Source organism: Gopherus flavomarginatus, chromosome 8 (genome assembly GCF_025201925.1).
Source record: "Gopherus flavomarginatus isolate rGopFla2 chromosome 8, rGopFla2.mat.asm, whole genome shotgun sequence".
NCBI lineage: Eukaryota > Metazoa > Chordata > Testudines > Testudinidae > Gopherus > Gopherus flavomarginatus.
The window spans coordinates 39,074,607-39,132,799 of NC_066624.1; the positions used below are offsets into that span (position 1 = coordinate 39,074,607).

At 43.7% G+C, this 58,193-nt stretch overlaps 2 protein-coding genes across 5 annotated transcripts; both read left to right on the plus strand.

The window, feature by feature from the left end:
* The first annotated feature begins 31,353 nt into the window (after positions 1–31,353).
* TRMT2B (tRNA methyltransferase 2 homolog B) lies at positions 31,354–53,371 on the plus strand. 4 transcript variants are annotated; one of them, XM_050965067.1, is made up of 14 exons: positions 31,354–31,426; positions 31,568–31,710; positions 32,661–32,889; positions 35,821–35,875; positions 36,388–36,519; positions 37,074–37,173; positions 38,958–39,028; positions 39,591–39,737; positions 40,141–40,235; positions 40,938–41,152; positions 41,320–41,421; positions 42,151–42,270; positions 43,110–43,209; positions 44,184–44,474. In XM_050965067.1, the coding sequence occupies exons 3-14, from the start codon at positions 32,684–32,686 to the stop codon at positions 44,308–44,310; spliced, it is 1,470 nt and encodes a 489-aa protein (XP_050821024.1). In that variant the 5' UTR covers positions 31,354–31,426; positions 31,568–31,710; positions 32,661–32,683; the 3' UTR covers positions 44,311–44,474. The 4 variants fall into 4 exon arrangements, 1 of the variants encoding a protein (XP_050821024.1); XR_007775913.1 differs by lacking the exon at positions 31,354–31,426 and adding an exon at positions 53,276–53,371 and having other exon boundaries at positions 31,475–31,710; positions 44,184–44,372; XR_007775915.1 differs by lacking the exons at positions 31,354–31,426; positions 44,184–44,474 and having other exon boundaries at positions 31,473–31,710; positions 41,320–41,423; positions 43,110–43,208.
* TMEM35A (transmembrane protein 35A) lies at positions 49,002–54,515 on the plus strand. The gene is made up of 2 exons (XM_050965114.1): positions 49,002–49,660; positions 53,276–54,515. Exons 1-2 carry the CDS (start codon positions 49,541–49,543, stop codon positions 53,660–53,662), a joined length of 507 nt encoding a protein of 168 aa, XP_050821071.1. The 5' UTR covers positions 49,002–49,540; the 3' UTR covers positions 53,663–54,515.
* Positions 54,516–58,193: the final 3,678 nt, after the last annotated feature.

Sequence of the window (58,193 nt, forward strand, 5' to 3'; positions counted from 1 at the left end):
ACTTGTCTACATAGCACTTGTCTCAATCACTGCCCACCTGCACTTCCCAGTCAAGGTACTGAAATTCTCCATATTGAATTGCCCAGTTTTTAAAATGTGGCTAATAATAATGTTTTGTATTTGCATACTGGTATTTCTTTTTCATTTGCATATCTCAAAGCATTGTGTAATGCAGGGGTCAGCAACCTATCAGAAGTGGTGTGCCGAGTCTTCATTTATTCGCTCTAATTTAAGGTTTTACGTGCCAGTCATATTTTAACGTTTTTAGAAGGTCTCTTTCTATAAGTCTATAATATATAACTAAACTACACCTCTACCTCGATATAACGCTGCCCTTGGAAGCCAAAAAAATATTACCGTGTTATAGGTGAAACCGTCTTATATTGAACTTGTTTTGATCCACCGGAGCATGCAGCCCCGCCCCCCTGTAGTGCTGCTTTACCACATTATATCCAAATTCATGTTATATCAAGGTAGAGGTGTATTGTTGTATGTAAAGTAAATAAGGTTTTTAAAATGTTAAAGAAGCTTCATTTAAAATTAAATTAAAATGCAGAGCCCCCCGGACCAGTGGCCAGGACCCAGGCAGTGTGAGTGCCTCTGAAAGTCAGCTTGTGTGCTGCCTTTGGCACACGTGCCATTGGTTGCCTACCCCTGGTGTAATGTTAGGTAGGAACAAAAAGTTCAGTTTTACAGACAGCAGTGCCAGGCATGTAGATATGATACATGTTTTCTTAGTTGCACTGTGGCCTACAGAATGAGATTTGCGTAAGTCACATCAAACAGCTGGGTTCTACTTCCAGTAATGCAAGACCCTACAAGCCTCAAGGCTTGTAAGACAGTAGCTTAGCTAAACTAATCAAGGCCTAAAAAGCCTTAGCATAAGCAGCTAACCAATAGTAACCTTAGATCATAAGATATCACAAGGTAGAATGCAGTAATGACTGAACTGCTGACAAATAATCACAAAATGCCACTTATCAGCTTCAGATATTTTTGAATTAAGAACATCAGCAGATGTCCGACTTCAAGAATGCCATGGTAACTAATTGACATATATACTAATAAGCTTGAGGTAAAAAGCCAAGTAACCTCTAGGAGAAGGGCATTCAAACATTAGTGGGGTGTGGAAGTTCAAATAAGGAAAAGTGGCTGAAACCCCTACCTAATATGAATTTGATATAGTGGCATCAGTGTAACACCAGTCTCCCCGCCTGCCTTGGGAGATAGCAGGATAAAGACTAGAGTCCTGCAAATCTGCAGATATCCATGGATCATTTTTGTGGATTGGATGCAGATACAAATTTTGTATCCATGCAGGGCTCTAATGATGACAATTGGGGGTGGTAAGAATGGTGACTAACACTTCAGGTTTTTCTGCAAATGATGGTGTGAGTATATGAATGCTCAAACACTCATTTTATATTATTTCTATTTTCCTTGCTGATGTGAAGCTGTCTAAAGGGGAAGATGGCCATCTACACTAATATGGTCACCACTTGTACAAAATTGTGATAACTCTTGTGAGGTATCATTGGAAAAGTTATAATCTGCTGAGTATTATTATCTTGTTATAGTGTGTGTATTGACATTGTCTGTGGAGTTATGAAATTTTGCTATATGCTTGTAACTCAAACATGCTGAGAGTCAGACGCCTTGGCTACACTTGAAAGTTACAGTGCAATAAAGCCACCAACAGCGCTGTAACTCACTCCCCGTCTACACTGGCAAGGCACATACAGCACTGTATCTCCGTGGCTACAGCGCTGCTTGTACTCCACCTCCCCGAGAGGAATAAAGAGTATAGCGCTGTTGCTGCTGCGCTGGGGCACCAGTGTAAACAGGGAATAACTTTAATACGCAGTGACTGACCTCCGGAAGCTTCCCATAATCCTTTTAAGTGAAGGTTCCGCTCTTTGTTTTGTTGTGATGCCTCTCTTTGTTTTGTTGTGAACTCTGGGCTCCCAGAGCTGCTTATCAAAAAACAAACACAGCTCCTGTTTGCTGTGAATGAGCAGAGGCAGGGGGCTCCCTTTGGAACGCCCACAGCTAATGTTTGCTTGAGGAGAGAAGCAGCGCGGGGGGCAGGAGGGAGGGGGGATCCGTTTCGGGGAGCGGCTGCTTATCTGCTCTGTGAGGAAACAAACAAACAGCTGCTGTTTGCTTTCAGTGAGTGAGAGAGGGATGGGGAAGGGGGTCGGAACTTGCAAGGCAGGGAGCTGACACAGTGTCAGCTCCAAAAATCCACTCTCTCTCTCCCTCACACTCCCTGTCACACTCCACCCCACCCCCCTTTTTAAAAGCACGTTGCAGCCACTTGAACGCTGGGATAGCTGCCCATAATGCACCGCTCTCAGTGCTGCTGCAGATGCTGCAAATGTGGCCATGACAGTGAGCTGGCAGCTGGCAGTGCAGACAGACTGCAGTGCTTTCCCTACTCAGCTGTACGAAGATAGGTTTAACTCCCAGCGCTGTTCAGCTGCAAGTGTAGCCATACCCTGAGAAATATCTACAGGTTAGCTCTTCAGGAATAACAAAGGAACTGTAAACAAAAGCCTCTGCATGTCATTCCTGAAGACACCTCAAACGTCAGGTATGCAGAACGTGCAAACAAAAATTTGCAATTCATATGAAAGACTGATTGAAAAGCATGTATGCCATGGAACTGTCCAACCCCATGATACAGCAAGGATTTTTCCAGCAAAAAGGGTCAAGATATAAAAAAGGAGAACAAAGGGCCTTGGCCACCTCTTTCCTACCCCATCTTTGGACTGGTGAATTCTGATGGGAAATTTTAAACAAAAGGACTGAGGTCCCCAAAACTATTTGGGTAACCCAGAGAGACTTACAGAAAACTAGCAGATTTAACATCCGTGTTATCATTTTGGACTTACAAGCTCTAATTCATCTGTAAAGTATTTTACCTGCTTTAACCTCTAACTCTCATTTCTTTTTCTTAGCTAATAAATCTTTAGTTAGTTTACCAAATAAACTGGCTGACAGCATTGTCCTTAGCATGAGACCCTTAGCATCCTACCAATAAGTGACTTGCTCTTTGGGGCTGAAAGAAGCTAATTTGTGGTGATTTTTGGTTTTAATAACCTATCATCACAGAAGTCCAGTTTGTCTGGGTAGTAATATAGGGACTGTCTGTGGCTATATGGTAAGCTAGGTAGTGATCCGGGAACACACATTTGTTGCAGGTTTGGTTAAATCTAATTACAGGATATACCAACATTGAGGGAGTGTCTGTCCACTTCTTTGACAGTCTGACCGGCGAGTGGCCCTCTCAGCTCTGACCCATATCAGACATCATGACAGCTGGGTTGGAGTGTTTGTATCTTTACTAACTGTGTTAAAACAACTATTGCAAATACAGACATTTCTTCCTAAGTATGAGTGTTGCAACCACGCACTCGGGGTTGCCAACGTAACAATAATTCTAACAAGACTGGGCCTGATCTTGGGTCTAGAACTTACCAAACATCAGAGTGTTAACTGAGAATTCCTAAGTAATCAATATAATTAATACAAAATCAATATATCAGGCAACATGTGAAGCACACAGAATTAAGTCCAGCCCATTGAAAAAGCATGACTAAAACTCAGGACCACATGGCTCCCAGCACTTTGGTCCTTTCTCTACTTTAAAAGGGTGTATTAGTGGGGGAGAAATAGCAGTAACAGCACGAGAATCTGTTTTACTAGACCTTGGGTTTCAAGTCACTAAGGGCTTGTCTACACAGCGCTGGGGTGCAAGCCGGAAGGTGTCAATTATAGAGGGCTTTAACGTGTTGCGCCCTAGCTGCCCCATGTACATCCTGCTGGCATGCTCTAAAAGATACCTAGTTTGCGTTGATGTAGTCCTGTTTCAAACAGTAACTAATCCAACTCCAAATGCATTAGCACAAGGACTCCAAAATGCACCTGTCAAGCCTATTGATGGTCTCCCAGGCAAAGTTCCATTTCCAGCTGAGATACCACATTTCAGAAAAGATTGAATGTTTTTAAATAGTAAAAAATGGCAAGTTTGTTACCCTCCATTCGTGTTGTCCTAGCAAACAGGGAACCCTTTGTTGTTGAAAGTTTAAAAGGAAAAAGTACCTTCTAACACAAGCAAATGCTGGAACCATTACACCCCAAAAGGCAGAAGTTTGGGGAAATTACAAATCATACAAAACTGGAGATATAATAAAAAGATTTGTGCAGCCTTCACAATAGCTTTAACAGCTCCAAGTATAATAGTACAGGAATATTAAACATCATGATGTAGCTGAGACAGCTTAACACTTACCCAGTTCATGTTCTGTACTTAGCTTTTTGTCCAAAAGTTTCTCATCAATACCAGAGCATAAATCTTTCTGCAAAATAAAATATGTAAAAGAAACAATGATGATGTTTATTAATTATGATGTTAATATGAATTTCATAACTTTTCCCCCCCTTCCTTACATCAGTCATGTAGAAACAGGATTCACAGGCCCTCAGAGCATAATCTCTAATTCCCTTTTACAAAGAATGTAAAGCACAAAAGAGTGGAATTTTCAAAAGCACCTGAGTCCCTTAGGAGCACACACCAATTGAAAATCAATAGCGCTTCTGCTACAAAATCACTTAGGGGAACCTCGTTTTCAAAGCACCTATCAAAACATCTTGAAAGCTGAAGTATGAGAGTTTTCATCTGTCAAATACTGGCAGCTCAAGCCCCAAGAATGGAAATCCTCTGAATGTTATCAACAAACCTGATCTCATTCTTTGAGAAGATGACAAGTTTCTTTGTCAAACGTAACTGCATAGATATATTATACTTAAACTTAAATTTTTCTAAGGTGTGTGACTTAGTTCTGCATAACATTCTGATTAAAAAATGAGCACTGTACAATATACAATATCATAACGCACACATTAAATGGACTAAACTGGCTAACTGACAAATCTCAAAAAGTAATTGTCAACGGGGAATCATCACTGAATGGGGTGTTTCTAGTAGGGTTTCACAGCAATGGGTACTGGGCCCTATGTTGTTCAACATCATCATCCACAATCTGGAAAAAAATATAAAATCAGGGCTGATAAAAATTTGTGGATGACTCAAAAATTGGTGAAGTGGTAAATAACAAGGAGAGGATAGTCACACTGAGTGATCTGGATCACTTGGTAACTTGAACCCATTTAAACAAAATGTGTTTTAATACAGCCAAATGTGAACATACATCTAGGAACAAGGAATGCAGTCGATACCAGCAGAATGGGGGTACTCCGTACCCTGAAAAGCAAGGACTCTGAAAAGGATTTTCAACAACTGCAAACAAAGAGTAACTATTAATGGAATGATGTCAGATTCGAAGGAGGTCTCAAGTGGGGTTCCAGAGGGATCTGTTCTGGGTCGGTATTGTTTAACATCTTTATTAATTACCTGGGTACAGGAAGAAAGAGCATACTGATCATATTTTCAGATGACACAAAGCTGCAGGGGGTGGCCAACCCTTTGGAGGACAGAGATAAAATTCAAAGGGATCTTGATAAATTGGAGCACTGGACTATAGACAACAAAATTAAATGTAACAAAGACAAATGTAAGGTGCTACACTTAGGAAGAAAAACCAAATGCACAAATACAGAATGGGGGATAACTGGCTTGGCAGCAGCACTACTGAGAAGGATCTGGGAGTTGTGGTAGATCACAACCTCAACATGACTCAACAATGCAATGCTGTTGCAAAAAAAGCAAATGCAATTTTAGGCTGTATTAACAGAGATGCATAGCATACAAGTCATGGGAGGTGATAGTACCCTTCTGCTCAGCGCTGGTTAGGCCCAAGCTGGAGTACGATGTCCAATTTTGGTCACCAATGTATAGAAAGAAAGTAGAGAAATTGGAAAGGATCCAGAGATGAGTAACAAAGATTATTAAAAGGCTGGAAGGCAAGCCATTTGAGCAAAGGCTGAAGGAACTAGGTATGTTTAGTTTGGAAAAGAGGAGATTAAGGTGGAACATGAAAGCTGTCTTCAAATACTTGACAGGCTGTCAGAAAAAAGATGGAGAAAAGTTGTTCTCTCTTATTACAGAGGGCAGGACAAGAGGCAATGGATTCAAACTACAGCAAAGCAGATTTAGATTAGATCTAGGAAAAACTTCCGAACAGTAGGACAATGGAACACACTATCTAGGGAGGTTCTGGAGGTTTCTTTGCTGGAGGTTTTCAAAAAGAGACTGGAGAGCCATCTGTCTTGGATGGTTTAGAACTTTAGACACAACAAGTCCTGCATCTTGGCCAGGGATAGACTAGATGACCCTTGGGTGGTCCCTTCTAACCCCATAGTTCTATGATTTAGAGGTCATAGTGGACAATCAATTCAACACGAAAACCCAGTGCAATGCTGTGGCAAAAATGGCTAATGCAATCCTTGGATGTATAAACTGGGGCATAGTGAGTAGGAGTAAAGAGGTAATTTTTCCCTCCGTATATGACATTGGTAAGATTAATACTGGACTACTGCATCCAGTTCTGCTGTCCATGTTTTAAAAAGAATCTTGAAAAATATGAAAGGGTGAAGCAAAAAGCCACAAAAATTATTTAAGGACTGGAGAAAATGCCTTCCAATGAGAGATTTAAAGAGTTAAATATGTTTCACTTATCAAAAAGAAGATTGAAATGTGACTTGATTAAGGCATAAGTATCTTCAGGGAGAAAAAAACATGTAATATAGGGCTCTTTAATCTATCAGAGAAAGGTGTCACAAGAACTAATGGCTGGAAGCTGAAGCCAGACAAATTCAAATTAGAAATTAGGCACAAATTTTAAACACTGAGAGTAATTAATCATTGGAACAACCACCAAGGGTGTGGTGGAATCTCAGTCTGTTGATGTCTGAAAATCAGGACTGGATGTCTTTTTGAAAGATATGCTTTAGTCGCATTCAAGTTATGCTATAATCAAAAAGAAGCTATTGAGCCCAAAACAGGTAACTTGTGAAGTTTAATATCCTGCGATACACAGGAGGTCCATCTAGATGATTGTATAGCTACTGAATCTATGAATAAATAACATATCTTTTAGATATGAAACATGTCTACATGCTTCAACGTGATGTGAGCTTTAATTTTATGTTTGAGATTTGTCTGGGAGGTGGCTTCCTACCTTAAAGGAGCCTCTGGTCTTGCTCACGACTGCATCAGAGGTAGGTTGAGATGTTACTGAAGAGAGTGATGATTTTGAAATTTCCTTTTTGTTAAGAAGTGAAGGGTGCCGAGAGAGACTCATTGCACCATCTCCTGGGGGAAAAAAAACCAATCCATCAATAAATAACTGCGAAGGCCTTGTTCTATAGAGGACGTGGGATTATGGGGAATGCTAAAAGGAGTTTTTGTCAGAAACATCCTCCTGACAAATAGGGGGCCCAGGTGCAAGTTATGCTGACCTTAATAACTGAGTCGCAATAAAGGCTTCTTTCCACCACAGCACTTCTCAGTTTATGCCATTTACAATACTTCATATGTCATTTTGTCCTTCTTCACTTCATTTGTCTCTTTGAAATAAAATGTTTATCTTACCCACGTTCTCCCAGCTGACGGTATGTTATGTCCTACACCTTTGGCATAAAAATGTCCCTAGTGCACGGGGTAGGAATCTTCTAGAAAACAGCATTTACTGGACTACCTGCTTTTACTCCCCTTGTGCAGGGTTGGGCACTCGTAAGAGGAGCAGTAGCTCCAATCACTTTTCAATTCTTTCCATTAATTCAGGAATTCTTTTGCAAGAAACTCCAGAGAAAGGTGACATTTTAGAAGTGATAGTAAAGAAACCATATTTGCAGACCTAGGAGACAAGGCAGAGGCAAAAGGCAGTTCTATATACTGTCCATATTATATTATGCTAATGTATACCTTGATTTTTAATCTTTGGGTCTTCAGATAACAGCTTATTCAGGCACTTTACATGACTTTCAAATTCTACCCTTTGATAAGCATGCTCTTGCAATTTTCTCAGGTGGTATGCCATTTTTTTCTCTAGCACTGTTCGTTTCTACAATATTTTAAGAAAAATGTTAGAGGTATTTAACACAAGATTGTCATTGCATAGAGCAAAAAAATGTTCTTTAGTGCAATGATATTTTGACAAAAGTTTCTGTTCAAACTTTTACAATATTTTATCAATCTATTAGTTATCAGTGTGATATGTATAGATGCCAAATGGTCCTTGAATGTATTAATGAATTTTAACACCTACGGCCCCATCTAGTTTTTAAATTAAAAGTCTGTTATCTGTCATATTAATTAATGACACAACACAAATTTGTATAGACCTTTTTTTAGCTCCCCACAGTGCCCGTCCAATGGTAACTCCACTTAGAGACTTGGACAACAGAAGACTAACTCCAATATCAGCATGTGGGACATACAGTCTATAAAAAACCTAGATAGGTTGAAATCAGAGTCTGAATTCTCAGTGGAACAGAAACTGGAATGTTTGTTAGTCACTGTGTCAAGAATCTCTCATTAATTTACATATGCTTGAGTTCCTTTCTCTGTCTCATTCTAAAAATTAGTTCCAAAGATTAAAAAAGCCTGTAGGTATGTTTTCTTATGGGGATCTATTGTGTATTGAGAGTTAGAGCTGAGATTGGGAATTGCTACTTTAAAACTGGTTAGAAATAGCTTGTTGTTTAGCCCCAAGAAATTGAAGGTTAATTAAGTCAAACTTACTGGTGCCCCCCCAGCTCTAAACCACATTTTCTTTCAATACAGGATAGAAACTACTTTTCTCCACCTTTCTGAATCAGATACTCTCTACATGTAGATAAACTGTCTTGTTCCTTTAATTTGATGTCTCTTATTCTATTGTATCCCTGAAAGCTCTGAAGTGAAATGTAGATGATGCAATTTTGCTAGTATTTCTGTTTGAATGGTTGTTGCACTCTGAAAATGATAGGAACTGTATGACATAAGAAGGAAAAGAAATACTGAAGATATATGCTTCTAATATGTGTATAGGTTTGAAATATTAAAAGATATTGCCTTAAAGGAGGGAACTCTCATTAATACTGTGGTGACCTTCTAGGGCAGGGGTGGGCGAACTTTTTGGCCCAAGGGCTACATCAGGGTTGCGCAACTGTATGGAGGGCCGGGTAGGGAAGGCTGTGTCTCCTCAAACAGCCTGGCCCCCACCCCCTATCTGTCCCCTTCCACTTCCCGTCTCCTGACTGCCCCCCCTCAGAACCTCCAACACATCCAACCCCCCGCTCCTTGTCCCCTGACTGCCCCCTCCCAGGACCCCAAACCCCTATCCAACCTCCCTGTCCCCTGACTGTCCTGACCCCTATCCACACCCCTGCCCCTTGATAGCCCCTCCGGGATTCCCACCCCCTATCCAACCACCCTCTGCTCCTCGTCCCCTGACCATCCCCTCCCAGAACCCAATGTCCCTAACTGCCCCTCGGGATCCCACCCTCTTATCCACACATACCCCCGCTCCCTGTCCCCTGACTGCCCTCTCAACCCCTATTCACATCCCCACCCCCTGACAGGCCTCCCAGGACTCCCACTCCCAACCCTTCATGTTCCCCATCCCTTGACCACCCCTCCAGAACCTCCACCCCATCCAACCACCCCCTCCTCCCTGACTCCCACCCAGGACTCTCTGCTCCCTTACCCAACCCGCCTGCTCCCCGTGGCCCACGCGGCGGCATGGCCAGGGTCTAGGAGGGACTAGTGGGAGAGAGGCCAGGGACTAAGCTCCCCTGCCGGGAGCTCGGAGGCCGGGCTGGATGTGGCTTGCAGGACATAGTTTGCCCACATCTGTTCTAGGATGACCAGATAGCACTTGCAAAAAATCAGCATACTTTTTTAGGGAGTGGGGGAGTATAGTTGCATATATAAGACATAGCCCTAATTTCAGGATGGTCCTGATAATATCGGGAAAGGTGGTCACCCTAGTTAATTCAAAAATCTTTGGGGCTTGTATACACTAGTGCTTACTTCGGTATAACTTATGTTGCTCAGGGGTGTAAATAAGCTACCCCCCATAAGCGATGTAAGTTACACCAACCTAAACGCTGGTGTGGACAGCGCTATGTCAGTGGGAGAAGTCTCAAGCCATCATAGCTTCTGCTGCTCAGGGAGCTAGAGTAATTATGCTAATTTTTAAAGAGGGGCTAATATAGTGCCCATCTTTAAAAAAATGGAAAGAGGAGGATCTGGGGAACTACAGGCCAGTCAGCCTCACCTCAGTCCCTGGAAAAATCATGGAGCAGGTCCTCAAGGAATCAATTCTGAAGCACTTAGAGGAGAGGAAAGTGATCAGGAACAGTCAGGATGGATTCACCAAGGGCAAGTCATGTCTGACTAACCTAACTGCCTTCTATGATGAGACAACTGGCTCTGTGGGTGAGGGGAAAGCAATGAATGTGTTATTCCTTGACTTTAGCAAAGCTTTTCATATGGTCTTCCTCAGTATACTTGCCAGCATGTTAAAGAAGTATGGGCTGGATGAATGGACTATAAGGTGGATAGAAAGCTGGCTAGATCGTTGGGCTCAACAGGTAGTGATCAATGGCTCCATGTCTAGTTAGCAGCCGGTATCAAGCAGAGTGCTCTAAGGGTCAGTCCTGGGGCCGGTTTTGTTCAATATCTTCATTAATGATCTGGAGGATGGTGTGGACTGCACTCGTAACAAGTTTGCAGATGACACTAAACTTGGAGGAGTGGTAGATATGCTGGAGGGTTGGGATAGGATGTAGAGGGACCAAGACAAATTAGAAGATTGGGACAAAACAAATCTGATGAGGTTCAACAAGGACAAGTGCAGAATCCTGCACTTAGGACAGAAGAATCCCATACACCCCTACAGACTAGGGACCAAATGGCTAAGCAGCAGTTCTGCAGAAAAGGACCTAGGGGTTACAGTGGACGAGAAGCTGGATATGAGTCAACAGTGTGTCCTTTTTGCCAAGAAGGCTAACAGCATTTTGGGCTGTATAAGTAAGGGCATTGCCAGCAGATCGAAGGATGTGATCATTCCCCTCTGTTTGACATTGGTGAGGACTCATCTGGAGTACTGTGTCCAATTTTAGGCCCCACACTACAAGAAGGATGTGGAAAAAGTGGAAAGAGTCCAGCAGAAGGCAACAAAAATTATTAGGGGGCCAGAGTACATGACTTATGAGGAGAGGCTGAGGGAACTGGGATTGTTTAGTCTGCAGAAGAGAAGAATGAGCGAGGGTTTGATAGCTGCTTTCAACTACCTGAAAGGGGGTTCCAAAGAGGATGGATCTAGACTGTTCTCAGTGGTACCAGATGACAGAACAAGGAGTAATGGTCTCAAGTTGTAGTGGGGGAGATTTAGGTTGGATATTAGGAAAAACTTTTTCACTAGGAGGGTGGTGAAGCACTGGAATGGGTTACGTAGGGAGGTGGTGGAATCTCCTTCCTTAGTGGTTTTTAAGGTCAGGCTTGACAAAGCCCTGGCTGGGATGATTTAGTTGGGAATTGGTCCTGCTTTGAGCAGAGGGTTGGACTAGATGACCTCCTGAGGTCCCTTCCAACCTTAATATTCTATGATTCTATGAACAGAGAGTTCTCTCCCATCAGCAAAGAGCATCTGCACTAGCAGCACTACAGTGGCGCAGTTACATCCATTTGGCTGCACCACTGTAGCGATCATAGCATAGGCTAACCTTCGGAAATGAATTAAACTTAAAATGCTCCTATGAGAAAAGAAACAAAGAAATGTGTTATACACCAATGGCTCCTTCTGGACATCAATGAACACAGCAGAGACCCCAGAAGAACAGAAATATGACAGATAGTTGATGAGTGTCAAATAGAAAATAAGAAGAGTGCCCTTAAGTTACAAACTTCTGACATCCCTGCCATAGCAGATTGCCAATGACAATTACAGAAAACCAAGAGGTGACTGTGATTTTTATTTTGGATAGCATTACTGAGTACCCTTATCTAGATGCTGTACTCATGGTCTTAATCATTAGCTTCTTTTTTCTGTGGCATGTGAGTTTTAAAGAAATAGCTACTTAATATACCTTTTTAGCTTTCTCTTCTCTTCTTTTCCTTCGCAGTTCCTCAATTCTTGCTTCTCGTTTCACATCCTCTCCAATTTTCAGCAGAAGTAACATCTCTTTTTGCTTCCATTCCTAAGGATCACAGATTTATCATATGATGCCAAAAGGTGATAATTATATGTGTATTTTATTTTGTACACACAACTTTTCTGAGGCTTCATTTAATGATTTTCTCTTCATTATTGTTATATTTTAAACACTCTGGGCCAAATTCATTCCTAGTGTAAGATCACTGCAGTCAATGATGTAACTACAGCGATAAATTTGGTACCTATAAAATTATTTTTCCAACATATTAAATTTTACAAACAGCAGAAAGATTAGTGGGCTGGTGGGACAGCAGAATGACAAACATTTTCATTAATTTTCTTTCAGCCACGACCTGTTTAGAATCACTGCCTTGCAAAGCTACCTGTTCTGACACTTGCACCACAAAGCCCTGTGGTTACCCCTCTTCAGCCTAATTTCCCTGCTTGCAGTCACAATTTTGCATCCAGAAAAATTTTACTTGTATTCACTTGTCCCTACAAATTGTCATAAGCAGTGATCCTGCTATTTAGTCTTGTAAACACCTGCTTGCGACTGGAAATTAGGGATGAAATCCTGCCTCATTGAATTCAATGGGAGTTTTACCATTGACTTAAAGGAGCCAGGACTCCAGGTACACAACTAATGGTAGGATTTGAGCCTTTAAAAAGCAGGCCTAAAGGGGGAATAGTCTCTAGAAACCAGGGCCAGGGCCGGCTCCAGCTTTTTTGCTGTCCCAAGCAGCGAAGGGAAAAAAAAAAAAAAAGATAAAGCCGCATTGGCGGCACTTTGGCAGCTGCTCTACCGCACTGCTTCATTCTTCGGCAGCAATTTGGCAGCTAGTTCTTCCCTCCGAGAGGGACTGAGGAACCTGCCGCCAAATTGCTGCCGAAGACCGGGACATGCCGCCCCTTTCCATTGGCCGCCCCAAGCACCTACTTCCTACACTGGTGCCTGGAGCCGGCTCCGATCAGAGCCACAAAGTATTGATACGTTACTCAGCCTATCAGGCTTAAATATTTACAGGTTCTTTTTTACAGGGCTGCCCTTACCATGAGGTCAACTGAGGCGGTTGCCGCAGGTGCCAGACTGTAGGGGGGTGCCACTAAGACCCAGAGTTTAGAAAATTGTCTGTTGCTGGTGCATATGTATTCTCTCTGCTCTAAATGCACAGAGATGGTGGAGTGCAGTGCTGGAGGAAGGCAAAACTGAGATCTTTCAAAGTTTTGGCCCAAGCAAGGGGGCACAGGGGCATCACTTGAGCTCCCTGCCTCAGGTGCCAAAATGTTGTGGGCCGGCCCTGCTTTTTTACTTACATATATCTGGATCCTGTAAACACTTAGGCACATGTTTACTACTAGGCATGTGAGCAACCCTAATAACTCTGTGGGACTGCTCAGACGCTTGACATAAAGCACAAGCATAAGTGTTTGCAGGAGTCAACTTTTTAAAATTCTTTCTGGACTTGCTAGTAAACTCATGAGTTGCTGGCAATTTTAATTATTTGTCAATCGTCTCATTAAGATGTGTGTTTGTGTATATATAAATTGTATGGTGTCTTTCAATTTCTTGTTTCTAACCTCCTCCATTTTTATATGAAGAATAGGTTGTTGCTTTTTCTTTTTTTCGTGTTGCCTTTTCTCTTCCTCAGCCTGTTGAAGGAGATGTTTTTCTTCTGCGATGCACTTAATTTTTTCCAGTTCTTTATTAATCATATCTACATATCTTTAAATAAAAAACGTAAATCATTGGTAAGAATCAGCTGGAGTCATCTTACTCAGTCAATTTTCTGCTCAGTCCCTGCTATCGTCTTTGCCTGAGTTTCAGTTTGCTTAAGCCAACTGAAGAATTTACAACTGACTTCACAAATGTCTAACATAATTCATACCCAGTAAATTAACAATTCTAATACATTTAGATCTTTCATAATTTAGACTCAATAAAATAAGGCCCCAACCTTGCAAGGAGTTCCCTGCAGGCCCCCCCAAACACTCCCAAATTATAAATTAGTATGTGTCTTATACCTGTTCCTCATCTGTCTTTCTCGTTCTTGTAAATTTTCTCTTTCTTCTCGGAGCAGCCACTCTCTGAAGTGAGAGGTGTCAGCACCTTCTGGAAGCAGAATGGGATCCCGTAGTTTTGTCACTTGTTTTTCAAGCATTTTCTGAAAATCAAGAATGGATTTTAGGACTTGATTTACTAGAAATGCTTTCACCAGGCACCAGTCTGTTTTTCTGCATTGAAACTTAAAATACTTAACAGAAAAGCAATTTGCTGAGGACCAAACCCTCTGCTTTACACCAAAATGACATGGAAAGGCGGGACATGCAGTTCGTAGGTGTGATGGGGTATACAAACTCCATGCTGGGCAACAGAGTTAATGAGCTAATGTGGTTCAGGTGGGCCTGCCCCACCATACCTGTGAGACATGTCAGACTTGGAGAGAGGAGCTTAAAAGCGAGAAACCCAGTTCAATCACTGGCAGATCAGCAAGAAGAGCTGGCTGGCTGGCTGAAGGCAAGAACTTTTTACCTGCCTGCTGAGGGAAGGCCTGTTGCAGGTCCACCTGTGATGGGACCATTCCTTTATGCTAGCCAGTGAGCCTAGTTGAGCCCACAGTTTTGCAGAAGTCCTCTGAGAGCTTTACCGTATCTCTAGGATGATTTGTTTGTGTTGACTTCTTTTATTGTCAAATCCCAGAAAGGGAAGACTAACTGGGGCTCTGCCGGAGGGCTGAGCCTCTTAAGCTTGGGCTGGCATGCTGGAACACCAAGAGAGCAGAGGCCTGCCCAGGCCTAGGGAGTGCCATGGTGTGGAAACCCTGGTGACAGTAGGCTACTGCAATTCTGTGGCATGTTCTCCTTTGGAATGAGCAATCACGCCTTTAACCACAGCTTTGTCCTGCCCCTTTGTTCCCTGTCCCCCTACTCCCACCCTGGGTTCCTTGCCCCACCTGAACACTTGGAGCAGTTTGGAGCTACCTACACCTCTTTTAAAAAAATGTCTGCAGCATGCTGAGAAGGGAAACTCCCCCTTTTAAGTGACTCACTCATGTCTACACTACGAGGTCAACTCAACCTAAGTTACGCAACTCCAGTTACGTGAATAATGTAGCTGGAGTCAATATAGCTTAGGTCGACTTACTGTGGAGTCTACACCACACTGGGTCGACAGAAGAAACTCTCCTTATGCTTACCTTACCTTATGCTTCTCGTTCCAGAGTCGACAGGAGAGCGATCGTCTTCACTAGAGCCACTGAATTGACCTGTGGTGGGTCAATCGCGACAGCGTCGATCCACCGGTAAGTGGAGACAAGCCCAAACTGCCAAATTTGACAGTGCAGACTTTTGAGAGGTCTGGTCTTTAGCTTTTCCATTTCTTTGTTTTAGAAAATAGTTACATGCTTCCTGAGGGTTATATTGTACCTTTGAGCACATCAGACACGTATGGGAGGCAACTGGGGACTACGGCAGTAGTATTGTAAGCTTTGCATTTCACCCTTAAAACATCAGCTGTACAATCAACTCCTAGAATGTTGTCTGTCAATCAGCTGCCAAGATCCCTCCCATTTCAAGTTGTTAGCAGGGGACTCACCAGGGCTGAAGAGAGGTGGTTGAGAAAAAAGAAAGTGAAGAGGAAAGCACAGCAGGCCTCAGGCACTAGGGGTGCGCCAGCTTCATCCGCTGGTCCTGTGCTGTATGCCTGCTCTATGCGTGGTATGGACTATTGCTCAAGAATTGGACTGTGTTGACACTTGCAGTGCTGCAGCGTAATTCGCGGTAACTGAACTGTTTTGCTGCCATTGTCTTTCAACCCAGATGGTTGCAAACTCACTAACCGTGCTCAGACATCAGCTTTATAGGCCATATACTCTGCTAGGCACAGGAGAGTGTGTTCTCAAAACTTTGGTAACAGTCCCACTGACTTTCTAATTCAGGATTAGCCATTGGGTAAACCCCAGAGGGAGGCTCTGCAGTCACTATAATTTTTTTAGCTGACTGCTATTTTGTGTTTTTTTTTTAAACAAAACAGAATTTTAACTACTTTAGTTAACTTACTTGTTCTCTCATATAATTTTTTTCAAACTCTAACTTGAGGGTGGTCAGATACTGCCGGTATTCATTGAATTCCTTTAGTGTACACACAACCTAAAAAGAAAAAGATGTCGCATCGAACATGGTTATTTGCTATATATAGCCATGGATCAAAATACATTCATGTACAGTGCATATTACTGTCGTTACAGAGATACATAAGTTACTTATCAATAACTATGATTTTCTGAACATACTTACCTTTGCCAATTTCCCACTGTCGAAGTTGCTGCTATGCAAGCCACAGAATTATTTCAAAATAGTTACCTGTGAGAGATCATGCATGTAGGTCCTTTGGATCCAGCCTTCTAAACCAAGAGTGTAAAACCTTTCTCCATCTAATCATCCCTAATTTCACATCTCTCTGCTGGATGGTGCAGTCACAGAACCAAAATCCTCTTTTTGCACAGGATTAGGTTTTTGCGAAATCTTTATATTTTTATAGCACTTAAAAGAAAATCTGTTAGGTCTGTCTGACATGGCAGCTTCTTCTTTAGCTGTGGCCCTGGTCAAGGATCCTTCTCATGAGACTGTTATAAGATGAAGTCTGCTGTGTTGGAAAAGAGGACTATCAAATTGGTACCAAAACTGCACACAGGAAAGGGACTTTATTTATGGTATTTTCTAATTTCAAAGAAAAATGAGAAATATTCACAGACTCTTTATCTAAAAACAAATCTTTTGTGCAGCTTTCTAGGAAAGATAAAATTGCATGTGATTACTCTGGGGAACATCATCTTTCCTTTAAATAGTCAAGATTGCTTTAGGACCCTCAGCCTTTGGGATGTGAACACTACTTCCATATATCAACAAGGTAAAGGCACAAGAAATACGTCATGTTCAAGCAGGCAACAATCAATATCCGTACGAGTTTCAAGAATTGTCTGTCAATAATATTGAGCACTGATTGTTGGCCATTTTACCCATATCTATCTATTCTGCTTTCTTAGGTCTGACTTCTCCCCTTTACATTGCTCTCGTAGTGCAAATTGGCCTTAAAGGGAGTGACTAAAATTTCAGGCCTTAATTTTCATATGTCCATTTACTTTTTAAGGGTTAAATTCAGACCTGGGGCAAGAGGGGGCAACTCCATTGACTTCAGTGGACTGAATATGACCCTATAACTCTACATAGTTCTTACTGATAGAGTTGGATAGGTTTTTCCGGAAGTAACTGATTATTGCTTTCTTAGTCTTTCTTAATTCTCTATTTCAGATTTTTACCTCTAGGGTTCATTGTTAAAAAGTTTCAGGTTTACCTTTGCAACTAGATCACTGTGGTATTAACTCTATTTCTTGCACTTTCCCTACAATTATGATAGGGAACCCAGAATCCAGGCCTGATTCAGCAAAGCATATGTGGTTAACTTTAGGCACGTGCTTAACTTCCATTGATTTGAAAGATTGCCTGAGCCAGTGTAAATGATTAAATGTATGTTCACTTTAGACACACCATGAAGGAAAATAACAGTGGCACAGTATTGTATGGCAAGGGTCCACCAAGACGTAGTGGTCTCAGTCCTGCCCTCTGTGGCACTTAGGCGTGCAGGCGGGGAGAAGGAATAGAGAGCCTGTGACATGGTATACCAGGAGTCTGATACCCCCTGCCGCAGGCCTTGTTGCCTTGGCACATCATTCTGGAGGATGTTCTTCTGGGGGAAAAGAGTGCAGAGTTTAAACTGGCAAGAGGTGCCTAGAGAGGCCACCCAGGACCATGTGCTTATAATCCCCCAACGGCTAGAAGGTTCAGAGTAGGCAAAAGCCAGTCAGGGCCTAGGGGTAAAAAAGGCTGGCTCCTTCTTCCAGGGGGCAGTTCTGGATGAAGTTGAGAAAGAGGAGAAAGGATTTCCCCATCTTAACCTAAAAGCCCATTTGGGTTAGGGACCTAATTCTGACTGCACTTCTTGATTGAACCAGTGAAATTCCATGATGTAAAACAGTCTTTAGAACCCAAGTGGCCTCTTGAGCTGGATTTCCACTATTGAAAAATTAAAAGGAGAAATGTGTTTCATGTGATACCCCACTGATTCGGATGAACCCAAGAGACAGCCTCTTCTCTCTAATGAAATAACCAGACAGAATCTGTCCATAGACAGCAATAAGAGAGATGCACATTGACCCATACACAGCACCGCAGCAGAAAATGACAAATGTCCAACACCTAGCTGGCTAGTGTGTTTTCCACCATTGATGGCTAAGGGGGCACGATGCTGCTTCTCCAGGTAACATACTTCTGCCTTGCATCATGGTGGCTCATTGTGTTGGCTGTATGATCATTTACCCAATACTGATGCCAGCTACATCTGTTAGGAAGGCAAGATAAACTCTAAAGTAATAATATGGGTGGGAATTTCAAAAGTGCTTAGTGTTGGCTTCACTCTGTTTCCATGGAAATCCAAAGTAAAGCTACCCTTACCTTCAACGGGAACAGAGTTAGGCCAGAACCAAGTGCTTTGAAAATCCCACTGACATAAATATTCATAACATCTTATTTAACCTACTTTGTTATCGTTGGTGACATAACCTCCTTTCTTTAATCTCCGTAGATTATTTTTGCGCTTGTAATAGGAACGTAAATGTGGATCATGTAGACTTCTATATTTTGTTGTCATTAAGCGACAGTAAGGATCACCAAGATCAAAGCCACTAGGAGGTTGATAAAGCTGTAAAAATATATATTCAAAAGTATTAACAGAATATTACCCATCAGAAAAAGAGAGAAAGAAGTTTCACAGTTCCTAAACACACTGACCAACACTTTCAAACACAGGGGGTTGGATTAATTCCTGCTTTTAAATTTGTTGGCTTTTGGATGACTGCTATACTGGCTGCAGTACTGAAATGACTAATTATTTTGGATATTTATAGAGAATTTCAGTTGCTCTACTAACATTTTAAAAACGTACGTCTATAGACACAATTTTGCCCCTGAAGTGAATTGTGCCCAAGTTCTGTATTTGTAATCTGTTCATGTCTTTCTCTGGAAATTCTTCATGTCTTTCACTGCATTTGCAAAATTGTGGATGCTGTTCATGGTAGATGCAGGACTGGCCCTGCAAAAATGGAAACCTGGTTTGAAAATCCCTAAGATTTTATTCTGCTATTTTGAGTTAGTATAAAATTCTGTAGGCATTCAGAAAACCTACAGGCAAAATTCTTTATTTGTTCTTTTTCTTCAGTTTTCAATATATTGTTCCAAAACAATACATGGAGGAGACTGGGGCTGGTTGTGCAAGGAGACTGGTCAGTGGGGGAGACACAGAGGAACATGGAGCTGATTGGCTGAGACGGTGAAGAACACGGACATCAGATGTGGTGTTGAGGGTAGGCGGGTGGTGGGGACGGAGGGAGAGAGACTGTAACTGACTGGAGAAGGAGACGGAGACGGACTGGAAACCAGTAGGAGAAAACATAAAAAGGGGAGAAGAAAGGAGATCTGACAAGGAGCTATAACAATTGTTACTGTAACACTTCTGACGAGCTGAGATGCGGGTGGGGGAGAACTGGGGCTGGCTAGCATAGGTAACTATAATTCTGGCATTTCTTAACTTCCAGATGCTTGACTTTTCAACCTTAATAACTTTCTTTCAAGATAGTTTTTGTGTATGTGTAATAGGATATAAGATGTCAAAACATATAAAAGAGTAAAGAGACCAGTTTCCAGAAAAGGATTTACCTTATCATATAAATTAATTATAGTAATTTCCATGCCAAAAAAACACTGCAATGCAATAGTAAACTGGAGAATATTACCACATATGAGAACCTACGAATTTCCCTTCCAGGTCAGACCATGGGTCCATTTAGTCGAGTGTTCTGTCTCCCAAGGGGCTAGTGCCAGTTGCTTCAGAGGAAGATACAAGAAACCATGCAGTGGGCAGTTATTAAATAATCTTCTGTGATGCGGTACAACAAGCATTTACTGCCTTACTGCCAAACCCTCTTGTTGGTTGCAATACCCAGCTCCACGAAGTTGTCCTTTAAGAAGAGAAGGACAGTGAGTTTGGACCTCCAGTGGTTTCCTAGAAAGGCCTCCTTGGGTCAGCAGCTGATGAAACTAGCAGAACTTGATTCTCCAGCAGCTAGAAGGGCTGGGAGCCAGCAGAGGCTAGTCAGGACCCCGCAGACCAGCTAAAAAGGTCTAGTTGCTTTCTAATGCTACACTGAACACCTAGAAGCAACTAGATTTAGAAGCCGTTACTACAGCTGAATTTAGTAATGCTGTATCTAGATCTTATGGTTTGGACAATTCTGCTAAATCTAGCAACAGTAGCAGCTTTGAAATCTAGCATTACTTCTAAGACTAGCAACAACTGTTACCAAGTTTACTAGTCATGCCAAATTTAGCCTGCTAACTGAGAGCTGAAAACAGATTTAATAATAATGTCCTAATCATCATTCTTAAAGAAAATTATTCCATACTTAATGATTGGGGGGATACATTTATTTAAAACACATAGATGACCGGAACTAATATATCAGATAAAAATGACATGAAAAAGAAATAAGCCTTACTAGAAATTTTCTCTGAATCTTGAGGCTTGTCTACATAGCACATGAGCACTATAGTTGCCATATTTGGCAACTCTTGTCACATATGGTAGTAATGCCAAATGTTTACTACTACTGTAGTTTTCTGAATGTTATTTTTTTAGTTCAGAGGTTCTCAAACTGTGGGCCAGGACCCCATAGTTGGTCTTCACCACATTTTAATGGGTTCACCAAAGCTGGTGTTGGCCCTGGGCCCCAGCAAGACTGAAGCCAAAGCCTCACTGCCTAGAGATAAGGTTACATGCCCCCCTCCAGGGCAGAAGCCCTTGGGCTTCAGCTTTGCCCCTCCCTCACCCCTACCCGTGGTGGTGGGACTTGAGCAGTGGGGCTCGGGCAGGCTCGGTCTTTGGTCCCCTCTTCTGGGGTCATGTAGTAATTTTTTTTGTCAGAAGGGGGTCACGGTGCAATGAAGTTTGAGAACCGTTGTTTTAGTTCATAATTAGGGCCCTACCAAATTTACGGCCATGAAAAACGTTTCATAGACCATGAAATCTGGTCTCCCCCTGTGAAATCTGGTTTTTTGTGTGCTTTTACCCTATACTATACGGATTTCACAGGGGAGACCAGCATTTCTCAAATTGGGAGTCCTGACCCAAAAGGGAGGGGCGGGGGGGTCGCAAAGTTATTTTAGAGGGGTCGTGGTATTGTGTCACTGCCTTCAGAGCTGGGTGGCTGGAGAGTTGCAGCTGTTGGCCGGGCGCCAAGCTGTGAAGGCAGTGCCCCGCCAGCAGCTGTGCAGAAGTAAGGGTTACAATACCATCTCATACTATCCTTACTTCTTGCTGCTGCCTTCAGAGCTGGGTGGTCAGAGAGTGGTGCCTGCTGACTGAGGGAGGTCCCAGCTCTGCAGACAGCAGCACAGAAGTAAGGGTGCCAATACCATACCATGGTATCCTTACCTCTGTGCTGCTGCTGGTGGCAACTCTGCCTTCAGAGCTGGGCAGCTGGAAAGCAGCAGCTGCAGGCCAGGAGCCCACCTCTGAAGGCAGAGTCGCCACCAGCAACAGCACAGAATTAAGGGTAGCACCACCACAACCCACCCCCACACACAATAACCTTGCAAACCCCGCCCCACTCCCAGTTCTTTTTTTGGATCAGGACCCCTACAATTATAACACCATTAAATTTCACATTTAAATTGCTGAACTAATGAAATTTACTCTTTTTAAAATCCTATGACCATGAAATTGACCAAAATGGACCACGAATTTGGTAGGGCCCTATTCATTATCCTTGACTATGGGGAAATACGCCAAATACAAGAAGAAGTACAGAGTTGAATGAGAAAAGATGAATGAAATGAAATTATGGTTGAAGCAAAGTCCAAGTAATGAGGATTCAGCTTACTTCACTGCATGGAGAACAGAGCTGTGACCACAGCTAAATGATGTAAGAAAGCATGCTATCAAAAGTTCCAAGAATAAAAGTGCTATGATCCCCATTACATCAGGGACATCACAGCCAAGACTGGAAGATTCAAAATTTACTGTTAAGAAGGAGTCAGTGAAAGAACTGAAATAGTAATTGCTTCCATATTGCATGTCATTTATCTATTAGGGCAGTTGATCATGTGGTTGACTTTGTTGAGAACAAAACTGCCTGGAGAAATTATATTTGAGCACTGCACTCATCAAAAATGTGATTGGTCTTTGCTTTGCTGATGGACTGTATAAGGATATTGGAAATTCCAACTTTTCTAGTAGATGAATATATTGATGTTGCAGTTTAAAAGTGTGTGTGTGTGTGTGTGTGTGTTACTATAGCAACTCCTTACAGAAGATCATTACTGGTTTCTTAAGTTTGGTTCCAGTCATCTCAACAACAGCAGATGATATCTTCTCCGCTCTTGTCATAAACGGATAGTTAAGAGTTAATAGAACAGAAGTACTTCATGTCTCTTTTGCCTGTAAAGGGTTAACAAGTTCAGTGAGCCTGGCTGTCACCTGACCAGAGGACCAATCAGGGGACAGGATACTTTCAAATCTTGAGGGAAGAAAGTTTTTGTGTGTGCTGTTAGTTTTTGGTTGTTGTTCACTCTGGGGGCTCAAAGAGACCAGACATGCAACCAGGTTTCTCTCCAATCTCTCCGATACAGGTTCTTATAAGTTCAGAATAGTGAGTACTAGGTAGATAAGGCGAGTTAGGCTTATGTTTGTTTTCTTTATTTGCAAATGTGTATTTGGCTGGGAGGAGTTCAAATGTGTATTTGGCTGGAAGGAGTTCAAATTTGTATTTTGCTGAAAGGATTTTAATTTGTACTTGTATACTCAGGCTGGGAGGGTATTCCCAGTGTCTATAGCTGAAAGACCCTGTAACATATTCCATCTTAAATTTACAAAGATAATTTTTACTGTTTTTTCTTTCTTTAATTAAAAGCTTTTCTTGTTTAAGAACCTGATTGTTTTTTTCATTCTGGTGAGACCCCAGGGGACTGGGTCTGGATCCACCAGGGAATTGGTGGGGAGAAAGGAGGGAAGGGGGAGAGAAAGGTTATTTTCTCTCTGTGTTAGGATTACTTTCTCTCTCAGGGAGAGTCTGGGAGGGGGAGAGAGAAGGAGGGGGAAAGGTGGATTTTCCTCTCTGTTTTAAGATTCAAGGAGTTTGAATCACAGTGATCTTCCAGGGTAACCCAGGGAGGGGAAGCCTGGGAGAGGCTACGGTGAGGGAAAGGGTTTACTTTCCTTGTGTTAAGATCCAGAGGGTCTGGGTCTTGGGGGTCCCCGGGCAAGGTTTTGGGGGGACCAGAGTGTACCAGGCACTGGAATTCCTGGTTGGTGGCAGCGCTACAAGTACTAAGCTGGTAACTGAGCTTAGAGGAATTCATGCTGGTACCCCATCTTTTGGACGCTAAGGTTCAGAGTGGGGAATTATACCATGGCAGCTCTTGATGGTAATTTGAGGAAAATTAACATAAACATTGAAAATTGTATTGGAATTGACACAGATGGTGCCAATATATGTGAATCTTCACCAAAAGTGCAGGGAAAGTGTCCAAATTTGGTATTGTTCAGTGTGTTTATCACACAGTTCACCTCTGTGCTTGCGAAGCAATCAAAGAAATTCCGTCTTGTATTGACTTTTTTGTGAGGGAAACATATTCTTGGTTTAAAGTAAGCACAACGCGTCATGAAGCATACCGATAAATATACACACTTAGCAATGATGGCGAAACTCCTGGAGTGTTTGTTCAGTCTTCTCAGACAAGACGACTGTCTGAAGCCGTAGCCAGAATCCTTGATTCTTGGACTGAAATCAAAACACACTTCCAATTCGCAAAAGCAGCAAAGAATCCTGTGGCACCTTATAGACTAACAGACGTTTTGGAGCATGAGCTTTCGTGGGTGAATACCCACTTCTTCAGATGCATGTGGTGGAAATTTCCAGGGGCAGTATATATATGCTAGCAAGCAAGCTAGAGATAATGAGGTCAGTTCAATCAGGGAGGATGAGGCCCTGTTCTAGCAGTTGAGGTGTGAAAACCAAGAGAGGAGAAACTGGTTCTGTAGTTGGCAAGCCATTCACATGCATCTGAAGTGGGTACTCACCCACGAAAGCTCATGCTCCAAAACGTCTGTTAGTCTATAAGGTGCCACAGGATTCTTTGCTGCTTTTACAGATCCAGACTAACACGGCTACCTCTCTGATACTTTCCAATTCGCAAGTTCTCATGAGCATTGCTGCATAGCTCGAATACTCAATGACATGGATAGGGATGAGAGTAATAGGCTGTATCTCCTGTTTCTGAGGTCAGTCTTATCTGAGTTTCTGCTCAATAATTTGCTTTTCCAGAAAACAGAAGCAGATCATTCTCTTTATTGAAAAAGTTTAAAGCCTTTGCCTTTTCTCCGTTGAAATGCATCTTTCACCCAGTGCATGTCAGACTGCATGTCAACCTAGATTTTGTTTCCATTTACCTCCCTCTTGACAAGGTTGACTTTAGTTTTGAATTTCACAGTGAATTATAAGTAGCGAGCTTTGATCTTGCTTTCAAGACTACTTTGAAAGAAAGGTGTTCCAATTTTCTGCAAGTAGTTGTGGCAGAAGTATTGAAGAGACTCCCTCCAGCACTCATTGTACTTCACAAAATCAAACACTTCTCTGTTTCATTGTTTGAACCAAATTAGTCAAGTGACTTTCTAAGAACTGCCATTGGAATTACATTTTGCCCAGTGTGAAATGTCAGAGCTGGAGAACCAGTGGTGTAATTTGATATTAATTAGATTGGACTGCGACAAATGGACCAATCCCAACTGATGCCGCCACTTTCTGATGCAAAGTGAAAGACCACAAAGATCCACTTGGCAGACATCCTTTTGATGAAATTTCACAGTATGCATTGAACATACTATCCCTGACAATAAGTAATGCTGTAGTTGAGAGTCTTTTCTACAATGAATTTGATAACATGCAAGATTCAAAATAAGATGATGGCAGATTAACTAAATGTCATTCTAATGATCAGAATTTCCCTCAGTAACTGTGGAATATGTTGCAAATCATTCACTCCAACATGAGAGATGATTGTCCATTTAGAACAGATGTATGATTTTTAAGCAAAAAAAGTAATAGCAATGGCAGTGGCATAAGTAATTCTAATCTAGCAGAGGACAATTCTGATGATGCTGAGATGATATTCCATGTGCTCAAAGAGGAGGATGCAATCAGCTGTTAGTTTGACTTCTTTTCTAAATAGCACTAGGTTTTGGTTTTGTAGTTTTTGTACCTATTTTCAAATAAGCTAAGTATTTTTCTCACCTGACTGGTAAAAACTCCAGTTTGATGTTTGCAACACTGCTTTATCAAATGGTAGTTCTGGGTGAAGCAAGAAAAGGAGAGGAAGGATCTTTCCTTTCCCTTAAACCAAGAAGCACTTTACATTCAATGAGAGACTTTTGATATACTTTGTGGCATGTAAAGCCGAGGCTATCCTGAGTTACACATTAATTGCGTAGTACTGAAAATTAGTGAGCTCACTTCACAAGATGCCCACTGGCTCAGGCAAGCTGGTGACACCTTCCCATGGGAGGAAGTTTCCTCTTACCCTCATTTCTTAGAGGCTGACTAGAGACTTAGAGGTAATATCTTTAAAGAACCTCAGTTATGACAACTTTTCAGCCATTTTCATGCTATCACCCTGCAAGAAAGTTACACGCGTTTTTTTTAAATGATTTTTTTTTTTGCTGCCATGAAATTAGAATGCAGAGTCTCAGAGTGCTCTAAGGTGTTCTGACCTCATTCTGGATTGGGATGGAGTGAAATGTCTTGGGTCTGAGTGATCATCTGTGAACAACTTCAGAGCCTGATTGGATCAGCTACCTTCATCTATAGCAGGGTGAAGCCAGGATGTCTGTTGATACCACTGAATCTTTGCTTCACCTTTGCTGCATGATACAGCTAGGAAAAGGACAGTGAACGTGTCCCTCGTCAAAGCAGCCTTCTCAGTATCACAAGCAACAAACTGGTAGCTTCTTGATTAGGTAAAGGACAAAGAGCTCTACTATGAGAGGAAGATTAACCACTTTCAGATCCAGGTATTACTCTGTTAGCAACTGCCTTGGTCAGTCTGTGACTGTTCTCTTGCCCTGCTGGATAAGTGGTGACTGGAAATATCTTATGAGGCAAAACCCATTCTCACATCTGCAGGACGTGGTGCCTTCCTGCTTCTTCCAGATTTTCCATTGGAAACAAGACCACCTTTCGGAACACCAAGTCTCTCAAAGTGCTTAGTAGGCATGGACAGGCCTGCTCTCATGTCTAGAACATTTGTGTGTAGTTGCTCTTCCTGGTCTGAAGTCCCTCTGTGTGGTCTCCACATCCCAGACTGGATGTATTCATGGTGATTACAACATGTGCTATTGGAACTGAGAAGTCGGGTCCTAGATGAAGATTGTTCTTGACTGCCACCAGGGCAGAGCGGCCCCAAAGCCATCTGCCACCTGCATGAAATGTGAGAGTCCCTGTGTAGCTCAGGTCCACTGAGGTTGGTTCCTGTGCAGACTTGCCATTCAGTACTGTGAATACTGTTGAGATCAAAAGATCTAACATATGTAGCAAACTGGCTTTCTAAGAACCAGTCCCCTCCACCAGACTTATGATATCCTGAATCAAATCCTGGGATGGGAAAACTTTGCGCGGAACAATTTCTACCAGGGCTTCTACTTATTTCAAATGCCTGCTGGGGAACAAGCTGGCACTTTGGGTAGCTTATCATGAACCCTACAGATTTTAGCACCTTGGCGGTTGATTCATGGATGGCAGTTCCAGAAAGGAGAATACATGCACTCCCAACCTGTGCAGGTAGACAACAACATCTGAGCTTTCCATGAACACACATGACACTGACACTGGCCTAGAAGACAGTATATGGAATTGGAAATGCTGTTTCCCTATTACAGATTTGAAGTATATCCTGCAATTGAGATGTATCCCTATATGCATGTAGGTGGAATTTTCAAAAGATCCTAAGGGAATTAAGTACCCAAATTCCTTAGTCTCAATGGAAAATTCCAGCCAAAGCACTGTCACTGTCCATAATGCATAGCCAGTAGCCTTTCTCTACAAGGGGCATGATCATAGAGCTTCCTTTTGATCAATGCCTCTAAATGGCTAGATAATGATAAAAGTCCTTGAGATGGGTCTGAGCCCTGCTGTCTTTTGGGTACCAGGGAGTACTAGTGCTTGGAATTGTTTCCTTTTCCCAGTGGCATGGATTTGATGGTTTTCTCTGATTACTTGCAGTATTTTTTCCTTATGAATAAGTACACAAGGGCAGTAACTCTGCTTAGAAATACCAGGACATTGTCTGTTAGAGCACTCAAGGACAATGAGGTCTTTGCAGAGAAACTAAAATAATTCTTTGCATCAGTCTTCATGGCTGAGGATGTGAGGGAGATTCCCAAACCTGAGCCATTCTTTTTAGGTGACAGATCTGAGGAACTGTCCCAGATTGAGGTATCATTAGAAGAGGTTTTGGAACAAATTGATAAACTAAACAGTAATAAGTCACAGGGACCAGATGGTATTCACCCAAGAGCTCTGAAGGAACTCAAATGTGAAATTGCAGAACTACTAACTGAGGTCTGTAACCTATCATTTAAATCAGCTTCTGTACCAGATGACTGTAGGATAGCTAATGTGACGCCTAATTTTAAAAAGGGCTTCAGAGGTGATCCCGGCAATTATAGGCCTGTAAGCCTAACTTCAGTACCGGGCAAACTGGCTGAAACTATAATAAAGAACAAAATTGTCAGACATATAGATGAACATAATGTATTGGGGAAGAGTTAACATGGCTTTTGTAAAGGGAAATCATGCCTCACCAATTTACTAGAATTCTTTGAGGGGACCAACAAGCATGTGGACAAGGGGAATCCAGTGGATATAGTGTACTTAGATTTTCAGAAAGCGTTTGACAAGTCCCTCACCAAAGGCTTTTAAGCAAAAGTAAGCTGTCATGGGATAAGAGGGAAGGTCCTCTTCTGGACTGGTAACTGGTTAAAAGATAGGAAACAAAGGGTTGGAATAAATGGTCAGTTTTCAGAATGGAGAGAGGTAAATAGTGGTGTCCCCCAGAGGTCTGTACTGGGAACAGTCCTATTCAACTTCTTCATAAATGATCTGGAAAAAGGGATAAACAGTGAAGTGGCAAAATTTGCAGATGATACAAAATTACTAAAGATAGTTAAAACCCAGGCAGACTGCAAAGAGCTACAAAAGGATCTCTCAAAACTGGGTGACAGGGCAACAAAATGGCAGATGAAAATTAATGTTGATAAATGCAAAGTAATGCACATTGGAAAGCATAATCCCAACTATACATATAAAATGATGGAGTCTAAATTAGCTGTTACCACTCAAGAAAGAGATCTTGGAGTCCTTGTGGATAGTTCTCTGAAAACATCCACTCAAGATGCAGGGGCAGTCAAAAAAGTGAACAGAATGCTGGGAATAATTAGGAAAGGGATAGATAACAGAACAGAAAATATCATGTTGCCTCTATATAAATCCATGGTACTCCCACATCTTGAATACTGTGTGCAGATGTGGTCGCCCCATCTCAAAAAAGATATATTGGAATTGGAAAAGGTTCAGAAAAGGGCACCAAAAATTATTAGGGATATGGAATGGCTTCTATATGAGGAGAGATTAATAAGACTGGGACTTTTCAGCTTGGAAAAGAGACAGCTAAGAGATACGATTGAGGTCTATAAAATCATGACTGGTATAGAGAAAGTAGATAAGAAAGTGTTGTTTACTACTTCTCATAACACAAGAACTAGGAGTCACCAAATGAAATTAATAGGCAGCAGGTTTAAAACAAATAAAAGGAAGTATTTCTTCACACAATGCACAGTCAAGCTGTGGATCTCCTTGCCAGAGGATGTTGTGAAGGCCAAAACCATAACAGGGTTCAAAAAACAACTAGATAAATTCATGGAGGATAGGTCCATCAATGGCTATTAGCCAGGATGGGCAGGGATGGTGTCCCTAGCTTCTGTTTGCCAGAAGCTGGGAATGGGTGACAGGGGATGGATCACTTGATGATTACCTGTTCTGTTTATTCCCTCTGGGACACCTGGCATTGGCCACTGTCGGAAGACAGGATACTAGGCTAGATGGATCCTTGATGTAGAGCCATTCTTATGTTCTTATGTTATTCTGTTATTCTCCAAACATACTCTGCATATTTAGTGGCAAGAGTGAGGAGTATAGAAAATAAGTTGTGTTTTTCCCGTCTCTGTATTCAATTTTTTACCTTTTCACCCAGATTTGTTCTATAGAACAATGTATTGGAGCCTGGTAGCAAGGGGAGCTTGGCACCAAGTGGCATATCCAAGAGCTGAGTAGGTCCTATGCCTAGCAACTGTCGTCTGTGACTGATCTAGAAAGAGAACACAGTCATAGGATTTCAGGCTGACATTTTAATAAGCTATTTGCATTGCAATTATCAACAACCCTTTAAGTTTAAAGCGACAAAGAGTCCTCTGGCACCATATAGACTAACAGACGTATTGGAGCATAAGCTTTCATGGGTGAATACCCATTTAGTCACATGCATCTGACAAAGTCGGTATTCACCCATGAAAGCTTATGTTCCAATACGTCTGTTAGTCTATAAGGTGCCATAGGACTCTTTGTTGCTTTTTACAGATGCAGACTAACACAGCTACCCCTCTGATACTTGACACCTTTAAGTTTAGTAACTCAAACATTCATTTCTAGCAGAGAACAAATGGCACAGCTTTCTAAGGGTGAGAGATTTCAAGGCTGATCTCTATTTCTGAGCACAGAATTTGCCAGTGTAGTTGAGGTCACTAAGACATCTGTGTGCTGACTACCCTCACATCTGTAACTGAAATGTCTAAAGGCCTGATAAAAAGCCCACTGAGATCAGTGGGAAGAAATATATTGCAACTGTGGGTGAAAGCCAGAGACTGTGATAAAGTGAGACTGAGTATCTAGCCCTAAATCTTTATTTTAAATCTAATCTGCAACTATCCAGGTGACGCCAACAAAAAAATCAGAGCAACCCAAGAAGCAAAGACACATTTGTAAAGATTTTTATCATTACATTCAGGAAACTATGGGCTGGGGTTGGAGGGAGGGAAGTGTCCTCCCTGCATGCATCACTGTCCAACTTCTTTAAGCAGTATGCCCAGGGTGCGTGTCACCTTTTCCTTCCCACTGGACTCAAATATACCACCTTCTCCTCCCTCAGCCCCACCCCTGGAAGCCAAAATCCTCACTCCTTCTCCTCTCTCTCCCCCCACCCCGGAAAACTCAGACATCATCTAGTAACTAGCAGAAAGACCATACTCCATGGCAGCCTCCTGCACTGCTCATCTGCTCAACTTCAATCCACTATGCCCTCTGTCTTCCCAAGTCTGGAGTCCCACCCCTCTACTCCAGCTTCTCCACCATCCTCACAACCCCTGCTCCAATCTCCCCAAGCCTCACCTCTGGTCAATCCCACATAAAAGCCTCATGTCTCCAGTCCAGCTTCCTCACTGTCTCCATGTGCCAGGCACTCACCTCTCCCAGCTTCTCCTCTGGCCTCAACACCTTGTCTGTAGTCTGGGAACCAGCAGAGAGATAGTGCTCCATGGCCGCCTTCAGCATCCTCCAGTTGAGACTTGCCATCTCTGACCTCCAACTGCCGCCTCCAAGTTCTGGCCCCAACTGGGGCCTTTGAGACGCGGTTCTAGAACTGCTGAGCACTCCTGCCCCGTGAGTGTTCTATCACAATGACTTGGCTTCCCTCAAGTCAAGTGGTTTATGTGGTTTCATCATTTCAGGACAGATTTATGGAGCAGGCTTGCTCCCTGTTCATGAGTGGTGTGCTGTGTCACCAGAGAGCCCTCAGACGGTGGTTTGTCCTGTCCGCAATACTCTACCCTGAGGGAAAGCAGGCTGTGGCACAGAACTCCTGCGTGACCTGCAGCCTCAGGCAGTGATATCATTAGGGTGTCACTGGGTTGGCATTCAAACAGCAGATTATTTTGTGGGACCTTAAAACCAAAGTTTTCACCAGCACCGAGGTTTGCCTTGTCCTGCTTGGCCAAACGTGCCCCCCACACATAGATTGCTCCACCACTTTCTAACCCAGAAGCGGCTGCCTTTCGGTGGAGCTGTATGCACAGAGTCTGTGAAAGGCCATGGAATCATTCGGGAATTAAGGTGCTATACAAATGGTAGCCATAAGAGTAGAAAGGAAGCGACATTTCCGCCTGGGAAGGCACTGCAGAGCCGTTCTGCTGTAGGGAGTGCTATCCCTTTAAGCAGCAGCCGAGGCTAAGTGAGCTGCTATGTCATGTGTAGGTGCCGTCACCGTGGCCGTGCCTGGGAACCAGGAAGCAACTACACCATCTAGTGTCACAACCATTGCAAGCGGGGAAATAAAGCGCCTAACGCGAGAGGCTGATTCCATTTGGAAGCAGTTTGCTGGGGTGTTGGCAGCGAAGGTGAGGCCTGAGGATACGGGGCTTGAATCTTTGAAGCACAGTGTGTAAAATGTGCGCACATTTGCAAATACCGCTAAAGCCCGAGAGTCAGGAGAGGAGGATGTTTCCTTCTCTGTGCCCACTTCCAGTCTCTCCTCCCAGTATTTTCTCTCTGGGTCTCTGTGGCCCTGGTTCCCCTTGCCCTAATCTCTTCCGTGCTGCCTCCCTGTAGACCCATCAGCATTTGGAAGATATTAAATAGAGAGAGAAATCTGGAGAGACACATGGGAGTGCACCATTGAACACTGACACTCATTGGGGATACTCCATAGGGGACTGGGTGAAAAATATTGTGTGGGGAGTGGGGGAAGGGAGTCTTTCTCCATCCTAAATAGAGACATGTGGCATGTAAGTGTAGCAGCTCAAGCTTCAGGGCTTCACTTGCAGCTCTCCCTGCCCTTTAAGATGCTGCTATGTCTCCAGGAGGGGTGTCACAACTCTGTATTGAGTTTATCGAGCTTATGCTCAAATAAATTGGTTAGTCTCTAAAGTGCCACAAGTACTCCTGTTCTTTTTACAACACTGTATGTTTGCTAGGGCAATTCAGACATGGCAGGCTGATCTGGTGTCTTCTTTCCATTGCTTTTTGTGTGTGTGTAACTTTTGATATTTTTATTATTTCTATAAATGTTTGGTCCTTCTAAGTTATTTGCCTGAATAATATCTTGTGGTAATGAGTTCCCCAGACTAATTATGCCTTGTATTTTTTTAATTCCTTTGATTGGTTTTAAACTTGCTGCCTTTTAATTAAACTGAGTACTGTAATGTACAGCACAGTGAGTAAAGCAGAAGGTGGTAGCCAGAGCAATGCTTCTCCCAGCTTTTGTCTGTTTCATGTCATTGCTGTGTAACTTGTGTTTCTATAAAATTTCCCACTATCTAGAGTGTTAATAATGTGGTGTTGGTTCCAGTGTTTCAGCCCCTGTCTTCTGGGATGGCTCTCTCCTGCTCACTGAGACTGATACGCCTACACGCTTGCTGGCCGGTGAGTCTGAAACAGGCATCTTTGAGCACTGCACCAGATGAGGACTGCAGACAGGTGGCTGGGAGGAATGAAGCAACGAGGAAAAGGTGGACGAAGGAGAAAAAGCCTAGACAGGACCGCAGCTTCCCAGGCCTGGAGTCCTCCTGGGAAGAGAGGTATAGAACTTTTGCAGCATATGCTGTGCGAGCCCAAAGAATCTGCACCTTTTCTGCCTGCGGATCAGGTGTTCATAACTGTAATGGAACCAAATTACATCAATAAAAACTAACCACTCACTCTCTGGAGTGGGAAGGGTTCAAGTGAGCATGATCAGTGTCTGGGGTTCATCTACACCACCAAAGCAGCCAAGTTTAACAAAGACCTTGCCCATGCAAAAAAGAAAGTTGTAACTTCAACTACCCTGGCAAGTCCCCAGCACAACCATTTTGCATTTAACACACCACTCAGTTACTCCCAGTGATGCAGATGTTCCCATTTTCAGAGGAATAGCACACTGCTGCTATATTTCAACATGTGACTCTGCACTGCTGAAGTGCTAGTGTAGACAGCAAACTCTGGTGCAGCAACTGCACCAAGTGCAATTGGCCCTCCCAGTGTAATCCAGCTATGCTTCTGCCTACTCTGTTGACCGCCTGAAGCACTGGCTTCATCACCTGATAAGATGGCTGCATGCCAACCCTAGAGCAGCTCAGACAGCAAGTACTTGGCTTATGTCAGCTGTGCTCAGCTGTCCCTTCTCCTAACCCTCTTGGGACAGGATAAAGAAACATTGAGATGATTTCCCTAGAGTGCAATGTGACAAGTAATAACAGAAATTAAGAGGCACAGGTAAGGCATAGGTAAATAAGACTTGCCATATTGGATAAGGCCAGAAGTCCATCTAGTTAGCCATCCTGTCTCTCTTACAGTGGTCAATACCAGATGTTTCAGACAAAGGTGTAAGAAGCCCAATAAGGGAAAATTATAGTATACCTGTCTGTAGAGTAAGATCATGCTAAACCCAGAGAGCAAGTGGTTGATGTATACCGTGAAATACATTAGTTTATATACTTTTTTCATTCATATCCTTATTTTTAATGTAATCCTTTTTGGGGGGAGTCCTCTTAATTGCTCTGCCTCAAAAATACTATGTTGCAGAGAGTTTAACAGGTTAATTATGAGCTGTCTGGTAACGTGTAGAATTCTGTTGCCTGAGTGTTTAATCAATGTGTATGAGCAGTTCAGATTTTCCCTTCCAATATGTATAGCAGTGCAACTGACTACACTGTTAAGATGTTTGCCAAAGAGAGGTAACAATAGATGGAAAGATGATCTGGTGTAAGGTACAAGATGGATATCTCAAATGACAAAATCTGATTAATAAGGGTAAGATTGGGGGATGGGACAGAAGTGAGACCATTGTCAGAGGGGACAGACCAATTAGGGCAGTGAGATGAGGTCTGTGAGGTAGGCTGGAGGAAGCCCATGGAGGGTTTTCAAAATAAGGACTGTTAAAAAGACAATATGATCTCTTTACTCCTCCTCTCTCCCCGACTGTGTAGTAGTAGGATTTTGTGTTTGTATTTTGTATTGTATTAAATGTATTGATGTATGATTTGACCATATCCGGCCTGCCAGCCACCCTTTCTGAAAGCAGAAAGGAATGGCCTAGTGTGCCATTGGTAGAGACGCATCAACCAGAATTTTGTGTCTGAAGCTGATTTCAAGGCAGTAACAGACCTTTTAGGGTCACCACTTTGTTGTACGTTTAGCATTCTAAAATAAGTAAAAGAGCAGGGAGTTGGACTAGATGACCTCCTGAGGTCTCTTCCAACCCTAATCTTCTATGATTCTATGAATGCAATGATTGTTTTTTCTTGCATTGAAATTTGATGTTCCTGTTCAGATGCTCTGTGTAAATCAATCCTGTTTTGTGTGTGAATGAGGAATGTGTGAAGGCCATCACTGGACCAAATGTTCTAGGGAGGAATCGAGGATAGACGTAAAGGCGCCAAGAGATTGCAACACGCCCCTATTGAAATGTCAGAGGGGGACAGATTGACAACTCTAAAAATGAGACAGGCACCTATCAATGGGGACAAAATAGCCGTGATCAAAACCAGCATGGGGTAACTCCCTGAGAGACTAATGAAAGAACAAAATAAAAAATATAAAAAACAATTTAAGAAAACAAGCACTCGTCAAACAACAATTGATTACCGCATGACAGTGCAAAACTCATTGGTCTCAATGAAGAAAAATCACTATATAAACAGGGTGCTTTGCCATGAAACTTTGGGTTCGTCCTGCCAAGACTTCCCTGGAGCATCATGTTGCTACCGACAGAACCTGGCTCCTACCTACCCATGATCAACCTAGTTGGCCACTAGATTGATCCGGACTCTGGATGGTAACTATAACATTGACTGGCAGGACAGACAGACAGAGAGAGAGAGAGAGAGAGAGTGTGCGTGCGTGTGTGTGTGTGCATGCGTGTGTGCATGCGCTAATTGTTGTATTTCCAATAAATGCGGTGTATTGCCTTTTCCCCTGAAAAAGATCCCGGGTGCTTCTTATAAGCATAACATTTTAGAAGTCTCTTTCTCCAAACACAGTATTAGATGACCACTCTGTTCCCCCTATCTCACAACCTGGAGTCAGTCCTCATGCTGGGATCAGCTGGACCTCTCTTTGTCTGTTTGAGAGGAAGCATTTCTCCTGGTACTGTCAACTCAGTGTGACTCAAAATAGTAGCCAGGATCTGCAGGACAACTGGCTTTCACTAGCCAGTGCTATGCAAAAGTCTGGACCAATCCTCTTAGGGGGAGGGGAATAATCATTTAAGATTCCTTTGCTCAAAATATAAGTCACCAAAAAGGAATAGTGAAGGTGACCACTTCGGATTTAAATTTGGGGCACAGCTGATTTTACAAGTTTCTAAAGTGCGTGTAAGAATTACCTGCTTTGGCCATGAGGTAACCAGCAATCAATTTATTTAGGTGTGTGGTGCAGTGCCCCATGCCACTCCATGTGTTACCTGGGCCTAAGATTGGCTGTGTTTGGAAAGCAGGTGTTTCTGGGGTTTACAGCTGTCTTGTGCTTTTCAGACTAACCAATGTGGCAACTCCATTGTGGAGATTCCCCTATGAAGAACAGCTGAAGGTAAGATGTGCTCACAAGGAGTTTCCTCCACCAACCATTCCCTCCCCACCTCCTCCGGGAAACTTCCTTAGAATCTTTCATCCTCATGTAATCCTCTTGTACTGTTCAGATCCCATTTACTGCCAGTTTCATTTTTTTAGAGTAACTTCATAGATGGAGCTATACTATATGAACTGGATAGAAGTATATGCGTGGACTACTTCCTCTACTAGATGAAATCAGAACCAGTCAACTGTGTGTTATAAGCCCTATGGTGTTGTATTGAGACTCTCCATTAGCTCAAGTGGTAGAGGCCTGTGCTTTAAGAACATGGGGATCCAGGTTCTCTCCCTGCTGTTACTGTGAAACTCTGAGTGGCCAGGGTGTATAACTTAAGGACAAATGTGAAGCTCCTATCGGGCTGTGGCTTGGTTACAGTATTTTCTTCTGCTCAGTGGGGTGCTCTCCCTCTCCAGTTGTGATGAGCAAGCTTCCTCCAGTGCAAATGTTAGTGCCTTGGAACTTTTCTGCAGGTGAAGTCTGAGAGTCAAAAGAAGGTGTTGCAGACACTGGCTTCTCATCTGTGGGAGCTTGGTACAGACAAACTGGAAATCACACAAAGGCCAGATGGACTTTGCTGTCCCCTCCGTTCTATTGTCCCCTCTGTGAGTACTGGAGAGAAATCTTTCATGGGAATGTCAGGAGAGCTAAGCCCCTGACAAATCTCTTTCCCTGCTTCTGCTGAGTGCCATGGTGGGGAAAACTGCTATACACTCAGAACAAATACAGTGAGTCCAGCTCCTGCCAAACTGTCTGCTCTACATCTAATGAGAGCCTTGGGCTGTGAGGTAGTTCTACCCATTAGAAACTGCTGCCTTGGATCCAACCCCAGCTTCCTGTATGCATCCACTGGCTATAACCCATGAAAAGCTCCAATCATCACCCCCATCAGTCCACCACCTTAAGTATCCCAGGGATCCCAGTCCCCAATAAACCTCCTGCCCTGTGTTCACAGAGCACGACTGGGAAAGGGGGGAGGAGGGCTAAACTGCTCTCTTGGCAAACACTCTGGAGTCTAGGTACTTACACACCCTCCCATCCTATACTCTTTGACAGTCATGCGCTACATCTCATGCTGCCAATAAAATGCCTAGAATTGATTCCCATCCCCCATCATTTCTTGCTTCCTGGCTTTACCCTTTCTTCTTCTCTCCCTCAGCCCGTCGTTAATGGCTACCGAAACAAATCCACATTTTCTGTGAACCGAGGACCTGATGGGAACCCCAAAACTGTGGGACTCTATGTGGGAACTGGCAGAGGTCAGTGCACGACAAAGCACAAGGCTGAAAGCTGCCTAGATCATACTGGGTCATAGGCATAGTCACGGCCCTCTACTTTGGATCTAATTGTATAGCAAGGTCTCTGAATTCTGCGTAACGTTAGTGGGAATGTTAGCAGTTCTGTAGTGGCTATGGATAAATTGAAAAAAAATAGGTTTCTAATAAATTTGGAAGCAAACACCACAATCAAGATAGTAGCCTGTTTTTTCTGTTTATATTGTTATACTGATTTTATGCTGAGCCCACATTTTCAGCATGCTGGCTAAGGCTAACCATGTTGCAGAACCACATCAAGGGGGAAGCTGGAGGTTTTGGCAGTTGGGTAGGTGGCAGCTGTGGCTTGGACACCTGAGCAGTCATGGGAGACCATGTGGGATTGTGGGATAAGCATATCAGCTGGCTCTTCCTGCTAAAGTTTGGTAGTGAAATCATTAGCAATGTTGACATTTAAATTGTCATCTCTGGGTTTCCTGATTAACACTTCATAAAATGAATGGTGCAGTTCACACCTCTCCGAGAGGTTGTTTCCAGCTGTCTGCTGGCTCAGGAAGGCAATTCTGTTTTGTTTGTACCCAGGGCTTCTCTATGTGGTGGGGTAATGCGCCCTATGAGGGTATGATTTCTAAAGCGCATATGTGTGTTGGTGCATTAATTGGTTTGTGTAGACCCTGCTGGTGAGCACTAATGGATCCCTAGTGTGCTTTAAATGTACTGTCCCAAACAGCATTAGGAACAGCACTAAATTAAAGCACACTAAGGAACCTTTAGTACACACCAGCAGGGTCTACATCAAACAATTAATGCACAACACGTCAGTGTGCTTCAGAAATCACACCCTTGCAGGGTGCATTACTCCACCATGTAGATTAGCCCTCAGTTCAAGTTTTTAAGCTTTTCTTTGTAACTATGAGAACTAGCCACAATTTTTTTTAACAGAAAACTTAAATTCCAGATCAAAATTCTGTGGCAAGAGGTGAATTCCATGGCAAAGTTCACAGCCATGGCATATAGCGGGCCTTGGATATAGCCAAAAAACAGAGCTCTGGGTTTGCTTAGTTGCAAGTGGATCATGGGTGAGAGGCTAGATTAAAGAGGGAGCACAGCCTCAGCCAAACAAACCCGGTCTATTTTCCTTTATATTTTCAGCCCTTTTCTAGCACTGGTGCCATGCTGCACATGTGCCTGATGCAGACTCATGCACTGGGGGCAGTGATAGTGAGCATTTTCATTTGGAAATAAATCTCATGGTTTCATGTGGCTTTGCCTTCTGATTGCTGAACTACAGGGTTTGGTCTTCCCACTATAAGCCTGTCTGAGCAATGCCATGTCAGTCTAAACTGTGTCACCGCTCTGGGCCCATTCCATTACTCTCTAGTTAGCAGAAGCAGAGTGAATTGGTTTTGATATCTATTATTAAAAACACCTTGCTCAAAGGAAGCAGTTGCATTAAAATGGATTTAAAGAAGTTGTCAGAGCATTAAACATTTCTTGCAAACTACCGAAATTACATAATCGGGCAAGGACAAACCTGATACTTCGTGGAGGCTGCCTTGGACCCTGACCCAAATAAGATGGAATAGGGGGAATTGAGACACAAGTGTGTCTGTTCCATTGCAGTGCAGTTCGCAGAGATCTGGGGCTAGACCTTCATGTCTATCTACTGTGCAATACCTGGCATTAGTGCAATGATTTACTATTCCCTGTTTCAGGGTACTGTTACAAGACCACAACAAGAGATTAAACACCCATCTGTCTTTCCACAGCAAGGAATATTGTCTGTGTGCGAGCCAACCACCTGGAAAACATGCCCGAAAAACACAAACAAGTGGCCCAGGTAATGAAGAGCACGTGTGCATGTAGACAGAGTAAAGAAAGGAAGTGACAATGTTTGTTTAGTAGGAAATACTGTAGTTGAGATTATGCAGAGTTTTCACGATAAGTCCATATTCACATGCTTTGTAACATACTGAAATTGTCCAAGCTCGGTCCTGACTAAAAAGTAAATATTTCTGAAAACTGAGTGCAGTTAATTTGTCCATTCTTGCACGTGCATTGAATCCTGGAGTCTTAAAACTGCCCTACAGTTGAATTCCTGTAAAGTCACTCTCTTTCTGCGAGGCAGAGGAAATGTTAAGATTCCAGGACAGTAATGCTCAAATAGCTGAATATTACAAGTTGAAACTTTCGAAGTGGCTTGTTTTCATTGGGAACTAATCTTCAAGATAGCTTTTAATAGATACAGTTAAGTGAAGTTATAAGCAATAGAAAAATTAGTTTTGCACATGTGCAGCATAAACTTTCTAATAAGGTTAGAATTATGATACTATGTATAGGACTATAGATTAAAGAGAATTCCTAATATCAGTGGTATTTATTTGTACTTTATTTTTACTTAGTGCTATGAGGAATTTCTTCAGCAGTCCCCACTGGATCCCTGCCTCCTGTTTCACCAGGGTGGCCACTGGCGCGAGCTCACAGTACGCACCAATAGCACTGGAGACATCATGGCCATCATCACCTTCCACCCCCAGGATCTCAGTCAGGTGAATATGTTAGTGACAATGAACTACCCACCGCCACTGTTCTGAACCCACCGCCACTGTTCTGTACCAAGCAATGTGAGTCAAAGTGGTGACAGTACCAGAACATCTAGTTGATAGGGAATATTGGCAGTATCAATATAAGAGCTACTAACCCTGTGGGAGCATATCAGAAATAATATTAAAACTATGCTTCTCATGAGGGTTATAGCAGTGCTGATGTCAGAAACCAATCTAATGCCATTTTACAGTAATGCCAGTACAAGGTCTACCATGTTTATGGTAGATATAACCATGGCAGTGCCAGACCTGCTCGTTCATATGAGATAGGTATGGTGTATAGCTGAGGATAGGTATTATAAAAATCAGCATAACCAGATGGATCTTTTTCTTTTGCTCTCGGCAGGAGGAACTGTGTACTCAGAAAGCATTGCTTAAGGAGTTTTTCACTTGTGGGCCTGGAGCAGTCTGCAACCTGACATCATTATATTTCCAAGAGAGGTAAATTTTTTCAACACCTGATAAAACTTGCATCATGTCAGAAAGTGGAGCGAGAGGCAACAGGAATATTGAAAATGAAACTCCACTGTTACCCCCTATTTCTTACCCATATCCTCAAACCTGCAATCCAACTACTTTCCCATCAGGACAATTCTTCTAGAGACTGAAAAATAATACTGATATTTGTTTGGACAGCCTTTCTACAGACACCATTGTAGGATGGCTTTGTCTTCATTTAAGAATTTCAAAGCACTCTGGAAACATTAATACATTATGCTTTGCAAAACTCCCATGAAACAGGTAAATACATATTTTTACCGTTGTTTTACAGATTGGGAAACTAAAGAACAAAGCTGAAGTGACTTTCCCAAGATTACAAATAGAAGGTCTCACGCCCAGACTTCTGTTTTAACCACAATAATTAATTCCAGGTTTTGAAAGTGACAAAATTTTTGTAAATGATCACTTCAACTTGCTGAAGTGTTCACAGAAAATAATAACTCAAAGGTGGTGCTTTAGATTAGAGAAGAAATCAGTCAGAGGATTGCTGTAGATGGAGATCTGGTCTAGATCAATGGATGTTGGGTGAGGGGGGAATGTTCTCTCTGTATTTTAACACTGTATTAAAAGGAAGTAAAATAAACTGGCTCTTTGTTGAAAATCCTGTTCTCTAATGGATTCTCTTCTTATATCCCCTTCAAGCATCATGACTCGAAGTTCCCACCAGCAATCCCCCTATCAGCTTCTTTGTGGAGAACCATACATCTTTGAGGAGGTCCTGGGCTTGAAGTTCCGCATCTCTCCAGATGCCTTTTTCCAAATCAACACAGCTGGGGCAGAAGTTCTGTACCAGACAGTGAGGAAGTTAAGCCGGGTTGATAAGAACACTGTCCTTCTTGACATCTGCTGTGGAACTGGTGAGAACTGACAACTGCAGTGGGGTCGACACAAGTCTGTGTTTGCCAAGGTCACGATTTTATTCTGGGTGTGAAGGATATGATCTCTCCAGAATTTAACCACTGTTTTGCTCCCTATTTCTTCATCTTAAAACCTTGAATTTCTTTCTCTCTCTCTTTTTTTCCAGGTGCCATTGGTCTCTCTCTGGCTCACCAAGCATCTAAGGTTGTTGGTGTCGAGGTAGTGGAGCAGGCTGTAGAGGATGCCAGATGGAATGCAGCATTCAATGGTGTGAGGAAGGAATTTAAAATCCATTGCTGCAAAATACAAAGTATCTCCTAAGTGGAGGGCTCCTAATAGTCCCAAGGTGGGCTGCAGATGTTCCAGTAAAAGGGAGAAGCTTCATGCTATAACCACCTCACTCCTCTCTTTCTTACTTCACAACAATGCTCCTCTCCCCTTTCTATTAACTCTGTGACGAAAGGGGCATGAAATGGTCTTGGTGGCTAAAGAGAATGGAGGTTGATGAGAGAATGGCTGTGGGAATGGCAGTGGAGGACTACCTAGACTTGATGTCAGGTCATCGTGCCTTTTCTACCTCCACATCACAAAATGGGCAAAGGTTAACATGTGCACTGACCCACACCCCCAGATGAGCATGCCATCTTGGGTTCCACACGCAACTCAGGGCTTTGAGTCTAGATGATGGGGGATATGGGCAAGAACTTGCAGCTTCCCACATGGAAAGTAAGCAATGTAGACTTACCTTTAGGGGAAAATTGGGGGAATGTGGCAAGGGAAGATGATCTGGGAGGGTGCAGGCAGGGAGAATCCATAAGATGTTCTCTGTTGACATAGAAAGCATCCCTATGCCAAGTATGCATTTCTCAGGGAGACACCCTCTTGGGATGAGATACCCTGAGTTTTGCTGTGCCTGAGGGATCCTCTCTCTCCATCTTCCAGTTGGGTTGATTCTCTGCCTACAGGGAGCATTTGGATGAATGATTTTTCTGCACAGGGATCTCAAACTGTGAATTTCACAGTGGAAAGGCAGAGACGGTGTTGCCGCAGTTCCTGATGTCGCGAGAGGATGACTGGCTCTTTGTTGCAGTGGTAAACCCATCCCGGGCTGGACTCCGTAAGAGAACATCTTTTTTCTTTTTGAGACCTGACAATATCTCTCTCATTTTGAAGGAAAAATATACAGAAAAGAAAAAAAAATTAAATAGAAACGTAGGAAGTGTCATATTGTCATAGCCCATTTAGTTCAGCATGCTAGTATCAAAATGGTTAACACCAGCTGCTTCAGAGGAAAGTGCAAGAAGCTCTGCAGTAGGCACTTACAGAATAAACTTGGCCTCATTATGTGTTGTAGCAATGAGTTCATACAGTGCACAGTTAGCCTGTAGAAAAGAGTATTTCCTTTAATTGGATTAAAATATGATGCCTTTCAGTTTCATCGAATGTCCCTCTTGCTCTAGTTTTGAGAGAGGTTGAGTAGCAGTGCCCTGTCTACCTTCTCTTTACCATTCATTATTTTTCTATGCCTTTATCAGTTTTCCTCTTTAAACAGTTGCAATCTTTTAAATCCATCTTGGATTGGAAGTTTGTGCATGCTTCTCATCAATTTGGTGACAGAGTTCATCTGCCATCCGTCACTTCTTTGGGAAGACGCGACAAGCTCCCTCATATCAGTGCTCTGCCTGAACCATCTTGGATCCTAGTAGTGTGGTTTGCCTTGCAACAGTGACATTGACCTGCCACCTTGGACCCTAACGATGTGAATTCCCTTGTGCCTGAGCACTGCCTGTTCCACCCGCTGCCCTTCTATTTTCCTTGTTAAGGGTGATTGGTTTTGATTGTCCAAATGTAGTTCTGTGATGTTGGCCTTATAGGAAAATGTTGACTAGTCTTTAGGGAAATCTCTGTTCTGGGCGTGTTTCTCTATGTAAATGCCTGATGTTTTTCTGCTCTCAGATTATCATGTGGTGCGGGCCATTCGAAACTGCGAGGCCATCCGTACGTTGATCTATGTTTCCTGCAAGCCTGAAGGAGAAGCCATGAGGAACTTCCTTGAGTGAGAAGGAGCCCTTTGGGGGGGGTGGGAGTGGGGGGAGGATTTGTCTCTGTTGTTATGAGGGAGAAGTGCCATGCCCAGAGGAAATGAGCACAACAAAGGAGTGAAATTGCTTGGGGAGGTTTTAATTTGGTCTGAACCTTACTGGGGTTGGTCTTGTAGGGCTCAGGCCTGCCTGCCTAGCACATGGCCAGCAGTTATTACATCTGTATGCCTACTGGTGTGTCTATTCACTAGTTGCATATTGTGATAAAAGACTTTCAAGTCACTGTAAAGAATTCAGTGAGGATGTGGGCTCAGTGGGTAACTGCTGTTTAAAAAACGAGGAGGGGAAAAAAGTGAGCAAGATGCTTAAATGCATTCATAAAGGGATAGAAAATAATGTAAAACTTATTGTAATGACACTGAATCAAACAAGCAGCGTGCCTTCATCTGGGTTACTGTATCCAATATATTCACCATAAAGAAAATAGGCTCCCATCTGGCAAATGAAGTCAATGGGACCATTCACATGCTTATAGTTAATCACATGGTTAAGTATTTTGCAGTGTCAAGGCCAGAGAACAGATAACAAAAGGTCTGCAGAAGAACAATGAAGATGGTTAGATAATGCAAAACCTAGGATTATTTTCTAACAATATAAAGCCTTTCCTAGCTCTGGTGTTTTGTGAGAAATCAAATCTTAAATTTGTCCCTGGTGATTCAGATTAGCCATGCTTTATTGGAATTGGTCCAGGACTGAAGAGAGCAGGTTCCAGACCTCAAACAAGTGTCAGTTTCAGTCTGAGTGATTGTTCTTTCCCAAATAATAAGTATCTTTAATGCATCTTCTGATTTTTCATGGGTAGGGAGGAGTCAGGTATTACTAAAGAAAAGGGAACGGAGAGGGGAAGGATTTTAGAAACACAGACAACTCTCCTCTAGCTCTGGATTAATGGGGAAACTGATGCCTTTTGATCCTTCTTTTTTTATAGGTTTTGCTGCCCACCAGACTCTGGGAAGAAACTTGTAGGAGAGCCATTTGCCCCTCTATTGGCTGTCCCAGTTGACATGTTTCCCCACACCATGCACTGTGAGCTGGTGATGCTCTTCACCCGCTGAGGGGCCATCCTGGTTTATGTGTTTTCCTACAAAACAGGACTTCATACCTTTCAAAGTTGAGGGTGAGAAAGAACTACAGATGTTCAGAAAGCTGGAATGGTTGTGGCTCTAATTTAATTTATTCTTTTGAAAGTTGTAAATTAAAACTCTTTTGGGAATTCTCAGCCTGCCTCGCTGTGCTGTCCCTTGCATATCCTATGAAGTATGAAGCCAGTGTGCACTGAGATTTTCTGTGTGAAAAGATCCTCTATTGTAGTTTCTCTTTCCCACTCAAACCTTATCCCCTTTGCTAGGCTATCAAAATGGTTTAGACACCTCTTAACACAGAACAGTAGAATAGGGGTTTTCATGGGCAGGATTTGGTGAAACTGCTTTAAATATACTAAATACAAGTCAAATCCTTTGTACTTTTAGTGCTATTGCCATGGTATTGAACTAGGGCTGTCAATGAATCGCAGGTTTCAGAGTAACAACCGTGTTAGTCTATATCCGCAAAAAGAACAGGAGTACTTGTGGCACCTTAGAGACTAACAAATGTATTTGAGCATAAGCTTGTGGGCTACAGCCCACTTCATCAGATGCAGAGACTGGAACATATAGTAAGAAGATAGATAGATATACAGAAAACATGAAAAAGTGGAAGTAGCCATACCAAGTGTAAGCGGCTAATTAATTAAGATGAGCTATTAACAGTTGACTCATGCGATTAACTCAAAAAAATTAATCGTGATTAATTGCACTGTTAAACAATAGAATATCAACTGAAATGTATTAAATATTTTGAGATGTTTTTCTTTGTTTTCAAATATCGATTTCAATTACAACACAGAATACAAAGTTTACAGTGCTCACATTATATTAATTTTATTATAAATATTTATACTGTAAAAATTATAAACAAAATAAACAGTATTTTTCAATTCACTTCATACAAGTACTGTAGTGCAATCTCTTTATCATGAAAGTGCAACTTACAAATGTAAGGATTTTTTCTTACATAACTGCACTCAAACAAACCAATGGAAAACTTTAGAGCCTACAAGTCCACTCAGTCCTACTTCTTGTTCAGCCTATCGCTAAGAGAAACAAGTTTTTTTTATATTTACAGGAGATAATACTACCCACTTCTTAATTACAATGTCACCTGAAAGTGAGACAAGGCATTCGCATGGCACTGTTGTAGCTGGCGTCGCAAGGTATTTACCAGATGCATTAAAGATTCATATGCCTCTTCAAATTTGGCCATCGTTCCATACTGATGATGCTTGTTTAAAAAAATAATGCGTTAATTAAATTAGTGACTGAACTCCTTGGGGGAGAATTGTATGTCTCTTGCTCTGTTTTTACCTGCATTCTGCCATATATTTCATGTTATAGCAGTCTCGAATGATAACCCAGCACATGTTGTTCATTTTAAGAACACTTTCACAGCAAATTTGACAAAATGCAATGTGAAATTTCTAAAGATAGCTACAGCACTCAACCCAAAATTTAAGAATCTGAAGTGTCTTCCAAAATCTGAGAGAGATGAGGCATGAAGCATGCTTTCAGAAGTCTTAAAAGAGCAATACCCTGATGCGGAAACTACAGAACCCAAACCACCAAAAAAGAATGTCAGTTATCTGCTGGTGGCATCTGACTCAGATGATGAAAATGAACGTCCGCACTGCTTTGGATCGTTATCGAGCAGAACCCATCATCAGCATGGATGCATGTCCTCTGGAATAGTGGTTGAAGCATCAAGGGACATAAGAATCTTTAGTGCATCTGGCATGTAAATATCTTGCGATGCTGGCTACAACAGTGCAATGCAAATGCCTGTTCTCACTTTCAAGTGACATTGTAAACAAGAAGCAGGCAGCATTATCTTCTGCAAATGTAAACAAACTTGTTTGTCTGAGAGGATTGTCTGAACAAGGACTTGTAGGCTCTAAAGCAGGGGTTGGCAACCTATGGCACGTGTGCCAAAGATTGCACGCGAGCCGGTTTTTAATGGCACGCTGCTGCCTGTTGAAGCCGAGTGCCATTAAAAATTCTGCCCTGCCTGGCCCGGCCTGCTCTTCTCTGCCCCTTCCCCCCTCCACCCAGCAGGGGCAGGGGCCAGAAGCGTAGGCGTGCACACGGGGTGTGCCGAGTGTGCCCAGGCACACCCTAATGCAGGGGTGGGCAAATGGCCCCACTTTCCCAGTGCAGCAAGCCACAGGGTCCACACTCCCAGGCCAGAGCTCCCAGCCGAACGCAGCAAGCTGCTGGCCACTCCCCCTCCTTCCCCTCTCCCCTGGAGCCATGCCGCTATGCACACAGAGTTCTGGGGGCCAGGGCTGTGCACTCCCGCAGGGCAGTGTTCGGCTCTGCGAGGAGGCAGTCATGCTCCCCCCATCCGCTCCCGTGAGGCAGCATGTCTGGCTCTGCGCGGAGCAGAACTTGCTGCTAGGAGTCTCATAATAAGGGGTCCGGGGCCAGGAGGGTTGGATAAGGGGTGGGGGCAGTCAGGGGACAGGGAGCAGGGTGGGTTGAATAGCGGGTGGGATCCCAGGCGGGATGGTTAGGAGCCGGGGGTCTCTGGAGGAGGCAGTCAGGGAGCAAGGGGGTTGGATGGGGCAGTTTAAGTCCATTGCTTCTTGTTCTATCATTGGAGGCTAAGGTGAACAAGTTTTCTCCCTCCTCCTGATGACACCCTTTTAGATACCTGAGAGAAGAGAAGGGGCAGGGCCTTGGGGAAGGGGTGGGTGGGTGTGGGGAATAGGGGCATATCCCCTCTGCCTTCACCCCCCCCACACACACACACACCCAGCCCTGAGCCCTTACCCCCCCCCCACATCCAGCCCTCTGCCCTCAGCCCCTGTGCCCCGCACACACCCCGGGCCTGTGCCCTGATCCCTGTGCCCCGCACACACCCCAGATCCCTTCCCTGAGCCCTATACCCCCCTCATACACACCCAGCCCTCTGCTTGACTCCTTCACACACACCCACGACCCCAGCCCTGACTCTGGCACCCCCACACATCCGCAGCCCACCCCCCGCGCCCTGACGCACCCCCCTCACATGCTGCCAGCTCTCTGCCCTGAGTCTTGCACTCCCCAAATCCCCAGCCCCCCGACATGCCATGCACCCCCCCCCACATCCTGACTCTTGCACATCCCACATTCCCACCCTCACCCTGAGCACCAAATGGGAGCTCCTGCACACACACACACCCCTCCACATTCCCACTTGTACCCCTCACACCAAATGGGAGCTGCCCAGGTAAGTGTCACACACCCAAACCCCCTGCCCCAACCCTGAGTCCCCACCCTAATTCTAGCTCCTGGCCAGACCCTTTACCCCCAGCCCTGTGCTCAGTGCAGAGAGAAGAAGAGAATGGGCCAGAACCAGGAAGAAGGTAGGTACCCACTGTATGTGGGCAGGGCTGGGACACCAGACCGGCAGTGGGCTGAGCGGGTCCGGCAGCCAGGATCCCGGCTGACAGGAGCCGGTGGATGGAACCGCTGAGTGGCAGAGGGCTGAGCCGCTCAGCCCACTGGCAGTGTGGGGTCCCGGTCGCCAGCCCCTGCACAGCCTGCTGCCGGTCTGGGGTTCTGGCTGCCGGACCCTTGCCAGCCGGGGTCCTGGCTGCAGGCCCCGCTCAGCCCGCTGCCAGCCTAGGTGAACAGAACCCCAGACCAGCACCAAGCTGAATGGGCCGGCGGCGTAAGATCAACATTTTAATTTAATTTTAAATGAACATTTAAACATTTTGAAAACCTTGTTTATTTTACAATATGACAGTAGTTTAGTTATATAATATATAGACTTAGAGAGACCTAAAAAACATTAAAATGTATTACCAGCACACAAAACCTTAAAGTGAATAAATAAAGACTCAGCACACCACTTATGAAAGGTTACCAACCCCTGCTCTAAATCCTTTGTTACCTATTGATTTAAATTCATCATCTCTTCTCCTTCAATTTTCAGTGCAAAGAATGTCACTTTCTTTTTGACAAAAATGTACGATGGCTGAGCAGAAATTCATTCAGATCCTACCAATAGAAACCAAGTTATGGATTCCTAGTGGTGTTTCAAGCTCCTGGAGCCTGAATGGAGTCCAGCCACTGCCCCAGTCTCAGGGTCCCGAAGCATATGCTAAGGATTCTGACATTCTATCTGGCACTCCCTCGAAGTGTTGGAACCTGCTGTCAAGCCGTCTAGTCCAGGGGTCAGCAACCTTTCAGAAGTGGTGTGCTGAGTCTTCATTTATTCACTCTAATTTAAGGTTTCACGTGCCAGCAACATATTAACGTTTTTAGAATGTCTCTTTCTATAAGTCTATACTATATAAGTAAACTATTGTTGTATGTAAAGTAAATAAGGTTTTTAAAATACTTAAGAAGCTTCATTTAAAATTAGATTAAAATGCAGAGCCCCCTGGGCTGGGGGTCAGGACCCAGGCAGTGCGAATGCCACAAAAAATCAGCTTGTGTGCTGCCTTCGGCACATGTGCCATAGGTTGCCTACCCCTGATTTAGAGAGACACTTCATCTGTGTATTGAGTCCTTAGATTAAACATATGGAGCAAAGAGCTATATATCTTGTCTCTGAGCTGAGGGTACAAGTTAGCGGGCTGAGTTTCAGCTTTCAAACACCAGACTCCACTGGAAGCACAGATTCAAATTTCAGCAGGGATAACTCTGTCCTTTATCCTTCTGATGTAGATAAATTGAGCACCATGCAATCTTCTGTTTGTAACATTTAAATGAGCCCCTGCAAACTGAAGTGCAGACGGCTCTGCTTGGGCATTAACAATCATAGAGCGCCTTTCCTAAGAATAGGGGTTTGCTCCAGCTCCAGTCCTGTTAGCCAAAATAGGCTCACCCTCCCAATGGGGTGCACTGTGCTATGCATCTGGCTGATTTCTCAACCCCAGAGGTGGGTGATTTATAAAGTACTTTTGGATCTTTGGAGAGGCCAGGTGCTACATAAATGTAACCCTGTTATAAATCATATTTATTTACTATTATTGATTTTGTTATAGGGCTAGTGGCAACACAATGCAACTAAGAGGTAGCAGGACTGGTGGGGCATTAGGACCCAGAGGTTGCTGGGTGGAAGAGGTAGAATCCCTTGCTCAGTGTCTGTCATTCTCAGTGGTTCTGCAGCTTTGCTCCTGATCTCCTTCCATGGTGACTGATCACCTCCTGCACGTACAGAGAGCAAGAGGCCTAGTTAGGACGTCCTCTCACTGGCCCAATGGCATCTCCCAGAACTGTAACCATTGTGGCTCTCTCGGTGGCTCTGGGGCTTTTCTTTGTCTTCATGGGGACGATCAAATTGACCCCAAGGCTCAGCAAAGATGCCTACAATGAGATGGTGAGTACAGCAGCAGTGGCAGTGATGGGAGACATATTGCTAGCAGGGCTGCATATTCTTCTCTTCCCCACAACCTTGCAACGGGAGCAGCCATGCAGAAGGAATTTCTGCTGGAGGATATATAGGCAGCAATACTGTGGAGCCTTGAATTCTGGACGGGGGAAGGGGGGGGGCAGCAGGAAGCTTATTCTCCGTTTTTGGTGTTAAACAAAGAAACGGATAAAAACCAGCTGCTGAGACTCAAATCCTGCGACAGCCCTTGGTCTGGTATTTGAGCTGATTTTGCAGGTAATCTCTGATGAATAAAGAGGGAGGGCAGTGCAAGGAGGATGAAACCTAAAGCCAGTCTGGTGCCCCTGTGGAAAGAGGGGGAGTCCAGGACCAGTCAGTCTCACAGTAAGAAGTATTTCCATTCCCCTGACAAGAAAAGGACTTGGGGTGGAAAAGGGGAATGTGCCTGCTTTGGAAACCGGGTACTTAAAGGTCCTTAAACTATCTGTGCCTCATAATGGAGGTGATGACACTGAATGACTCTATCTCGCAGGGGTTGTGAAGACTAATTAACGACTGTAAAACACTTCGAGATCCTTAGTCAGAAGGCTCTAGAAAAAGGCTAGATATTTTATCCTTCTCCTCAGCACCAATGAGCCTGCCTGCCTCTGTAACACTGGAGAGGGGTTGGAAGGAGAGCAAGGATCAGCATATGCATTTGTCTGTCTGTCAGTGAGTTTCCTTCACTCTTTCTGCCCAGGTTCGAACCCGCTGCGGAAATTGACCTGCTGCAGGCTGTCAAAGCAATTATGCTTAGTTCCCTCTTCTGTGGTTTTATGTTTCATTCTCTCTTCTTATTTACTAACATGGCTAGAAGGTGTTGCATGCTGAGGTTCTTTGGATCCCTGGGAAACAATGGTGGAAACTTCCAGCACATTCTGTTCTATCTCTTCAGTGCACCTGCTCAGCTGCCTTCCTCTACCTCCCAAACAACATCTGAGTCCCTGTGGTCTTGCTCCTGCCCACAGAATGGGTCTCTCAGTGGGGGGAGGGTGTGAAGAGATGACTTGTGTGACGGGGGCAAAAGGAAGGAGAGAATATCCAAAAGCCACAGCTCCCAAACTATGATAAATAAATGCAAATAAATAAGATTTAACAAACAAGATTTTGAATTTAAACACACTACAAAATCCTTGATCACTATGATTATAATTCTTTGCTCCTTTCTGCTGTGCAAACATTAGTGAATTAGGCCTCACAATAGCCCTATGTGGGTAGGTAAAAATTGTCCCCCTTTTACAAATCAGAAAACTGAGGCACACAGATTAGACACAATCACCATTATCTGTACTATACTGTATTGCAACATAGCTGTGGCCCAATAGAACGCCATGGTTTCTTGTAACTCCATGGGAAAAATTGAATTAGAACTCAGATCCTGTAAAAGCAGCAAAGAGTCCTGTGGCACCTTATAGACTAACAGACGTTTCGGAGCATGAGCTTTCGTGGGTGAATACATGCATGCATCTGACGAAGTGGGTATTCACCCACGAAAGCTCATGCTCCAAAACGTCTGTTAGTCTATAAGGTGCCACAGGACTCTTTGCTGCTTTTACAGATCCAGACTAACACAGCTACCCCTCTGATACTTAACTCAGATCCTGATGCTCCAGAAAGCACAGGCCCCTGCAACTAAGCTAAGGGAAGAACCTCTGTTAGCTGTTTACAGCATAGGACCTAACATTGAGCTGAGATGTTCTAAGTCCGTCCAAAGAACATACTCATGAATCAGTTTATTACAGCATTAAAAATATCTAGTGATTAGGGAGTACTACTGCCAAATTTCATTTTTAAACCAATATTTTTATACATCTAATTACAGGGATTGCTGCTTTGGGAAGAAGCTTTGCTTCAAAGCATATTTTTAAAGCCTGAAAATGTAGGTTTGGAACAGAAATGCTGACATCTTTATAGCAACAAGATTGTTATGACTTTTTTGTGTGCGTGTGTGAAACACATCACCAACTGCTCTTGGAAGGGAGTGTCAACTTTACAAAGCTGAAAAAGCAAAGCTGTCTGCATCCATCTAACTGCATGTTCTGACCACGTTTCCATAATGACATTGAGAGCACTTGTACTGGGAAATTGGCTAAGTCACTGATTCTTACTGGTCAGCTTTGCTGAGTTCATATTAGATCAGAACTGAATGCAATATCTAAGTCTACCATTTCTCTCCTCCTAAGAAAGATGAAAATGGGGTATAAATCCAGTATGTCAGGAATATCTATGGTGACTGGTACACTCCAGTGGAAGTGAAAATAGTGTTAGGCATTGTTAGTAAACTAGGAGCCTCTTTAAAACCCAGAAAAATTGAAAGTGTGTTCAAAGAGAACAAAATTCTCACCGGGTGTTGCTGGAATACAAGAGCTTGAATATTTGTGGGGAGGTAAGTTAGGTTGTTTTGTACAATACCTACTTTTCTCCCCTTGGCAAATTGGGGTGGGGGGAGGGGAACAAGGTTGTTATTAATAAGGCTGTTTGTAAATCCAGGATAACCCTCAGAACCAGGATGACAAATGCCAACCTGCTTTCTGTACAGGAAAGAAAAGATCATAAAAGGGTATGTGGAGAGAATCAGACTGATCTAGCAAATCCTACCTTTGACATACAGCCCTCAGCTAAGTCTCCACTGTATGTGAAATTTAGAACTCTGGGAGTTTCTAGGCCACTTAGAGATTCACCATGCGTCTTGTTTTTATTTTCTGTCCCTTGGCTTTGCAGGGACTAAGATGCATTATTTAGGATCTTCCTTTTAGGGCTTGGCTATACTCGAAACTTCAAAGCACTGCCGCGGGAGTGCTGCCACGGCAGTGCTTTGAAGTGTGAGTGTGGTCGCAGCACTAGCACTGGGAGAGAGCTCTCCCAGTGCTGCACATACTCCACCTCCTCATGGGGATTAGCTTGCAGTGCTGGGAGCCGTACTCCCAGCGCTGCGGCAATGTTTACACTGGCGCTTTACAGCGCTGTATCTTGCAGCACTCAGGGGGGTGTTTTTTTCACACCGCTGAGCGAGAAAGTTGCAGCGCTGTAAAACGACAGTGTAGCCAAGGCCTTAATTTAAAAAGGCATGTCAGTTTGGGGAGGGAGAGGGGTTTTTTTTCGACAACCCTTTTCTGCATTGCTAATTTTAACAATAAATAGCATCTTCAGATTTTAGTAATTCATTTCCCAAGAACATATAGAATGTATGCCTACTACACTGTGTCTTAGCCAGTTCCTAGCCTGACAGTTACTGCCTTGTATTTCCATCTCAAAGAATTATGTTTTCCAGCTAGGAAAGAAGAGACCATGAAAGTGGATACTAAGAGTTGGGATGAGTGGGAATATTGTTCCAACAGATTCCCTAGCGGGGATGCCAAACATTTGTTGTATAACCCCCCAGAGGTATCTATCTATACAACAGTGATGAGTGAAGTGATCTTTATGTACAGTTTATATATGAGGTTAACTCAATAAAACATTGTGCAATCCTGTGAGATGAAATGTCAGACACAGTCTATCCTTCTCTACCCTTTACTGTTCTCTGATAATGAGTGCTGTACGTGTACTATTGTTTGATTCCAGAAACGAGCCTACAAAAGTTACGTCCGGGCCCTTCCCATATTGAAGAAGATGGGAGTCAGCTCAATCCTTCTCCGCAAGAGCATTGGTGCCCTGGAGGTAGCATGTGGAATTGTCATGACACTGGTGCCTGGACGCCCCAAGGACGTGGCCAACTTTTTCCTCCTGCTTCTCGTGCTCGCTGTGCTCTTTTTTCACCAGTTAGTGGGTGACCCACTCAAGCGCTATGCCCACGCCCTTGTCTTTGGGATCCTGCTCACTTGCCGCCTACTGATCGCCCGCCAGCCTGAGGAGCAGCCACCTGAGAAGAAGATCCTGTTGGTGAATGGTGATGAGCAGCCACTTGCCCACGAGGCAGCTCCTGAGAAAGGCAAAGTAAAGGTGTCTTAGAGGAATGCATTTGAGGGACAGCTCCAGGCAGCTCTCTCTCAAAAAAAACAAACAGTTTTTTAATTCTTTTTTGTTTTGTTTTGTTTGTTTAAAAGGTTGCATTAGGGGCTTAGGAAAAACAGTATGTCAGCCAATCACCACATGATGGCTTGTGCAACCCAAACACCATAGAACTACCCTCTTCCCTAACCATATACATACACACTGTCTTTTAATTAGTCTGTGGGGGAAAAATGTACGTTGTTGAGTGTGTGTTCATGGGAGGGAGCCCCTACTCAGAACCACCTCTGTGACAAGTCTTCTGTGTGGACTGGTTATGGGGAAGAAGATCTGTGATCCGTTTATACCTCACCTGCCTGGGTTTCCCCTTTGCACGGGGTTTAACACTAGAGCAATGAACTGGACAGAGAAACTATTTTTCCTGCTTCCCATGACCAATTGTTGCATCACTCTCTCAGTGAAGAATAAGGATTATGGATTAGAACTGTCCAAAGGTTGGTATTTGCCCAGTAATAAACCCACATACCTGTTGCTGGCAAAAAGAGCAGCCATGGTCAGTGTCTCCCTCCAAAAATAAATAAGTAAATAAATAAATCCCCTTTCCTGCCAACTGCTCACCGAGACTTTACAGAATTGCCAGCGATTGTTATGGGTGCCCAGGATCCTCATTCCACATTCACACAGGAGGTCACGGAGCAAGTAGGGGAGCAGTCTTGTCACAAAGAGCCTGATTCTCTCTGTTATATCTGAAAATTTGGGAGATGCATTTAAATTTTGTTACTTTTCTTGGTATTTATCTCTGTGTTGTTGTTTTTTTTAATTACTCATGAAAATAAACTTTTTGAAATTTGGAGAAAAATGTCTTGGCAGAGTTCAATGTCTTTCTAGAATGACATCTCCCCAAAAGTCCCTTCCTGGTTGAGTGTGACCATTTCTATCATGGAAAGGAAAATGTAGTGCTGAAAAGTGCTAGATAATGCACATTGGAAAGAACAGTCTGAACTACATCATTGTGTTCTGAATTTACTATAACTATTTAAGAAAGGGACTGACCATTATTATGACTATTGAAAAAAATCTCTACCCAGTGTGAAGAGGCAATCAGAAAGGCGAACTTGCTAGGGTATGCGAAGAGCTAGAGAATAATACTGAAAATATTATTATATAAACCAAGGATACATATTAACTTGGAGTACTGTGTCACGTCTAGCCACCCACTTTGCCCCTTTTTTAAGGATGTAGCAGAAATAGTCTAGGTGCCACCTATATTGCAGAAACTTTCAATCTCAGCTCTTCAAAAATTGTATTCAGCACATTAGACAGCATTCAACTGCATATGTGTTAAGGATACATCTATAGTTAAGGGAGAGATACCATTTTTGTAGTTTGTTCTGCATGTTTATAAACTCCCTCATTTTTATTTTGAGTTCTCTGAGGTCTTGTCATGATGCAGTCATAAGGATACCTTGCAGAACAGATTAGGTTGGGGGTGAAAAAAGACATTTATGGGGAGAACTAGGTGAATATGGGAGACTGAGGCTTACATTTGCAGAACTTCCAATTGTGCTTAGTTACCTCTCACAGCAGCTGTCCTGGAGAATACAGCAAAAATTATAAGAAACCATGCTTGTTACAGAATCTTCTGTTTTAAGGGACTACCCAAAGTCAGCCCAAATGCACATGTAGTTTGTTCCACCTTCTGAAGTAATTTCTTACCTGATACCCAAAATTAAATGTCACGGTGTTTATTTTTAAGTATCTTTACAGAACCACCAAGACATGCACATGCTTAAACTAAGTGTTGTGACAGACCCAGGCCAGTGGGGTACAGGAGTCTGGTCCTATTGGCATCCAGGAGGTGGGCGGGCAAAGCCCGCTCACTTCTAAAGGACCTCCCCCCAGCCCAAGGGGAGGATCCACAGGTCTGGGACACCAAATAATTCCGTGGGACAACTAATGAAAAAAAACAGGATCGGGAGTGAGGTCAAAGGGCTAAACGAAGGGAACCTGATGGGGACACCGAGCAGAGAACCCCAGGCAATGCCCACTGTTCCTCGAAAGCGTCAAGGGAGCCAGTGGAAGCCACCCAGAGGAACTCTGCCCGGATGCTTGAACAGACGGAGCAGAAATAGGCCCCACAGTCGCACAGGAGTCTGGTCCTATTGGTATCCAGGAGGTGGGCGGGCTTAAGGACCTCCCTCCAGCCTAAGGGGAGGATCCACAGGTCTGTGATACCAAGCAATTCCGTGGGACAACTAATGAAAAAACAGGATCGGGAGTGAGGTCATAGGGCTAAATGAAGGGAACCTGATGGGGACACCGAGCAGAGAACCCCTGACAATGCCCACTGCTCCTCGAAGATGTCAAGGGAGCCAGTGGACGCCGCCCAGAGGAACTCTATCTGGATGCGTGAACGGACGGAGGATCAGAAATAGGCCCCACAGTCGCACAGGAGTCTGGTAGAGGGCAAATATACTGGTCACTGGATGAATAGTTTTCTGTTCCCTGAGTGACCAGAGCAGGGGCTGTACTAGAGTAATCAGGAACCTGCTAGAACCAATTAAGGCAGACAGGCTGATTAGAACACCTGCAGCCAATCAAGGCTGGCTAATCAGGGCACCTGGATTTAAAAAGGAGCTCAGTTCAGTTTGTGGTATATGTGTGAGGAGCTGGGAGTGAGAGAGTATGCTGCTGGAGGACTAAGGAGTACAAGTATCATCAGACACCAGGAGGAAGGTCCAGTGGTGAGAACAAAGAAGGTGTTTGGAAGAGTCCATGGGGCAGTAGCCCAGGGAGTTGAAGCTGTCATGTAGCTCTTACAGGCAGCACTATAGACAACTGCAATCCACAGGGTCCTAGGCTGGAACTCGGAGTAGAGGGTGGGCCTGAGTTCCTCCCAACTCCTGATCAGACACAGGAAGAGCTGACCTAGATTGTGGGTTCCATCAGAGGGGAAGATCACAGGTGTGCAGATCTGGCAAGAAGCACAGAACACACCAAGGTAGAGGAGGAACTTTGTCATAGTGTCCACAGTTGTATTACTGTGATCCTCTGCATGTCTGCCATTCTCACTTGTGTCACATCTAAAATTTACATAAATCTTTTAGGAGCAGGTTCATGTCTTTAGTGAAGTACCTCACATAGCTTTGGACACCTTAGCAATAAAGCATAATCAGCATAAAATCTTGAAAATTTCATCAGTTTGATGCAAAGTAGAAGCACTTCATATGCCATGAAAGCCTGAAAACCTTTCCATCTCTCCACCTCCATCCCCTTTGCAGAGCCTTTACAGTTCCCCTACATTGAACTATTATGATTCCCAACTGCAGCTACATCTTTCATTAAAGAACAAGATAAGGCCTGCTATTTGAAGCCCACCAACAAAACTCTGTATATGCCTATATTGGGTTGCCCTCTCTCCTTGCCCCAATGTGTGTTGGCATGCTACTTTTGGAGCACTAGTCATTCCTGCTTGCTAGAGTTGAAGAGATAAGGGGCCAGAAATTAAATCCAGGCCCTGGCATGGCATTTTATCATGCTAACTTCCCCTTTCAGGCTTTTTACTCCCCTCAGTTTTTTCCCCCTTTTGCCTGTAAATTCAGCAATATCCCCTCCCATCATGATACCACCACTTCAGCTCTTCTGAGGGCAGCCCCTTTCAAGGGCTTGTCCTCCCTAGAAACAACATAGGAGCTGCAGGAGATACCTACCTTGTACACTGCAGTGACTTCCCTGACAGAGGCACAGGCCTGCAGGGCAGAGCCTCTCTTTGTGAGAGTCAAAAGGCAGCTCTAACAAAGCAAGAGGGATGGTGCATTGACTTCATGGCTTGCTGAAAACCCCACACAACCCCTGCTGTGTTTTCCACTTGCACAAGGCATGCCAGAGCACATTGAGGTGCATTGGGGTACGTGCACAGGGGTGGGTAGGCAGATGGGTATGAGTGAGCAGGCATATGCATGTAGGTGGGCATGGGTGGGCGGCAGGCATGTGCAAGTTGGCTTGGGTGAAGAGGCAGGTGGGCACGGGGGTGGAGGTGGGCATGGCTCCCCTGCACGCTCCTGGGCACAGGGCACACAGGTCTGTTTGTGGGCAGGGCTGTGTGAACACCTCAAGAGATATCAGGGAGGAAGCCTCCGGCGCCCCTGCACCCCAGCGCACTGGGGAAGAGGCCTCTCTGCGAGCGGGCACTACGCGGGCTCTCGGCCTTTCTGCGTGGTGTGGGGCTGCCAAGAAAGGGGGCAGCCCCCTTGCCCTGACGAGGGAGGGTCCCCTACATAGGTCTGGCCCGTGCTCAACCTCGTTCTTGGGTAATTCAAGGTTTTTCCTCCATCCCGTGCGCCAACACCCTTCCCGTGCATACAGGAGTGGCGCTTAGGTCTGGTGGAGCTGCCGCAGTGGTGCCTGCGGAGGGTCCAGTGCGCCGCGGCTCCGGTGCAGCTGCCGCAGTCATGCCTGCGGCAGCTCCACCGGATCCGCCTGTCGCCTCCTCCGGCAAAACGGCGCCCACCAATTCTTCTAGCGCCATAGG

What these genes read in the sequence shown, in the direction of transcription:
- TMEM35A (XM_050965114.1), top strand. Translation starts at nt 49,541, where the DNA reads ATGGCATCTCCCAGAACTGTAACCATTGTGGCTCTCTCGGTGGCTCTG. An exon ending in AAGATGCCTACAATGAGATG is followed by an intron (nt 49,661 to 53,275) that starts GTGAGTACAGCA and finishes GTTTGATTCCAG; the next exon opens with AAACGAGCCTACAAAAGTTA.
- TRMT2B (XM_050965067.1), top strand. Translation starts at nt 32,684, where the DNA reads ATGGCTCTCTCCTGCTCACTGAGACTGATACGCCTACACGCTTGCTGG. An exon ending in AACACAAACAAGTGGCCCAG is followed by an intron (nt 39,029 to 39,590) that starts GTAATGAAGAGC and finishes ATTTTTACTTAG; the next exon opens with TGCTATGAGGAATTTCTTCA. An exon ending in ATGGAATGCAGCATTCAATG is followed by an intron (nt 41,422 to 42,150) that starts GTGTGAGGAAGG and finishes TTTTCTGCACAG; the next exon opens with GGATCTCAAACTGTGAATTT.